Source organism: Mastigoproctus giganteus, chromosome 12 (genome assembly GCF_048544385.1).
Source record: "Mastigoproctus giganteus isolate SK-2022 chromosome 12, ASM4854438v1, whole genome shotgun sequence".
In the NCBI taxonomy this organism is placed as follows: Eukaryota; Metazoa; Arthropoda; class Arachnida; order Uropygi; family Thelyphonidae; genus Mastigoproctus; species Mastigoproctus giganteus.
The window spans coordinates 12,276,822-12,348,910 of NC_143586.1; the positions used below are offsets into that span (position 1 = coordinate 12,276,822).

Sequence of the window (72,089 nt, forward strand, 5' to 3'; positions counted from 1 at the left end):
TATTAATTTTATATTTTGGAACTACCCAAGTGAAGGCTACTGCAGCAGCTACCGATCAGTTATATGTCAGAAAAAAAATTCCGTCATTATATTTGAGAATTCCTCTCTCTCTTTCTAGTTTCAGTGTAAAAATGGCATGGGACCAGTTCCCATTGCCGTCAAAGTTTAAAATTACTTCCTTTGCGGAGGTAGGAACTTTAGGAGTTATGAGTGCTTATTTTATTATTAATATATATTTTTTTCCACGCCATGTTTCCTGAGTGGTGGGGAAAAATTATAAATAAGCACTCCTTTATGCATTCGGTCCTGCAAGAAGGCTATTGAAAAACACATGAAAATCGGGTTTTTCATAAGCGAAACCAGACCTGTTTTCGAACATAACTGGACAACCAGGCATCTTAGAGATATCCTCTATAAGGTGATTGAGATGTATTTCACCTCTGAGAGGTGAAAGCAAAATGAATGAGTGCGAATGGGAGAAATTTTATAAATACGATAAATATTTGCGTTGACGATTTATTGTAAACTCTACTGACCTGGTTGTCGTGCAGGAGTATAAACAGATAATTTAATTTAATTTAATCGCTAGGGACCAATAATTCAAATTATTTCCACATTTCAGTCTAAATTAAATGGATTAATTGGATTGTGGGAAGTTTTCTATTAGCCAACGAGTTGTTAATTACTGGAATAAATTGCCTATTTGAGATTGGCAGCTTGGAAATTATCAAAGGTTAGCTGGATAGTTACCAATGCGAGGAGGAAAACATATACAGTAGGTCATTTACTTTCTGTTTTTCTTTTTTACTTTTCCTTTTTTTTATCTTCTCTTTCTTTCCTGTTTTTTTTTTTTTCATTTTTATTTGTATATATTTTTTGTTTCCATTATTATATTTTTATTTATTATTTATTCATTGTTATGATTATTTTTCTTTTAAAAGAAGTGTTCCACAAGAAACTCACTCAGACCCCCATATTATTTAATATTTTTATAAATAATATATTCAGTGTTGTTCAAAGAGTCTTTATTGAAGTTTATGTTGATGATATAATTTTGTATGCAATAGAGAAAAACTTGAATAGAATGACTTCAAATTTGTAATTGGTCCTTATTCAAATACAGAAATGGATTCATAACAATCAGTTAGCAATTAGCTTTACTAAAATTAAATTATTACTAATAAATACCCAGCATCAACTAACTGATATCACACCTTCTACCAAGTTACATTCACATTGTTGCTTACATAAGAATTATTTTGAATCATGTTTTTGCCAAATTATAGAAATCGTTTCTCAGTATAAATATCCTGGATTATGGATTGATCATTTTCTAAATTAGAACATTAATTATTTGATCAGTAAAATAAAACTTTCTTTATATATATTTTTTACCATATTAGATATAAATTTATTTTAGCAACAAGGGTGTCTATATATTTTGCATTGATTGATTCAATTTTAAATTATGCTGTAAATATTTGGGCAAGAGCCACTACTTCTAATGAATAAAATTATACAAAGGATACTAAAAGTAGTTACTGAAAGTGATATATGGAATGACATTAACAGAAGGAAAGGTGTTTTATTACAATTAAAGATATTTCTTATGCAAAGATTATTATTTAAATTGATTTAAAAAATTAATGCGATAAAGAGTCCTAGAAATTCTCCAGAAACAGCAAATTACAGTTTACATCACACAAGGGCTTATGTATTCCAGCATCCTAAACCATTAAATAAATATGGAACAAGACATCCTTATTACATTATAACTAACAGTTTGTCCAAAGTTGAATTTTAAGATTAGACAAAAATCGACATACACTCAGATGAAATTATATTTAGGAAGGTTTTTATTATTTAATGTTTAATGAGTTACCATAAGAATTATAGTTACTTGTTCTCTTTCATGGTTTGTGGAATCAACTAATTTCTTCTTTTTTTTTCTCTCTTTCCCCTTCCTTTTTTTTCACGAAGTGGGTTTTAGAATTATATAATTAAATTTGTGTAGTACGCGTGCTTTGGGTGAATGTGGTTCAGTCACCGTGACTGCTAAATACGGTGCTGTATCTTGTATTCTCTCTATCTTGTGAACTTCTCTGACCGTGTGGTCGTCCCGGAGTATAAACAACAAATTTATTTTTTTAAATATTGTATTGTATTATTATTACTATAATTTAATTTTATTTTTTGTTAGTGCAGCAAAATCTTGTGGCTTTCTTTCACTACTTGGATAATTTTCTTACTAATATTATTATTTATCTGGGTTTTGGAATGCACGCACAATTTATAGGCTCGATATACTGACATCTCATGGCTTTAGCTCCTTCGGCACAAGCTCTAAACAGCCGGAAGCAAATAAGAATCAAATACCTTATTTAATTGAACACCTGTATTCCATGTTTAGGAGATGGATAGATGAAATTCAAGAGTTTGTGGGTAGTAAATGGATCGCCAGTGCTCAAAACAGAAGGAACTGGAAAGTTGCTGGAGAGGCCTTCATCCTGCAGTGGATTGAAAATGGCTGATGATGATGATGATGATGATGATTCCATGTTTATCTATTTATCTAAGCTAGGATAAATAAAGATCTATTTATTTGTCATGTTTTCAAAAAGCAATCACATGTACAATGCCTATATGTCTTCCATGACAGTTTGATTGATTCACCACTAGCTGACTTCTCCCCCACCCAACTTTTTGGTGAAGGTCAGAAGAAGCGCACCAAAGGAATGCGCTATAATTTTTTTGTCTTCATTGTTTTCTCCTCTCTTTTCCTTATTTATTCCTCCACCTCATTCGGGACTGTAGGATGGTTGTAAACAGGCACATGCATTTAATTATTTCCCCCGTTAGCGATGAGAGAAATAACAGTCAAAAATCACATCTTATTTACAGAAGATGTATTGTGGTCATGAAGTCACAGGACACCATTGTAAATTATATGTAATGTATGGTTGGTTTGCTTATTTATGAGTGATCTAGCTTTTAATTTTATCGGTCGATACCACTGTGCTTCATAGTGTACATACATAGTGTTGGGGGTTGAGGCGCCACCGGTAATTTTCCACAACAGCGCCTTTAGTACTCTTGTGAGGATAACAGTACTCTGCAAATGCCTGAAGTATGTGGAGTGTGGGTTTATGTAGATTTATGTCGGGTTCTGTTGTTCTTCTGGCTTCTTGGCCGCGGGACCCCTGTTGGGATCCAGCATTACCCGTACTGTACAGCCTGGCTCACTAGGAAGTGAGCCAGGCTGTACAGTACAAATTACTTCTCTGATTGGTTGCTACCAGGGTCGCCTAAGCTTCCTGGACAGAGACCAAATTAAAAAAAAAAAAAAAAGAGAGAAAAAGGGAGGAGAAAAAAAAAGAAAGGAAGAAAAAAAAGTTTGTTGCCATGAGGCCAAGGAAATCTTAAAAGTAGGACAAAGTCCTATATAAGTTCGTCAAAGTTGTCTTGTTTGTCCAGTCAGTTGTACACAAGAGTCTAATTTTGGTATTTTTTTTTTTTACAATTGATTGTCGTTGATATTATTTCGTCTGCTGGCCATTTGCTGGGTTTTCCGTCGTGTGAAGACGTCTTGCACGAAGCATGTGAAGGCGTGGTAATCCCGTTCAGAGTCTAACAGATGGCTCTCTCGGTTTCTTGGTAGGTATGTTATCCTAGTAATGAGGATGCATCGTAAGTCGTTGTATAATGGACATACATACATCAGGTTTCCAGCTCACCAACCCCTCCCCCCCACAGGAACATGTCGAGTCCTTTGCAATGCCCAGCAAGGAGAATCGGGCTTTCATAGATCCGTATCCGGTCAAGAAAAAAGTTGGGTACAAGCCGGGGGAAAACTCTAGTACACTCTGCCAATGTCAGGGTTAAATTTTCGCGTAATTTCTCCTTTAGGTGAGTTTGTCCATCTTTCTTGCCATACCTGCTGCAAATGGATAACAAGGCGTTTCTTTTCTGTTCTGCGACTGTTCGCCAGGTCCACTGTGAAGCCTAGGAAGGTATAGGGGATCTCTTTGAACAGTTGGTACAGAAGTACACAGCGGACGATCTTCAAAACAAGTGGAAGGGCACCAGCCAAAGTCTGTAGTGCATGGGTATTAACTGCGCACGGGTGATAGTTAAGAGGATCGAACGCTGAATGGTTTTGAGTGTCTTCCTATTTGTTGCAGTTGGGGCCTTCGTGAACCAGATGCCAGAAGCTGGAATAAATATGGCCTTGTAAAACAATGACAAAGTGCGCCGTTTCAGTCCTCAATCACGTCGTGAGACTCTGACAACCAGGGCAGCATAATTTCTGATCTTTGCCCTCAGATATTTAAGGTGTGGCTGGAATGACAGTTTTGGATCAAGGATGATTCCAAGATATTTTAGTTGCTCTGTTAGTTTAACTATTTTATCTTCAATTTTTATTTGTGGTGGCCGTCGGATGTTTAGCATACCCTTAAGCAGAATAGAGCTTGTTTTCGTTGGGAAGATCACGAGATAGTGCAATCCTGTCCAGTCTTGAAGAAGTCGGAGAGAGTGGTTTGCCCTGTTCTCACGCTGTGCTCTAGTGTTGGCAGCAACAGTGAGTATGGGGTCATTTGCAAACGCTTGAGAACCAACCTCACCCAGATTAATGTGGAGAGAATCATCTATGACAATATTTCACAAGAGTGGGCCCAGGACAGAACCTTGGGGACAGCCCCCGTAAACCTGCCTTGTGATAGGGTGATACAGATCTGTCGGAGAGATAGGTTTTAGCGATGCTATAGAGATTTGTTGGTAAGTTTGCTTTCCGGAGACGCTCGGCCACCAGAGCGAATCGAATGCCCCAGCGAAGTCAACCGAGATAACAAGAAAGTATTTCTTATCTTTTGCTGCAGCAGCCAAATTTTCTGCAGATAAGGAGGTTTTGGAGAGCATTAACTGTGGAGCAGCCTTGAAACCATATTGCTTCGGTGAAGGAAGGTTGGCATTTGAGTAGTGATGTTGAATTCTATTGTACAGCAGGCATTCAAAGAGCTTACTCACGCGTCTGCTCGGTTAGCACAGTGGTATCATCACGGTCCTCCCCACACAGGGTGAAAAAGGGCTGGTTCGAATCGCGTCGATGACGCCAGGAACCTTTATAGGCTTTTTTTCACTCCGTGGCTGAGTTAATCGGTCTCGGAGGTAGATAGCAAGGTTTCCCCCAGGAACCCGGGGTTTTTCGTCCAGCAAAGCAGGGAAATCACCCAGATTTGCCTGTTATGCTCCGAATATCTTGTTGCCCAGAGGAACATGAAATATTAAGAATACATTAAAACCATAGCATTATTGCCCTTAAAACCATTAAAACCATAGCATCACATTTTGTAACAAAGATGGCATTTCAAAAATATTTAAAATTTTTTAATATTTCCTTGAAAATATTGAAACCTTCAAAACATTTTAATATCTTCAGGAAATATTAAAAAAGTGTTCCACCGAATATCACATTCCAGCAAAAATCATCGTTTCCAGCCAAATGCAATTTCAGTTATTAGGTAGAAAGAAGAAGGACCTACCGTAGACGCTATTTTTACTTATTCTCTGTTTACTTGATTCTTTTTATCGAATTCGTTTTATTAGTCTTTTATTCTTTTATTCATTTAAAGGCTACAATGGTCTGTTTGCTAAGAAATATGAAGACAAGCGCAAGAGGAGGAAGAGTTGAGTTAAGAAAAAAAAACTACATACAAGAAAACTTGTTTGCAACATGCTAATGTTACCAACTGTTGTACAAAGGGGAAAAGAAGAGTACGCAGATGTTAACAGCCCAATTTTTAATTGAGGTACCACCTTTGCCTATAAAAGAAGAATCTTTAATGGGAGTGGTTTACGTTAAATAATGCAATCTGCAAAGTTTGGCTTTTCTCTTTTGAAATAAATAAACGAATCTACTAAGATTTTTAAATAAATCAATGTACAAAATTTTCATTTTTGCTTTTATTGTTATGCTGTTATGAATAAATGTGTGATCGTTAGTGTACATGTACACTAAAGGACGTACAGAATTTAGAAGCCAAACAAATTTCGCCAGACAATTTTATATACATTTATTTGTTAACATCTACAGTGCACCTATTCCAATTCATTTACAGAGATTAGCATGTACTTATTTGCGTGATCAGTTTATAATGCCATATAATAATGCCATATAATACATGTATAAGTTATTATTTTCTCATGGAACCGACAATCCAAAATATTTATGTAGCGTTTGTAGAGGACGAGACTCTTCACATCCGATAGGTATCTCCAAGGGTATGTCGCCTGTATTTGCAACAGAAACATTTTCTTTGCATCTCAGACGTTTGTAAGTATCTTCATGGATACTTGCCATTTTGATTGGTCATCCTTTCTTTCCTTTGGTGGAAATATTCATAGTGTTAACAATGACCCTCCATGACCATAGTTCTGGAGGTCAATTAACACAGATTCGCAAAACTCAAATTTATTTGTATTATAAGTTTTCAGGACAATCGTGCCTTGTATTTCTTTTTTTTTTAAACTACTCGCAGGATTTAAACCACTTGTTAAATTACATATAAGATGAACGGTCTGAACTCTTATAGTAGAAAAAACTTTGCCTTTGCAATGAGTTGTCTCGTATTGCACTACTTTCAAACAGATGATATCTATTTGAAAGCAGGCGAGGTCCCAGATAGAAGCTAAGAGAGCTATATCTCGCCTATGATCAAAATAATGGTATTTTTTTCTACTGCTACATATTAACGATTCCCCTGAACACTGCTTTAGTCCCCACAAAATCCGGGACTGCCTCTATTTGGAAGTAATGCCATACTAGGACAATTCGTTGCAATTTTTAGTTATGTTCTAAGTATTTAGCAGTCATTCGAGCTCGAACTATGGTGAAACGCGAGGGCATTATCGCAATTTCGTGCTACTCTTGGCTACTTCGATCCTTTTCTGTTCTGCTGTGACAAGACTGCAGTGAAAGTCAAGTATTATCTTTCTTTCTTTCTTTTTTTTTTTTTTTTAACACTACAACACGCTATGTGCTTTAGCCCGTTCAATGATTTTGTTAGAGTTTTCCATTTCTTGCTTTTTTTCCTCTTCATCCTTTCACCTTCAACACGTCGTCTACTACTTCTTGGTCGTCCTCTGTGTTTATGTCCACCGTGTATTCTGCCTTTCTCTTTATTATATTTTCCCAAACTATACCAAAAAGCAACGTGGATTGCACATCCCCCTGTCTTTTGACATTATTCACTTCAAAAGTACGGATCATCTTCTGATTTATTTTTTACAACAGTCTTAGAAGGTATTAGTGTTAGCGATGGCAAATGATACAAACTTATACAGCATCAGCCAAAAAAAAAAAAAAAAAAACCCGCGTGTATACCCTGTACTCACGAAAGATGTTTTGTGGGTAAACATCTATGACGACACCTACTAAATTTTGAACAGCTAGAGCCGAAATCATGACGATGTAATTTACGCTCACACCCGCTACTTCCTCTACCGAATCAGTGTTAGTGATAAATAGGATATACACGCCCGTTGCTTACTCTACCGAACTAATATTTGGTAGAGGTTAGGCCAATAGCCCAATTACATATTTGATTGTAGCCATTTGTTGAATAGTATGATTGCAACAAGTGTGTGTATTGTTACAATCATACCATAATGTTGGATCATGCTATGCTTTGTCGAAAATTACACATGCAGCGCTACCAGATCTGCAAGAAACGAGAGTATCCACGTATAATACGCTATCGAAACTATGCCTTGGTTCAGGATCTCAACCAGTACAAGCGCGAGATGGTAAAGCTGCACATTCCATTTCGCAATGAGGAAACAGAGATACTGTCACAGATGAAATATGTCAAGATCTACGACGACAATGAAGAGCTCATACTAGATCGTAAATTGTATGAATCGGATTTGAACATTGGAAAAACGATTGAAATATGTAAGATGTGTCAAGACAACGACGACGTTGACAGCTGACGAAGCATGCGGTAATGACCTGCATAGCCTTGTAACTCGAATGCGAGAAGACCCCTTTCGAAATTTTTTCAATCATCCAAACAGCGAGATGAATGAGGATCTAAAGCTCGTCACGCTTAACCGATTCGGCCCAATTGCAAAGAAATGCGAAAACTTGATGACCAACGAGGACTTCTGCAACTTAATGAGAATGGCCAATGACAAGCAAAAGATTCTACTTGTACATAAAATTGGAGTCTGTATCACCCAATCGCGAACCGATTCAAATATTCTTGACCGGACCAGCTGGTTGCGGAAAAACGTTTATGATTCGCCTCTTGATGGAAATATAAACCGTTCAGTAATACAGACGGGTACTATAAGGTCTACATTACATGCGCTTCAACTGAAGCGCGTGTAATGTAGTGATTTTGGATGTGCTCAGAGCTGGTTTATGCTAGCTCTGAGTACATCGAAGATCACTGCCCTCAAGATATCCATTTCTCTGGTTACCAAAAGGCTTCTGTCACAATGGTTAGCTCAAAGCCACCTAAGTGGTATGACCCGAATCATAAACGTTTTTCCGCAATCTGGTTTATGCCAGCTCTAAGCACATCCAAAATCACCTTCCACGATCCTTTGGGCGGTCTCCTCTCCAGACTCCGTTTCTAGATTTTCTCTTTTCTCTGAGTACCTGCCAGCTATATTTATTACCCCAATTTTTTATCAGTATGTTATTCCATTCCTGAATAGCATATTCCGACCAAGGGAAGTTTTCTAAAGCCATCTGGGTTGTTTCCTTCCAGTCATCTTTAAAATCACCAACTATGATCGTATAAATGCACTTAATCGGTTTTGCAACCATCATGATTTGGATTTGGAGTTTTTCATAGAATTCCTCAAATCTTCTTCTTCAGCTTCTTCTATTGGTACATAAACATTTTAACAGTCATACTACAAAATTATCCTTCTTATCATACAAAGTTGATTAATTATGTACCATTGCTTTTCAATGCAAGGACAATATAATCCTCTAAATTTCTTATAATTTCTCTGAGGCTATATAGTATTAGCTGTAACTAACCTTGAAACTTAAAACATTAAATAATTGTCTATTCGTTTTAAGGAAAAGTTTCTGGACATTTCGCAATCTTCTAATATTTCCAGTACTCATCCCTCACTTAAATCTAATTCGTATTGCATAAAAAGTTCGCTCAAAACCAGTATATGACCGGATTTCGCGATAGGGTTACTTTCTCGGAACGACAAGCTGCAAGCGTTTGACCCCCTGAAAAATTTACATATAAGGTCACTGTTTCTGTATATCCACTGATAACAGGATGTCAGACTGGAAATCACTGAAAAATGAACAATACAAAAACGATCGGAACTGTTTCCCAGGAAGTTGGTCAGACATAAAAAGCCTCAATTTGTCCACCGATGATGCACACAGTGGAGTTTCATGAAGGTAAGACAATATTATATTCTGTTAGTAGTTTGTTCGAACATCTAGGATACTTATAGAAGTATCCTAGATAAGTAGTGTACAGTCCAATAAACATCTCGGTATAATGTAGGCAAAATAAGAATATTATAACTTATGTAGGGATTAGCAGAGGTTTTTATTTGACATTATATGTTGTTGCAATAGTTTTAAGAGAATCAGCGACTAAGGCCCTATTGCCCCGTGTTTACTGTGTAAATTGCCTGTTCTCTGGTTGATTTTATATTTTGCTAGATGAAAAACTCGAGTTTCCAGGAGAAAATCATGCTGCCCGAGACCGACTAACTCAGCCATGTTGTGAAAAAGGTCTATAAAAATTCCTCTCGTCATCGAAGGGACTCGAATTCAGGTCTTTTCCATCCGGCATGGGAAGGCGGCGATTCTACCAACTGTGCTACCCCCCACGAGGCTATACAACATAATAAAAGTTTCTGGACTGAAGATAAATGAATTGCCATTTGTCTTCAGTCAGTCGATTAACGCGTTAACTATAATATGATTTTTTTTTGTTATTTTAAGTCGCATTTTAAAATGAGTGATTTTAGTGATCAAGGAATTCTCATCAGATTTTATTTCAATTAGGGAAAAGTGCAATAGAAACTCGCGAAATGAAAAAAACAACTTTCGGAGAAGATGCTATGTGTGGTTCAAAGACTCTTCAACATTTTGCAAAATTTGAAGGGGCGGGCGATCTCTAGGGGATGATATTCGCTCTAGCCGCCCTGAAACACCAAAAATCAATGATTGAATCGCTCGTGTTCATGATGTGATCAGGAGTATTATTATTGGTGTGAGGAAGACTTTTGCTGCACTACCAAACAATATAAATAATAATAATAGTAAGTAAAAAATCCTCGCTGACGATCACAAAGAGTGGTGAGCAGTATCAACAGGCTGCTACTGACCCACGTTTTGTTTCTCTCATAATTGCTGGTGATGAATCGTGGATGTATGGCTATACCAGGAAAAAAGGTTCACTCCTCTGGACGACTTCGTCTTCTCCAAGGCCTTCCTCTCCCATCAAAAACAAACATTAACTAAGAATGCTACAAAACAGTTCTATGGCAATTCGGTTCAGTCCCCGCATGTTTTGGTAGTTCCTTCAAAGTGATTCTAACAACATTCGGACATCATCATTATCCTACAATGATTGCCTTGATAGTTCCATAATTTTAGTCCTGATCCAATAAGAAGTTAATTTCAGACGGTACTAATAGTAACTAAAATATTTTTGTAGTCACCATGTAAATATATTTGATCGAAGAGTGGGAGAGGCACGTCCAACACACTAACAATTTTTGACAATGTTTGAGAGGTTCACTTTGGAGTGTGTTTTCAGGGACAGTATTTTCTCTGTGACTGCACTAATTTGACTGTCTTTTAGCACCTGAGGATAGCGAATGTGCAGAAGTGTCGAATCTAAATGATGGGTTTTTTTTTCTCAACTAACTAATAATTTTCTCAAGAAGTTTATTTGCGTTGGGTGAAGTAAGATTATTAAAATCTTAATTCCCAAGTATATCTTTGGCTTAAAACATAGAAAATGTGTGCTATTTTGTGATGTTTGAATAAAAATAAAAAAATAATAATTGAATTCTATTATTTCTTTTTAATTAATATGAAATAGTTCTAAAGCATTTGAATATGTGGGAAAAAAGCATGTTAAGTTCATGCTTTTTCAGTTTGATAAATTATAACTGACACTATAACCACTTCTCTTTTCAGAAATATAAACATGACATTGACTCAGTTGAGTATAGTTTTGCTGGCTGTGATGAACGCTTATACAGCCCAAAATTCCTCTGGAAGTGGACATGTGGTGAGTATGCATTATACGACACTGGTTGACAAAATTAACAGAACAAAGCGCTTTTCATGAATATTTTATTGTGAACAGTGTTGCCAAAGGCGAATATTCGATGTAGAAAGCATCTTGGCATATTCCGAGTATCCAAAAGAAATCGATCTATCGCCTTACAGAGCTGGACATCATGCAAATCATTCATGCCTATAATAACACGGTTTGCAACTACATCACTTGATTCCCGCCTTGCTCAGTGGGACAGCCACATCTCCAATACTCGGGATGGCAAGTCATCGTCGTTTAGATGATTCTTTGAGATGGCGGGCCATTGGAAGACTTATAGCTGGGCAGTAGCAAGCGGAGGTGAAACGTTGGCTTAATGTGTCACTCGGCACAATGGAAGAAGTTATAGGAAGACCTTGCCAAGGTTGCCCGAGATCTACGTTAACCAGAACAGACCGTTATCTGGCTCTAACGGCAAGACGGAACACTACGATATCATGTCATCAACTGTCTCTTGGGGTTTCTGCGGCCAAGGTGAAGAAAAAAAAAAAAAACACATTTCGACCGGGCTGTGCTAAGAAGGCTCAACAGAAGTAAACTCTACGCAAGGAAGCCAATGAGTTTGTATTCAATTACACCCAGTGGTGCCATGAACATGTGAATTGGGGCTCTGACAAATAGGGTTCAATTCTGTTCTTCTATGAGTCCTCTTTTAACCTAGAAACAGAGACAATGAGGAGTGCGGTGCCATCCTTTCAACATTAGAAAAAGGGTCCCTTAAGGTGGGGCGAAATAATGATTATGTTTTTGATAGGGGTAACGTAATTGCGCAGAGGTACCGAGAACAGATCCTCGAACCCTGCGTGCTACTTTTTAGGGGTGCGTTGGCTCAGATTTTCTTTTCATGCACGACAACGCCACTGCACATACAGATCAAGTAGTGGAGGAATATCTTGAAATTAGAGATATCCAATGACTGCCGTGGGCAGCACGATCACCACACTTAAATTCGATCGAACATGTGTGGGACGCCCTTGGTCACTTGGTCTGCGCTGGTGGAAGAATGGGGTTTGTTGTCACATAATCTTATAGGCACCCTTATATCGAGCATGGTTCATGGCTATCAGGCCTGTTTAGCCGTTGGAGGGGATCATACGCTGTATTGATGTCATGTGACCATATTTTCGAGAATCTTGTTTGACTTCTGTAATGTGACCATTTCGGTAATTTTTATACACCCTATAAATGTCATTTATGCGTTTCCGAAGTTTCTCGCTGTCTCCTCATTTCATCGTTATTCTATGGTACGCCACTGTACCAAATTTTGTCACGCTTCATTGTAAGCTGCACAAGTTACACCACGTTTCCTGCGTATTCTCTTAATTTTGTCGGGCAGTGTGCTTTTAGAGTAATGTTTAGGAGTTAAAAAAATGTTAAGAAAATTTGAATGATCTCATAAATATTTAGATGTTGCCCAAATTATTCGCTGTATGATTCCTTTCTCTCAAAGGAGGTTGTAGGACTATGTTTGTTCTGGCTGATTAAAGCCAACTTTTACCTATAACAATTCACACAACCACTGCCGTGTAATGTCTGCTGTCCTAAATTATTTTAAATCTGTTAGGGCCTCTGACTGCATGGAGTTTTCTCCATGTCCTTTCAGAATAGAGTAGAGTGAAAACAAATTTACTACCGACACACATCAAAGAATAATTTAATATATATGTAATAATATTGTTAGGTTTTAATTATTCATTTATAAGACACAATTCTCATCACTTAACACATACATTTAAAATACAGTCTTCCTGAGTAACATGAATATTTCTACAACTCCACTTTGCAAGAGGGGCTTAACAGTTATTAGAATTTACTTGTACACCAAAATACAATTCAAAACACCTACAAACTCAATATTAAACTCCGCTCTCTAAAGAGTTAATATAATATTTATCCTTAACAATAGTCTTATGAAGCATATATTATTTCTCAGGAACACTAAATGCCTTCAGGGAGTTCTAGTTGGTACTAAATCTTTCTAGTCCGAATAAATTTAGAGCGGGAGAATAAAGGAAAATTGGTAACTTACTTTCCTGATCAACTTGCTAAATATTAATCTGTCCTGGATATCTAAAGGCCCATCGCTCGCCTATGATGTTATAGGATTCTATTTTCATGTTCTGTTTCCTCGAAAACCTTGTCTCCAGCAAAGTTCGGCTTCATTTCCCAAGTAGCCGGTTTCCCTTCCTCACATTTTACGCCATTACTCCACAATACTTCCACATGTACAACCCTATACACAACTTCTCTGCATACCATCCGACACCTCTACACAACGAAAAGGGCAAAAGACACCTCAAATTCGCGCCTTTCTCCTTATATATCTCTATACCATTCCCTTTTTTTTCCCTAATCCTTTTTCGAGGAAAACGGTCTTGACCGTTTTAGAGGAAACCTCTGGGTTAAAGTTCTCTTTCTTTTCTGCGAATTTCTCCTTGCCTTTACGCACCATCTTAAACGATTAATTACCCGTTTCTATTTTATTCTAATGTTGGCGTATTTAATTAAATGATTGCTGAATATAGCTAAACTATATTCAAGAATAATATCCAATATTTTATAAGATAAGTATAATCGGAATTCTCTCCCCCTATTTTTTTTTTTTTTTTTTTCGTTACTAGTAAGCCAAAGCTTACAAGGTACTTGTGCATATGTCCGTTCCGATGTTCCCTGTCAGAGACTTGGTAATTTTGAATCTCCTCTTTTCGATCTTCTCTGCCTTAAAATCTCTCTCTATCTAATTCTGTAAAATTCATCTGTTGTCTCTACCGTTCTCCCAACTCCACTAATCACTTGATACTTTTTGACTGACTCTCTTTGCAACTTGACTTTCTCCAGTCCAACTTTCCTAACAGTGAGGTAATTTTCCTTGGTGACTTTAATGTTCACAACTCCAACTGGCTTCCGTTTTCTGGTCACACCGACCCAGCTGGCCGAGATACTGCGGCTTTTGAAACTACTAATGACCGCGGACAAATTGTTCATTTACCTACCAAAATACCGGACAATCCTAATCATACAACCAATACGCTTGATCTTTTTCTCACAAACAACCCTTCTGAGTACACGGTCGAAGTGAGTGGTACTTTAGGCACATCAGATCACAAATTGGTGATTGTCTCTTCTCCAATGGAGCCTTTAGCTCATGGCTATACCCAACCTCGTGTTGTTTGGCATTACAAGAATGCAAAATGGGATGACCTGCGAGACTTCTTTTCTTCTTTTCCTTTGTCGGATTACTGTTTCAAAACTTCTGATGTCAACGTTTGCTCAGATCGGGTCAGTGAAATACTCTTGCAGGAATGGAATCCTTTATCCCACACTGCACTTTAAAATCTCTTCCTTTATATAAACCTTGGTTTTCCAATAAATGTGCTAAGGCTGTTCAAGAGAAGAATGTTGCATATCGTAATTGGCTTGTTTCGAATTCTTCAGTTTCATTTTCTGCCCTCACCAAAGCTCGCGACAATTGTAAAGCAGTTATTAATCAGTCGAAACTAGATTTTGAACAGGCTAAGAGTAGCAAACTTGCTTCTTGCCCTAATGGTAGCCGATCATTCTGGTCCCTTGCCAAAGCTATTGGCCGCAACTTTTGCCAATCTCTGCTCTCACCTCTGTCAAAACCAGATGGTTCTATTGTCACTTCAGCCAAGGATAAAGCTGACCTGCTAGTGTCCCATTTTTCTTCCAACTCACGTATTAATGATCGTGGTAAACCACCTCCCACCATTCCCAGCACGCTCCATTCAATGCCTCCTGTGATCTTCCATCAAAAGGATGTCAGAATGATTTTGACCAATCTTGATGCTAAGACCAATCTCCAGGTCTTAGTGGCATTTCTCCACTTGTTTTCAAAACCTGCGCTCCTGAACTTATTCCTGTTCTTTGCCGCCGCTTTATTTTCACTTTCTTATTCCAAAGGCGTTTGTTTGTCCTTCTGCTTGGAAATTTGCTCATATCCAGATAGTTCCTGAAAAGGGTGACAAATCCCTCCTATCCAATTATCGTCCCATTGCAATTACTTCTACTCTTTCTAAAATAATGGAAAAATCAATTAACCGCCATCTCTTAAACTATCTAGAAAGCTTCCGTCTCATCAACAATCGCCAATATGGATTCTGTCAGTGTCGATCCATTGGTGATATTCTGGATTATGTTACCTATTTTTGGAAAAGTTCGGTGAAACACAAGCAGTTGCTCTTAAATTTCATAAAGGCTTTCGATCGTGTTTTGGCATAAAGGTATTATAAACAAGCTTCCATCTTATGGTTTGCCAACTGTTTTTGTAATTTGTTATCCAGTTTTTTCTCTGACCGCTCACTGAGGTTGATGGCAGATGGCTCTCTGTCTTCTAACTTCTTCACTAATGCTGGTGTTCCCCAAGGTTCAGTTCTTTCCCCCACTCTTTTCCTCTTGTATATTAATGACCTTCTTCCATTGACCAGAAATCCTATCTATAGAGTTGCTGATAATAGCACATTGCATTCCACTCTCCAGTTTGAGAAACCTTGTCCTGCTCAATCACCTTCAACTTATCGAATATCCGCTACCAATTCCTTAAATGCCGATCTTCAGGTAATTCTCCAGTTCGGCAAAGACAACTTAGTTGATTTCAATTCTTCCAAAACTCAGTCTTGTCTTATATCTCTCAAAAAGGATTCTTCTGCTCCTATGCTTATCTTTGGTGACACTCCGATTTCTAGGCAAAATGATATATCTCATTTGGGGATTACCCTGGCTTCTAATCTCTCTTGGCACAAGTACATTACAAATATTGCTTCCTCTGCCTCTAAAAAAACTTGGTTTTGTCTTTCGCTCTCGGCGTTACTTTTCTTCCAAACAGCTGTTCACTCATTACAAATCGCAAATCCGTCCTACCATGGAATATTGTTCCCACATTTGAGGTGGTGACCCCAAAACCTCTCTCTCTCTCAGGTTTCTAGATTTCATTCAGAAGAGGGCAGTTAGGTTAATTAATGACTCCTCTCTAACAGAGTCCCTCCACTCGCTGTCTCATAAAGGTTCTGTTTCTTCTGAACGCCTTTTCTACAGATACTTCCATGGGCACTGTTCTTCTGAATTGGCTTTTATAATTCTCGCTGTCTCTTTCAAAACAGTCCGAACACATGCCGCCACCAGCCAACATCCATTTACTGTCCAACTTCAAATCCACAGAACCAACTTTTCATCTTCCTCGTTTATTCATTCAACTGCCGTTTTCTGGAACAACCTTTCTTCATACGTTTTTTCTGAAAATTACAGTCTACCGAAGTTCAAGTCCAATGTCAACAAATATCTTCTTTCGTCTTCTCATCCTCCAACCCAAGCACGGTACTAAGTACTATAGGTTCTAATACCTCTAGTATTTGGGGTTATGAAAACCAAAAAAAAAAAAAAAAAGGAGCAATTGTTTGAATTTATGCAAACTGAAATGCTTTTAAAGCTGTCCTAAATTTGTTGTAGTCGAATAATTTTGTGGACAGTAGTGTCAAACGGCACCAGCGTTGCATTGTTCCTGCACTAGTGTTGCATTATTCCGAAGGTGGTCATCACGTTACGGAAAACAATGTTGCAATTTTTTCCGTAACGTGACCACCACCTTCGGAATAAAAGTATAAAATTGCATGGTGCAGTAGATCTGATAGAAAATTCAGATCTCCCTGGATGACATTTGACTTTCCACCGACATCAACGGATCCAGTCTGTGCCAACAAAACATTCCTCATACCATGGCACCTCCTCAAGATGCTTCGGTTGTCTTAACAAGACAAGCAGGCTCCATCGCTTCGTGAGGTTTGCGCCACAGTCTCTGCCTACCAACAGTGCAAAACAAAGTCTATCGCGATTCGTCTAATTACACGACTTTCTTCCATTGTTTCACTGTCCAATCACAACGTTCTCGGCACCATTGAAAGAGGATTTTTTGTTTTTCTCTGAAACAAGTGGCTTCCGAAAAGGCAGGCGGCTACCAATACTCAATTTCTTCAATTTCTTGCTCATGGTACGGTTGAAATTGGCAGTTATGGGCTTGGTTGAATTCACATCTTATTTGCTGCAAACTGGATGTCCTATTTTTCCGTACAGTCCTCCTTAGACTACGATGGCTTCGCTGTTGAAGTATTGGTTTTTTTTTTTTTTTTTTTTTTTTTTTTTTGCCACTTGGTGTAAAGCCTTTGAGATATAAAAGAACCGCTTGCCAATCATTAAAAACCTTTGAGAAGGACGCTTTTGAGAAACCAGTTATGTCTTTCGTTTGAACTGTTGCGGCCGCTAAATGTGCATCCACGATAAGACCTTTTTTCAAAGTCTGATCTTCAGGCTTTAGACCCTTGCTGTCGAACAGCCTGTGCAGTCTTTTATACTCAACAAAGCAATACACCATAACCCCACTTCATAGTTTTCTTTGCATCTATTTGCATTTCTTCTGTCTGTGACTGTCTTAATATAAAGGTTCGTATTGTTTGGACAGTGTGTATACTAATATTAATTAAGAAAAGAATTAAACTTTTCATTTTTTATTCTATTAAATTATACGCATTTTCTGTATATTTTTCAATAAGTTTAAACTGAAAGCCTTTTATAACGTATTAAATATTGCTAATAAAACAACATTTTCTGTTTACATAAATATTAAAGAATTTTACATTCATTTATGGCTATAATTCTAATTATGTATTTGATTTGCTTTCAGATACCTACAATAACTCGCTTGGACAAAGCAGATAGAAGGTAAGCAATATGAGATTTGCGATCTCTAATGTAACGCATTGCCCCTTATTGCATTACCTGAATGTTTTGTTTCCTTCCATAATAGCCACCTGATCTGAGGATTGAGGCCTCCATAGCCGAGTGGTCAGGAGCGGGAGTGCAGCAGTACACGCTCTTTGAGTAGATCGGGGTTCAAGCCCCTGACTGCTAAATACGGTCGATCTGCCAACCCGCACTGGACCAGCGTGGCAGATTATGGTCCATTACCCTCAGCATGAATTGTTGAGGAGGCTTCCATCCTGCAGTGGGTTGATAATGGCTGCAGTTTACCTTTTACTTGAGGATTGAACTTCGCCTTGGTTCCATGCATTGTACGTTGAACATTATGAATATTCACACGATGTTACCGAAAGTATTGGGACAGTAAAAAAACAAAACAGGAGTCAGATCTTTCGATCTCCCAATTTGATTTTTACCTTGGTCATGGACTTTAACTAATTCCTGACTATGTAAAATAGTCAGGAATTAGTTAATATTCCGACGATATTGGGATTCGATATTTCCAGAATGATGAGCTACACTGGCATCTGACATATCTGTATAACCACCAGCTACGTAATAGTTATTCTTTCTCTCAATATTTTTGGTAATGTATGGATGATATAGTTAATACAAATAGTTAAACATCTCTCTCTATATATACTACATTACTAAAATTACTGGGACTCTAAGGGGCATGCATATAAGTGATTAAAAACACAGGACACACACAACTACAGTATTTTCCCCAAAGTGATCAGTAAGAACTCCAGAGCCTTCGAAGTGAACGAGATGTCCGCAGTTTAATTTATACCCAGAAGCCACCGTAATGCTCTTTATATCATAATCACAATCTATGTTCGATTTTTAGCTTGTTTATACGCAAAAAACCAATGTTATATTGTGGGAGGCCTGTGAAACCCTCACCCCAGACTGACTACTCTGTTATGAAAAGCCAATAAAGATTAATTTCGTTTTGAATGGATCCAAACGTGGGAATATACAGCGATCTTATCACTTCGCCACCCTCAAGGGTTAAACGTACTTGTACTATTTTACAAATCACACGATTATCCCTCGGTGTCCCAGTACTTTTGATGACACGTTGTATATTGGATAATGCTTATAATCATTAAAAACATGCGAAATAGAAATGCTTCATAGTCCATTTGTTCCAATATATCATAAGTGTGCTTAATCTCTCTCTAATGTCACAGTAATTCACTTTCCAATTCGCATTTTTATAGGTTTCCCAGAAAAATAATGGTGAACATTGAAGATTTCCGTCGTTATAGTGAACATAATGTTAAGGATCCCGATCTCACTTACCTCAATGGCGGTACTGACATAGATTTAACCTTAAATGAGAACACAGCATCATTTTCTAAGTAAATATTAAAAGTTTTTATTTGTCTATCAAATTAGAAATTAGTAGTCAGTGGTAGAATTCTTTGGTGCAAGAAATTAAAGACCATTATTGTTAATTTATTGTCGGTAAACTAATGGTTTATCTGATTTTACTTTTAGGTACAGAATAAGGCCTCGTCAGTTAAACGATGTCTCCAAAATTGACCTTTCCACAAAAGTTCTGGGGAAGAAAATATCATTTCCGGTTGGAATATGTCCCACTGCATTCATGAAGCTTTATGCTCCCGATGGCGAGGTACAGATATCCAAAGGTGATTGCTGTTCCATTGATAATGATACCCACCTGACATTTAAATTGATGCAATAAAATTAAAATAATATTAAGTTATTAAACTTTAAAATTTGATCTATATTTTTCTTGAAAATTTGGTTTCTTGAGTACCAAAAGGAGAAATTCTTAAAACTTTTTCTGCTAATGGGAATTTCACGTGGTATAAGAGTGGTATTAAATATAGTAGTAAAAGATTCGTTGTATTTGGTGATTGTTGTGTTATACTGGTATTAAAACCTTTGCTTTCTGCTCACTAGGCGCCGCTGCTGCAGATACTGTGATGATCATGAGCAGCTATGCTACTACTTCGATAGCTGATGTAGCACGAGCTGCACCAACTAGTATCCACTGGATGCAGATGTATCCATACGCAGATCGTCAGCTTACAATAAAGATAGTTCGGGAAGCTGAGAGAAATAATTTCTCTGCACTCGTACTCACTGTGGATTCTCCGGTTTTTGGCAATAGGGTTGAAGCTCGAAGAAGAGGCTTCGAGTTGAGTCTAATGGAGTAAGTAACTCTTTTGTTTTTTTTGAATTGGCAAGAATCACACATACAGTATTCGTTGCAATCATTAATTACTTTTTAAACTTTTTTTTGTTTTGACATCTAGGTTACCAGTATTTTCCACGGCTAATGGACGTCCTGAAAACATAGGTACCCTTGGAGATACGTTCGACCACTCTGCAAAGTGGCAATATATACGATGGCTGAAAGACCAAACCAAACTTCCCATTGTGGTCAAAGGGATTCTCACGGGTAAGTAATATTGACAGTGTATTCACACGATTTCTCACTGAGGCTTCAGAAACAGTTGGCACAAGCTCCATGTACCCTTTAATCAAAATCACTTGAGTTTTAAATGTTGCTGAACTTTATGACAGTTCTGCAAGTTAGGAGATTTTTCTAAAAAAATTAAACTGCTTACTTTCAGGATTTGATGCCAGGATGGCTGTAATTAATGGAGCTTCGGCTATTATAGTATCTAACCATGGTGGTCGTCAACTGGACAGCGTACCTGCCACAGTAAGTAACAGGAATATTTCGCACAGAGCAAATAAAAGAATGAAGAAATTCATCTCTCGTGTTTTACCTTGTGTGTTACTCTCGTTCATTTTATTTATTTATTTTTTAGATCGATGCCCTTCCAGAGGTTGTTCGAGCAGCTGGAGGCAATACTGAGGTGTATTTGGACAGTGGAATAAGGTCGGGCACAGATATTTACAAAGCGTTGGCCCTTGGTGCCAAGGCAGTGTTTATTGGTAGACCCACGGTTTGGGGTTTGATATACGGGGTGAGTAATCGGTATTTGACTAGCATGGAAATCTTTTGTAAATATCAATTGAGCTGTGGGTTCTTTTAAATAGATGTGATCGCATAATTAATGCAGGCATGATTCATAATTAATAATTAGAAGAATGCGACGTTGTATGGAAATAAGATGTTGTTGTTGTTGCGATAAAGTTTTAGGAGCATCGGCGACTAAGGCCATATTGCTCTACGTATATCTCCTGCAAATTGCGTGTTCTGAGATCGATTTTCTGTTTGCTGGACGAAAAATCCGAGTTTCGTGGAGAAAAAATCATGGTACCCTCGCCTGAAGCTACGTTGTGAAAAAGGCCCATAAAAATTCCTTGCATTATAGACGGGATTCCAAGTCAGGTCTATTCCACCCGGTGTGGAGGAGATAGTGTTCGTAGTGCTTGGGGAGGGGACGCCACCAGTGGTTACCCACAACTGTACCATAAGCACTCTTGTGAAGTATACATTACTTTGTAAAAGCCAGACAAAAGTATTGTATGTTGTATGTGAGAAGTATTATGTTGGGTTCTGTTGTTGTGGTCTGGATTTTGGCCGCAGAACCCTTAATGGGACTCCATGTTGCCTGTACACACCTTAGGAGTTAAGCCAGGCTGCCCATTATTCTCTGGCAGATCCTGCCACCACACTGGTGTTCAAAAAAAGTGCATCACCTAGGAATTTCACATTTCTAATCCTTTTTCGCGATGGTATGTTACATTAATGACTAGCATCATGAATAGAAATATAAACAAAAGATATTTATTAATAGTTAAGGCAAAGCTATGTAATATTTGACAGGTGTTCTCAAAATATTTCAAAATGCGCATTTGCAACCTTTATACAACAGTTTTCCGAAACATGACAATTATTGCTGAAATGTTATCAGAATTTGCTTTAGTTTATCATTTTAAATGGAAAACAAAATGAAAAGTTCACCAGGTGCAAACTAATATTTAGCTGAATCGCCTGTGGCCCTGATGACAGCAGCACACCATCGAGGCATTGACAAGATCAATTTCTGAAGATAATCAACTGATAGTTCGTGGTTCCAAACACGAATTATGAAGTTCACGAAGGGTCTTTGGTTTCTTTCTGGCAACTGCAGATTCTACACGATGTCAACAGTTCTCTATAGGATTCAGGTCCGAGCTGTTTCCTGGCCAGCTAACAGTTGCAATGGACCGTTCTTCGAACCATTTTTTTCACCTGTAACAAATGTAAACATTACTCTTGAACCGCTAATGCAGAAATTAAGATAAAGTAACTACAGAAGTGCCTACTTACACTTTTCGCCTGATGACAAGGAGCAGAGTTGTCCTGAAAGATGCGGTTACTTGGTAGGTTGAAATGGTCTCTAATGGTTGGCAGCAATTTTCCTTACAATATAGCCAGGTATCCATTGGCATTTACGGAGCCTTTTATAAACTGCAGGAGATGCATCCCCATATCATTTGGTTGGTACGGAATTTCACTGTAGACACCATACAGTCTGGATGGTATTCTTCACCACGTCTGCGGGGAATGGTTTGTCTCCCATCAGAGCCATGCAGGTTGAATTTCTTCTCATCCGAGAAAATAACCGACTTTCACTGCACGGGGTCCATTTGACATGGTCCTTACACCAAATTAATCGGGCTTTTTTCATTTTTTGTGTGAGAAGCGGCTTCTTCTTAGGACGACGGGCTACAAGTCCATTTTTGAAGAGGCATCTTCTAACTGTTACTGCACTTGGTACCACTCCTGCATGTTTTTCCTATTCTCCTTTCAGCTCAGACGAAGAAGCTTTACGGTTTTTAAGGCATAAGCGCTTCAAAACGGGTCCTGATTTGGCATAGAGGCTCGTTTGCGTCCGGTTCCTTTTTTCCTATCAGCAGAACCAGTTTCTTTAGTTTGGAAAGAAATCTACTCACTATCGACTGATTACAAGACACTCTATAAGCAATATGACGGGAAGAGCATCCTTCCTCACGTAAAGCCAACTGCACGTAACTCGCTATCCTGACACAAGCAAGGAATGACTGGAACTCTTGCAAAGCGCGCTTATATAGCTGAAAGTAACGGCTGATGCAATATTACGTCATCACTTACGCGTGTCAATCTTATCTGATGCAATCTGTAAGAAATATTGCCATATACTTACGTTATTCGGACGACAATTACAATTTTAATGGATGATGCACTTTCTTTGAACACCAGTGTATATATATAAAAAAAAACCAAAAAAAAAAAAAAACCAGATAGTGGGAGAATATGAAAGTCAAGTGGGGGGCGAATAGTAAGAAATATTGAGGCGCAGAGGAAGGCGTCCTCAAAATTATTAGGTGGAGTAAACTCCACTAGGCGAATGGGAGAAGGGAATGGTATTCAAACGACACCAGACAAAGGGAGTCTGTTATTGATCGCCACTTGGCGCACAAGTCATGGTCGAGAGGCAAGGTCGTTTTCTGTGTCTTTAGTCATGTCCAATTAACTGTCACAATTAAAGATGTGCAGGTCAAGGTTGGGAGACCAAGTCCCCTCATTGGCTTAGTCATTCTAGGTATTTGTCATGATCGAGAGGCAAGGTTCTTTACTGTGCTTGAACCACGTCCAAGTAACTGTCACAATTGAAGATGTGCAGGTCACGGTTGGAAGATCAAGTTTTCTGTGGTTTAGTCACGTCCAGATATTTGTCATGGTCGAGCGGCAAGGTCCTTAACGGCGATTATACCAACTGTGTACCCACGAGGGCAAGAAGTGTTTTTTGAATAATTACGTTTTTCTTGCTCACCAAAACCAGTAGCCATAGATACAGACTGGAAAGAGCTTTCATCAAATGTATGAACTGATAATAATTATTAACAAGCAATTTATTATTTTTTACAAGCAATTTTATTATTACTACTTCCAAAAGATGGCGCCAAACAAGCAATCACTTTCACTGATTATTTTTTTTTTGAATTCATAAGAATTATCTTTGTTTGCGTTTGCGCACGTTGGTATTATTGAGAGGTCGATTTGAGTTGGTATTTTTAAGAGGTCAGAGACTTTGATTTTAGTTTTTGTACAAGGAATTGACTTCACTAAATAGGCCATCCATCTGCGATACTTAATGAATTATAAATAAATGGTTAGTCAGCCATGGTCCAAAGATAAATATAAGTATTCCACTATGTCCATGTGGTTAGAAATTAGCAAATACTAGTTCACAAAATTATTATTGGAGAGAATCTGAGTTTGATATTTGAGAGTGAACAATGGCAAGTAGTTTTCTGGTATTGTGTTAATAGGAGCAAAGTAATCCATTCTGTAGATTCCTAGATGACAAAGAAACGATATATGTAAAACTGTGCTAATTTATGTTTATCGTTTCTTTATTTCTTTATGGATATAGGGTTCATTAACCCTTTGTTCTTTGGCTTTTCATGAAAAAAGGGGAAAACCACACACATACACGGATATTGGACTTGGCATGAGGGCTTTTAAGTTGGTAATAATGTAAAGCAGCTTCTATAGGAAAATAGCTTTATTATCTATTACAATTTAAGTTTAAATGACAGGATGTTAACTGTCAATAGTGTTGTAGATATTTTGGAGCATGACAAATGCGCACTGTTTATGAAAGATAAACAGAGTTCTCCCTTTATGTCCATGAAATGGTGTCCCAAATAATCGGAGCGTAACGCCAAACAACCCATTTAATGTTATAACTACGAAGAAGCCAAAAACAAACAAAAACAATTATTGCCCCCTTTCAGGTAACACGGTGGAAGGGTCTGCATCAATGTTTTAAAATCAGTAAAATAAATAAAATGAAATATGTTATGATACTTAAATTTTTGTCCTCTGTGTCTCCAAAAATGTGACTGTTGACTAAATCTTTGTCTATGTTTACAGGGTGAAAAAGGTGTCAAAACGGTGCTTGATATTCTAAGGGAAGAACTGAATAACACTATGGCCCTATCAGGTCTGTTGCTTTCTGTTTTATTTTTAGTGAGTATTAAATCCAGTATTAAATGTGGTAATCCAGTAATTATTTATATGAGGATTTAGTTAAATCTGTTTGAAAATGTTTTAATATTTTACCATAAACTTTTCTTTAACTCCAAAATAATTTAAAAATTATTCGGTTGTCAAAGTAAACGTGTCCAAAGTCAGAAAATTTGTCTGGTTTCCATAACGATATTTAATTATATTCTAGTCTTCCAGAGAATTTTAATATTTCCATTCTGAATGTTTCTTTTCAGTAGCTAAACCCAATTTTTAATTATAAATATAATTAATATTATAAATCCAATCAGTAAGAAAAAAATTGATTTTGTTTTCATCCCAGGTTCCAGGAGTCTGACTGACATCGATCAATCCCAAGTGGTAAGAGAAGATTATTACAGAGAGCTATGGAAACCACACGTACCTTATTGACATCTAGCAGAATGAGTAAATTAGCCCAGTTAAATTATGAAAGCTATCCCCCTTGTTAAAATGTGAGGAATGAAATTCAGTGTCTCGTGGCATAAACTGTGTTTTCAAGAAGTGGAATTATCATTTGTTTATGTCCATGTCTTTGTGAAATGTTTACTCAGGACGGAAATAAAGTTTCAATAAATGCACCCTGGATTGTTAATATTATTTAAGAGTGACTTTGTTTTACTGGAAGAGTGAGGGTAGGTGGGAGAGGCGGCGGAAAGAAACTTGATACTAGTGTTGGAGAAGCTTCAGGCCGAATAATTACCATCTATATCGATACCAGAAGAAAACGAAGAAACGTTTATCTGTTATTTTTTGTAATGTTGAAATGAACTTTAAAAAAGTCCAAGCCAATGACACTTTACAAATAAATAGATTAATATTTATTCACCTACATCCAGTTGAATTTCACGCAACTGAATCGCGGAGTTAAACTTAAAAATGTTGGCAGACGCAGAATGAAATACTTCGAGTTTACACTGGAAGGGGAAAAAAAATGATTCAATTTGCTCATCTGAGATAATCATGGTTTAGACATCCTGGGATGAACGTTTAGTGGGAACCCTTAATCAGTTGGGAAGACGAGATGTCTTTAATCTTGATGGACCCTGAAAAGAGAGTGCACGCTTTTTCAGTTTGACACACAAATACAAGTGCGCGCGACTGAGAGAGAGAGAGAGAGAGAGAGAGAGAGAGAGAGAGAGAGAGAGAGAGAGAGAGAGAGAGAGAGACTGTACCTGCTAATGTCATGGTCCTCTTTAGTTCACTCTTCAATAATTCAAGTACTCTGGAGACACCAACTTCTCCCTGCAAATCAAATTTTCACTTTAGTTAATGGCTGATTATTTACATTGTTTAAAATCTTGATAGAATCTGTCAGGGAAAGATTTATAAATTGCCGGTCCTACAAAATATATCTCTAAATATGGCCCCTACGGGGTGAGCAGGAAAGTATGAAATAATGATATTTTAAACACAAAAATTCGAAGCCATTTTTTGAACTTAAAGATTAAATGGTAACTTTGTCTTCATAACTTTTCTATTGCTGAAATTTGATTATTGCAACTGGTGCGAACTTGGTAGTTTAATTAATAAATAAAATTAATGAGGTTGAGAAGTTCAAACGTACCTCAGCAACCAATCCCCAAATAACTGGCCGGCCAATGAACACAGCCTTGGCTCCCAGACATAACGCTTTAAAGATATCCATGCCTGTTCGCACACCTCCATCCAAGTACACGTCTATCTTCCCTCTAACTGCCTTCACCACTTCTGACAAGCTGTCTATCTGTAAGAGAGTGCAGATACTAGAGCTGTTTTGGTTTCTAACCTTTCATAGGAAGTGATATGGTGTATAGATATGTTTATATATTAGGGCATGAATCTTTTCAATTTTTGTGTTTGCGTTTTTGGTGTAATTTTTTATTTTGGATGGGAGGCATTACAGGCATTACGGCCTAACACAGTCTAGCAATTGGTGTGCTAGCAGTTGCCGGTTCTCCTATTGATCTATGTTGAAAAATTAAAATGAAATAAAGTAAACGAATATACAAAGTAATTTTTAAAACGAATATAAATGTTAGAGGAAATAGGAAAATTATTAAAGAATAAAATCAGAAGGAGGAGGGAAAAGGGGGTATTAGGAATAAAATTATGGAAAATTACATTCATTCACATGGCCATCCCTCTGCAACTTCCTCAGGGGATCTGAGATAGCCATAATAAATGAATGTCTCATACATACCCGTTTCTGTAGTCTTTTAGAGAGATAGTAGAAAGCATCTCAACTGACGGCTGCAAAACATTCTGCCAAATGAATAAGGTGTGACAAACAAGTGGGTACCATCCTGCCTTTTGACATCCGATCAGAAAATTCTTCGATTCAAAAATTCAAAGCAATTTTTTGTTGGTTGTCAAGCAGATCTTGAAATCTTTCTGGCCAGATATGTAACTATGGATGATGAAACATGGCTTTATCGCTACCAACCAGAAAAAAACAAGCCAAAACTTCAGTTGAATAATGGAAGCGTGCAGATTCTTCACCTCCAAAGAAGGCCAGATCAGTCCCATCGGCAAAGTAAGATCATAGCATGTATTTTGGCATCTTCCAAAGAGACAAATTATAAGCGGGTAATACTCTGCACAGTCCACACATGGACTGTTACCATGCAACAGTTCATCAGACAGGCTATGAATTGTTGCCTTACCCACCATACTCACTAGATCTGTATCATATTAGAGCCACTGGAAAGATTAAAAATCAGTGTTTGGAAATCTTTGCCATAGAATGGCAAATAAAAAAAAAAACAAATGCCTACAATGGCATGAGTTCAGCTGAAGGCGTGTGAAGATGTTTGAACGAAAGAGATTATCTGGTTCAGCCGCTTTTGTATATTTTAAAATGTATTTAATTTAAAACTATTCTTTAATTCATTCGAAGGTAGATGAACAATAGGAATTTGGATTACAAACACCTAGTAAACAATCGTTGGGAGAAAGAATTAAAATCAAGCTGGGCGCTCATTCAGAAGGTTTAAATGAGTATGATGTATGATTCATCAGTTGTAACTTGGTGTTAGATTACTTACCGTGGCGGGAACACCATCCAATTGCTGTCCTCCACTGTTTGAAACGATGATGCCAGAAACTCTAAGCCGAACAGCAACTGCAGCATCACTTCCTGTACAAGAATAAATCGACGTTAGTTTGCATAATAAGCACCCACTAAAAATGAATGCCCACTTTATACCGCTATTTAGCTGGTCCGTGATAAAATCTCCACTAGAAATTCTCATTAATTCAGATAAATTCAACAGAAGTTCATAAGCCAAATTATTGGCCGAATCTGCTATTCGCCCAACAAGTTGGCTACTCAAAGATGTCTTACTTTCTATGTGAGTAGGTTAGTGGAGCAAGAAGTTAGTGGAGCATTGCGAAAGGAAATTGTGGCTACGAAGGCAAGCTCTGACACCAAGTGATAAGAACATGAAAGACAAGTTTATAATTGATCGAAACAAAGCACTGTTATCACTTGCATATAAAGTTAAGATTTATGAAACAGTTTCGTACAAGCCCTAAAGAAGCAAATTGTTTCGAATATCTTTGCTTCGCTTACACGAAAAAATTAAAAGCAGGAATTTTTTTTCGAAACCTCAAATCGACAAGCTGCTGCTAGACTCCGTATTTGAAGAATCCATGAATGAAAACTGTAAAAGTAGCTTGGACTGGAAAAATAAACATCCAGGTTATGAGGACCATCATGTGACATATTGGAGAAGTTCAGAGAACTAGACTGCAATATTCTTCGGATTGAATAGCACTTAAATTTTTTGAGATCTGTAAGCCATTGGACAGGTTTGAGACTCTTTAGATGGACGAAAAATTGGGACACTAGTTTCTCATTTGAAACTCCCTCAATGATCGAAGGTTTCAATATCGGTCATATAGCGAATAAGTTTTTCTCATAGAGAAACACAAGAATTTGAAATTTTTGCTAATACTTGAATTATTCGGTTATATTTAACAGAGATGGTCAGTGTAACACCAGTTGTTCATACTAGTTCCATAACAAATTTTTATCAATTCTATGATATATCTGTGCGATCCAAATTGTCAGCTCTTTGGAGCATTGAATCATGTTGTGTTGATGTGTATGAAAACTAATTGTAGAGGATTCTCACCTGTGAGTATTCCTTTGATTACCACGGGCAGATAACTGATGGTGTGCAGCCATTCGATGAACTTCCAAGTGGCTGCCATGTCTATGAGCCCTTCAGCCATCATTTTCACCTGCTGTGGTGTCATCTTTTCTGTATTCGGGATGCTGTTGGTGTACACTGCGAGTCTAATGAAGTAATTTAAATAGATTTTATGAACTTAGTACAGTGGAGTGATGTAATTTCCAATTCACACACGCACTCGCACACATCACTAATTTGACCAATTTACTTAAAAACAAAAACACGCCTACCTCATATCGTTGGGTAGAGTGAACTTATGTCGAGTGTCTCGAATTTTGTTACCCGGAACTACAGCATCCACAGTGACCACGATAGCCTTGAAATTCTGCCTCTCAGCTTCCTTCACAATGTGCCAAGTGGCATTAAAGTCCCTTAATGGATAGAGCTGGATCCAGCGTATTCCAAATGGTGACGCTTTGGCTACGTCTGCAAGAGAAGTTGTGGAGTAGCTGCTTACGATCATCACGATTCCCGATGCTGCTGCAGCTGCAAGGAACTAGGAATAAATCTTCTTAAAAAGATCAGACCAGAGATTACAAAGATTAAACTTGTGATTAGGAGTATTAGATAAAAATGGTTACAGTGACTGGACTTGAGGTTAGAGGTATTAGATTATAAAGATTATGTGGATTATCCTGTTACAGATCAGAAATTAGAAATATCATCATTACTGCCACATATCCTTGAAGTAACCTGAGAAATGGAAAACTTTTAACATAAGGGATCTCGGAAGAAAATTATATCCACATAAAAGAAACACAAAACCTCACAATTGTTATTTTCGTTAGAGGATGGATCAGGAACTTATGACAACTCCACTTGCAGAGTAAAGTGACTTAGCTGACTTATTAGAATTTGGATATCAGGGCATATGCTGCTGCCTTGTCGAAATGATTCTTCTAAAGAAGGAGAATCATTTGATGAATGATTGTTTAATTGGTATGAGCTTGGGTGAATATTTATTAGCGAAGGTCTTTTGGTAGTAAGCCCTCATGAGTAGCACAGTTGGAAGAACACTTGAGTTCGAGTCCTGTCGATGGCGTATGGAATTTTCATGGGCCTTTTTCACAACTTGGCTGAGTTAGCCGGTCTCAGGCGAGGGTAGCATGTGAAAAAGGCCCATAAAAATTCCATACGTCATCGTTTATGAGCAAACAGAAAATCTACTTCAGAATACATGCAATTTACAGACAGTGTATATGGAGCAATATGGCCTTAGTCGCTGGTTCTCTTAAAACTCTGCTACAACGACATCACTTTTTGGCATTGCAAAAATGATTGAATACAAGGCGATGTTCCAAAATAAACAAATGATCATCTCCAATAAAACCCATTTTACTTACCGCACTAATAAATAATGTGCCGTTCTTCAAATATCTGTTATCAAAATGGTTTTGTCTTTTATCACCTGTTTAATAATATCTCACTTCATATCTGATGACATTTTATTCTCTGTTGGACAATGCTTTTGTTGTTGTAGGTTTTATTGGCATCAGCGAGTAAGTCCCCATTGTTCCATGCTGTAAATTGCATGTGTTCTGAGGTCAATTTTTTGTTTGTTGGCCGAAAAACCCGAGTTTTCAGGAGAAAAAAAACCATGGTAGACTCGCCTGAGACCGACTAACAGTCACGTTGTGAAAAATTTCCATAAAAATTCCTCCCGTCATCAACAGGACTTGAACTCAGGTTTTTTCCACCTGGTGTGGGAAAGACGTCGATCCTACCAACTGTGTTAGACAAAGTGTTGGACAATGAGTTGTGCAATAACTGTGTGGTGTCTACAGTTATTTGAAAGAAAATTAAATTAAGTTTTATAAATTAAATAGAACCAAAAACAAGACCCTGCTTTCAGTACCTGCTCAATACCTAAAGAAAAACAGTTCACTTACCTCGTGCAGTTGCTATTTCTCCCGCTGGATGGTACAGTTGATGGAAACCGAAGGGAGCGATACCCACAGGAAAAGAAATTTTCAGGCCCATTGTATGAGAAATTAATTCTACATCAGGAAGTCCTCTCAGTACGCGTGGTCTAATTCGATACCTACAAAATTGAAATCATGGTCATCTTAAATCACTCACTCTAATAGCCTCACGTAATTCTAATTAAGCCAATCCTGTTGTTATCTGCATAAGCATTGTATCCAAACTTCAAATATTTACAGTGTCGAATGAAGAGCACTTTATAAATTCTTCTAATTGTCGATGGAAATCGAACTCAGGGACGGAAACACCGACTAGGCTACCACGGAGGACACAGGAGAAAGTTGATTCATTTGCACATCTTATTAAAACGTATACTGTAATAGTTATACCATTAATGATAAAAATACAGAAAGATTCTTATTGCCAGAGATTCTTGTTGAATTCATTGAATTCGCTTAATAATTGGGATGCTTACCTTTTGAAGGCTTCCCTATTGTCGAGTACAGTTTGCTGAAGATCAGCGCCGTCGTTAACGTAACTTCGATATGGCTCTATCATGTTTGTTTCGCTGAATATGCGGAAGTCTTCGATGGAAAGAAGGTTGCTGGTCTTTGACGATTCCTGTTTGATAAAGTGTGGCTCCTCATAGACGAATGTTCTAGAAACAGTGATAAAATCAGAGAGAATTTTGAGTTCATCAGTAACTACAGTGCAGTTATTCTAAAATTCTTGTTTATTAATATACTGGCTTATGCTGTTACTTAGCGATTAGGGCTCGTGGAGTTTTGAAAACAGAACTAAGATGGAGCCACAGAAATTACATTACGTACTTTATCCAGAGGACTATGATCGAAGGATGAAGTTTGCTTGATGGTGACGGATGAAGAAGGATGAAGCTTGATGATGAAGGACGGAGTTTGCTTGATGATGAAGGACGGAGTTTTCTTGATGATGAAGGATGGAGTTTGCTTGATGATGAAGGATGGAGTTTGTTTGGATGACTGACAAGACTTCTTAAAGCACACGTATTTTCATAATGTACGAAAGAATTTTCATCCCATTGTGTTTTACAAGATATGATGAATTCAGAAAGATAACTCGCCATGCTTCGAAATTTTATTTTTCTAGTCATGATTTGCCAACAGGGCAGAAAATGATCTTTGATCTTTATGTAGCATTGAATTTAACTGGCATAATATTAATTTTCACGACACATAGACTGGGAGACTTGGGCCAAAAGTATGGACTATTTGGAGCCCTGCTTTGCTAACTTCAATAATCACCTTGAATACAGCAATACTGCAATTAGGTTATAGACTCTCACAGGTAGCACAGTTGTTATAATCTTCGTCCGTAAGAGGACGGACGTGTATGTGCAGTAGGCGGAAGAGGCCTAAGTGTTGAGTTAGTCGGTCTCAGACGAGGGTTGCATAGTTTTTCGTCCAGAGAGGCCTGAGTTTGAATCCCCTCAAAAACGCGAGAAACTTTTATCCGCTTTTTGCACAATTTGGCTGAGTTAGTCTGTCTCAGGTGAGGTTCCCCCCACTAGGAATTCAGGTTCTTCGTCTGGCAAGCCAAATGAAGAAGAACACGCAATTATGAATAACACACACAACATAACATAACCTGATAGGACAAAGAGGAGGATATTTTAATCAATCATTTGGAAACATGATGGCAGCCTTTCAAATAATAAATCCCACCCATTTATAGCAAGTACGTTTGCAATTTGAATAGGCTTATTTCGATTGGTTATATTGAAAGAAGATTTATGTTGAATTGCAGTTCACATATTAATAAAAAATTTAAAACAAATTGTAATGAATAATATTGTTTTTATCCGTTGTAATGTGTAATCAACCCATTTGTTAATTTTTGCTTTTGTGGATGTAATCTTGGGAAGCAAGATTAAATAAATTAACACATTAAAACAAAATTTCTTATTGATATTTAACTTTTAATTAAAAAGGGTGCACGGTGAATACTTTTGCTTAAATTAAGATAAATGGGAGTTAACCTAACAACTTTGTAACCGTATAAAATATTTATATGATTTTAATGAATCTTTTATATTATATCAATCTTGAATCTTTCATTTTATATCAGTGCTTTTTCTCTCTTAAGGGAATGTTTTAAAATATGCAGAATTGTTCTGAAAACAGGGAGTTAACTCTTCCAAAAGAGTAAAGGAACTGTCAGGACCAATCAGTGGCAATGTTATTACAGAGTTCTCTCAAAATATCCCTTGTAATTTCAAACCTCTGAAGTTGATCGTTTTTCAGGATGTTTCTTCGTGCTAATAGCCCTAATATTGTATTTGTATAGTGTTTCATAGTAGCTGGAAAATTCTTTAATACAAGAATTTTTTATTACAAGAATTGAGGCTTTGTTAGATTTTCCTGCTTCTATCAAGTCTTCAATGAATTTAAAATGATTCCTGCGTTCTATTTCTTTTATAATCTAAGTTTGTTTGTTTTTTTGTTAAAAAAACCCACACAGTGGTTATAAACAGCGTCATGGGAAAAAGGTACGGGTTCGAATACGTCTATATAGGCGTAATCTTTATTTTTTTATTGCAGAAGATCCAGTTTTTTATTCAGCGAAATTGTCCTAATAATCATGCTATTTTTGTTGTTTTGATTTAGTCTAGTAGTGGTACATGATGCAAAAAAAGCAAGCTTATGCAGCATCAGCCAAAAAGAAAACTTCCCATTTCACCTAACCATTCGCGCCAGAAATCTGTACAGGTCTCCCTTCAATATATTTAAGCTATCAACTTTTACAATGACAGATGGAAGTTTGTTCCAGCAATCAACCACTCGCTGCCTAAAGCCAAATTTCTGCACATCTATTCTGCAAATGTCTCTCTTCAATTTGAGTTTATGCCCCCTCAAGTACGTAATCTGAGCAAGAGGAAGAATCTCATCAGCATTGAGCTTGCTCAGGCCATTCAAAGCCATATTCAGCACAATCAGATTTGCTTAAACCCTGCAAATTGCAGTCTCCAGACGTTGCAATTTGCAGGGTTTAAGCCTTTCTTGGTAAGAGCAACCCTTTGTTCCCCTCACCAATCTTGTTGCCCTTCTCTGTACTCGTTCCAACAGCTCTACATCCTTTCTAAAATATGGCCTCCAGACTTGTCATCATCATTATCTGTCATCGTTCCGCTGTTCCTCGGTCGACACATGAAGCCTCGCCACCATGTCCTGCCCGTGTACTTCTCTCCGTCGTTGATTTCACTCCAGTTTCTTCCTCTCTTAATGACATTGGTCTTTATCATGTCCTGCAACCTCATTCATGGTCTCCCCTTTGGTCTTTTGTCCCTTAACTGTAAATCAAACATTCTTCTTTGGCAAACGCTTCTCGTTTATCCTTTTGACATGTCCAAACCATTTCAAGCAGGATCTTTCAATCCTATTCTGGAGTTTTTCAACCTGAATCCTCTCTCTAATCACATCATTCCTGATTTTATCGTATCTTGTATTTCCGACTATGCTCCTCACAAATCTCATTTCTGTCCCCTGAATTCTGCTTTCATCCTTTTTCCTCATAGCCCAATTTTCAGATGAATACGTCAGAATTGGTACGTAATAGGTCTGATATATAGCCTTCTTACACTTCAGTGGTATGTTCCTGTTCCAGGTCATATCTCGTGTCTTCCTATAGAAATTCCCGCTCGCTTGTATCCTTCTGCTTATTTCTTCGTCTATCACTCCAATTTTTGTAATGGTGCTTCCTAGATACTTGAAGTTGTTAACCATTTTTAGCTCTTTCCCTGCCATTGTAATGTATCCGTCAGGCTCGCCACTCCTCTTTAGCATCATTTTTTCACTCTTCTCCTGACTGAAAACCGGTCCAATTTCAGTGGCCATACTAGTCCATATGTAAACTTGCCGGTGCATTTATTCCCTGCTCTCTCCCCATATGCAGAGGTCATCTGCAAAAACCACGACTTTCATCTGGACCTCCAGACCTGTATGCATTTATATTTATTTATTATTGTTATTTTATTTTAAAATTATATCCTCATTTTAAATTCATTTAAATATTTGGAAAACTGATTTATTGGAGTCTAAGTTATTTTGCTTAAGTGAGATGGATTTTTAATGTATCTAGAATAACACCAGTTATAATATGGATTAACTTACGCATTAATCTGTGGCTTTTCTATATGATAAACCTGTGGGGGCTGAGCATCAAAAATCTGAGGGACTGGTTGTGGAAATAGCTGGTGTTCAATTGCCGGTGGCGGTTGGTTGATGACTCCAAGGTGCTGGGGACCTAGATGCTGAGTTTCTTCCATCTCTCTTAATTGCTCTGTGAAGACATCGCTCGATATCTGAAATAGGTACAATATTTTTATCTTTTTTTGCAGCTTCTTTCGTTTGCCAGACAGAACCAATGTCGTCTTTGTTGGTAAGGTCAAAAACGACATTGGTTCTGTTTAGTAAACTTAATTACAATTCAGGCATAGATTGACTATAGTTGCTTGATCAACCAAACAACCAGATGTTATTTATCGAATTATCGTAGGAAAAATCTAAAAATTTGGAATATTATTGCGAATTCAGTATTATAAACGTATGAGTATATTAATTAAGACCATTGTTTTTATAAATTATTTTTAAATATTAAAAATTAACTATTTAATAGTTTCAAATTAATAAATAAGAATTAATTGAACTACTTCATTTCCCTACCTGCACATGAGTGTGGTCAACATGCCGCGCGCGCTGATTTTCAATAAATTGGGACAGGACACAGGTCGGGAAGAAGAACAGAACCCAAATGGTCATAACCACAATCGAACTTATAGTATCCTGGAAGAAATAAAAATAAATAATATGATATATATGTTGAGAATTTTCAATTCGTTGGTTGTGCACTTGCAGACTTCCTTCTTTTTTCAGCAGCACTGACTTCAGTGCTGACGTTAGTGATTATCTTTCTAAATTAACAGAAAATCAGACACCAAATCAACTCTCCCTTGCGGGATGCGTCTTGTGACGTCGAAAGTTACCTGGAAGTCGTTGACAGTAACAAACAGATGTCTGAGAAGTAGGATAGACTTCAAGATTTGTAGCAAGGTATCTGCTAGACCGAAATAGTGCTTCAGAATAGTAAAGAGAGCTGCTAGGTATATTCTATGGTATGCCGATTTAATGTCCAGGAAGATGATGTCAATCTGGAATTTGTTGTTGATGGCCTGTTGGATTCTGAAGAGTGTATCTGGAAGGTTGGTAGTTGTTGATCTCTTGTGCAGAACGGTATGAAGGTACTCGGGCCTGTGACCAAAGCAATTGCTAGCTGGATCGCTTTTTTAAAGATTTTAAGTGAAGAGCAACTGATGGAAATTGGTCGCAGATCTTTCGGAGATTTAGGTTTATAATCTTTGGAATAGACTTGACATGGTAAGATCACCAAATTGATGGAACTCTTCCAGATTGCAAGATTCGTCTGAAAATGTGGAGTAAAAGGTCAACAATGTACGTGCTGCATATTTTTACTATGAATGTGGAAAACCGTCTGGTCCTACAGTAGCTTTGTTGGGTAGTTTGTTGATGACATCAATCAGGGTCTCCCTAGATATTTCTATATCGTTTATCTGTGCCCTAGGTAACCAGTCCTCCTGTGAGGAAAAGGAATCTGGATCTGGAAAATCTGCCGGCAGGAGGTTGCACTGTACCCATTTCTGGACAAGCTTTTGATCAATGATATGTTGGTTTGTCTGGTGTGATAGAATCCTTTTACCCCTCTTCAACCTATCAAGAACATGGTGTAAGGAGCGTGAATCCTGGACTGTAGAGCAGTGAAAAACAGTCCTCTTGACAGGCAAGTCGAGGTTCCCACTATACCAATCTGATGGCCATTCCTGGGTGTGGCGAATGCCAGGGGAATAGTTTCTTCCTGCTTGTATCCTCTCAACAATGAAGCTTGGTGGAGGCAGTGTCATGGTATGGGGCTCCTTTCATGATTTGATTTGGGCCCATTAGTCGTTATCGACAAAACCATGAATTCTGTGCAATACCAGGACCACCTGGATAATTATGCACTTCCAACATTACGGTAATATTTCAGGGAAGGCTCACACCTTTATCAGCAAGACATACTGCTCCATGACATACTCTTCGGGTTGTAACAGAGTAGTTTGAGGACATGGGTGTGGAAAAGTTGGATTGGTCAGCCCAGAATTTGATCTGAACCCTATCGAGCATATTTGGAATATATTACATCATCGGTTACGTGCACGTTGAGATCGCCCAAAGAACAAGGCCGAACTGGTGGCTGCGTTAAAGGCCTAGTGGAGGAACATATTACCGGACATTTATAAAAAGCTAGTTCAGAGTATGCCAAATTATGATATTAGGGTCGCTCGTAAATGATTACATCTACCCATATATTTATTTTGTCTGTTAATTGAGTGTGTTCTCTGGTCGATTTTCCCGTTTTGCTGGACGAAAAAATCCCACTTTCTGGGGAAAAAACCTTGCTATCTACGCCTGAGAACGACTAAACCAGCCACTGGGTGAAAAAAAGCCCATAAAGGTTCCTCGCGTCATCGATCGGATTCGAACAGGGGTCTTTTCCACCGGGTGTGGGGAGGACGGTGACGATACCACTGTGCTACCGCGCAGACTTAACGAATACATTGTACAACATGGTCTCTAGAAGGCTCCATTCTGTGAAATACTGGATAAAATCCTCAAAAAAATTGAGTCAGATGTAGTAACATCTCCAGATTTCCACTTTCTGCTGGTAAAAAGACAAAGTGGTTAATGAGAGAAATCAGAGTAAGCTACTGCAACAAGATCTAGAAAAGTTAGGCTGATGGACTGTGGAATGGTAGTTAAAGTTTAACATTGGCAAATGGAAGGTACTGCACATGGGTAACAGTAATCCCAAATTAACGTGCAAACTGTGATACTCAGAGTAGTGGAAAATGAAAAATACTGGGGTGTTTATGCAGTCATATTGATAAATTCTCTGAGTAATGCAGACAGGCTGCCAGGACAGCTCATACGGTTTGGTCAATGATATACAAGAATTTTGCTGGCAGGGACAAGGGGGTGATTATCCCAATATACAATGGAATGGTTAGGCGGAATCTTTAGTACTGCATATAAGACTGGAGGCTTTATTTTAGGAAGGATGTAGATCTGCTGAAATAGGTGCGGAGAAGGGCATTAAGATTGGTCAAGGAACAAAAGGGTGGTCTTACCAAGAAAGGCTTGAGTTCTGCAAATTGCAGCGTCTGGAGACTTAACATCTCCATCAGATTATCTGCGAGGTGATTTGATTGAGGTGTTTAAGGCTTTGAATAAATTTAGGAAGATCAGTGCAGATGGCATTCTTCCCTTTGCTCAGACCTTTGCGCAGACGAGCGGGCATAAATTCAAATTGAGGAAGGATGGTTTCAGGATAGATGTGTGGAGGCTTGCTTCAGCCAGTGGACGGTTGATCGTTGGAACAAAACTTAATTTGTTGTTCGTTGTTCTTGTTTAAGTTGGTAGTTTGAAGAAATTCAAGGAAGAACAAGTCAGATCATTGGATGTGATGGACAAGTGATGAAGAAAGGGGTCTTTTTTTTGGCGGATTCTTTATAAACTTGTTATCTTGCATAATTTTTCACAACTAATAATAAAACATATTCTACTAGCTTCACAGCTAATATACCAAGAAGATTTACTCTAAATAATCACGAAATCAATTTTTATCCAGAAATCAAATTTTTCCCAGAACTCAACCTCTTTCTGTTGTCATACTCCTCCGCGTGCAACATGCAAAACGTTCAACAATTTTCTGTGCAGGATATCACTTTCTTCACCACTGACATTCACTTGCATATATTCAAGGACTTTCTGTAAACATATGCCTTCCCACCATCTTGGACCATCTTATTCTTCATCCTTGTCCTAAAGTTCAATCAGTAAGCTCAATGTTCCAACTCAGATCTATCGTTAGAGCTTCGTCGTCCTTAAATAGATGAAAAGTATTTTCCTACCTTAGTCAGGCAAGGGTCCCTCAAACTTTCACTATTTTTCGCAAATGACTGGGGACCCACGATTTTTCGAGGCACGCGGAATTTTCATTTCACTGTGGAAAATATCCAGTTTTATAACTTTCAGAAGGAAATTCGCAATTGTTGAAAGTAACCTTTGTCCAAAATAATGTTTTTAATATTAATATTTTTCTTATAATTTATTTTAAAATAATTAAAAATATTTACTAGATATGTATCGATGTTGGGTCGGAATTTATTTCACACTGTTGTGATGACTAACCTCATTTTAAGTCTGATTGATGAGATGACTCGGAAAGGTATTAGTTTGCGGTCAAGGAATATTTGATTGTATAAATCTTAAAATATTTAAGTTTAGAAAACTATAAATTAATTAAATAATACATTCAACTGAGCCACTCATTAAAAGAAAAAATAGACAAACCCAACATCTATAAACATCGGTCTAGCTCAACGTGCGTCAGAATTTGGGAAGATAAGTTTTATGTTGATGACAGAATGTTCTGGTGCAAAATCTGCAATGTGCCATTAGATGAAATATTTGGGCAAGCTATATTAGACCACTTGAACAGTAAAAAACACCAAGACCGTTCTGCAAATGGAAAAGCAAAGGATCCGGATAAACAAGATCTGAAGAGGAGGTAACATCCTTAAATGCATCACAGAGAATGTTATGTACCCTAAGTGTTTGAACTTCGGCGGTCAAATATTGTAGAGTCTTCAGAATAAAATTTGCTACAATAGTTGAAACACTGTGGTTAGTCGATATGGGGTCAATATCCTTACGCAACCTCTTAACATGTATGGTATAAATGATTCCAGAGTACTTTTAGTTGGTATTACATTTCTTGAACAAGTTAACATTGCTACAATTTCGCAGATAAAGGCCATAACTGCTCTTTGATAATAATTTTTTGACTTTAATAACACTTACAATAATAACTCTTCGTTTCCTCTCTTTAAAACGATTTTTATGTTCACATGGCGATTTTAATGTTCACAACTACAGCTAGCTTCCGTTCTATAGTCACAAGGACCCAGCTGGTCGAGATGCTGAGGCTTTTGCCTTTACTAATCACTTCGCAGAGACTGTTCATTTATCTGCAGAATAACAGACGATCCCACCCACACAGCCAACACTCTTGATCTTTTTCTCACAAACAACCCTTCTAAGTACACGTTCGAAGTGAGAGGTCCTTTAGACACTTCAGATCACAACTTGATAATGAACCCTTCTCCAATGCAGCCTTTCGCTCGTGATCATTCTCAAACTCGTGTTGTTTGACATTACAAGAATGCAAAATGGGATAATTTGCGAGATTTCTTTACTTCTTTTCCTTGGTCGGATTACTGTTTCAAACCTGATGCCAAAGTTTTCTCAGTTCGTGTCAGTGAACTTATTCTTCTAGGAATGAAATCCTTCATTCCACACTCCATCTTAAAATCTCGTCCTTGATCTAATCCTTGGTTTTCCTATAAATGTGCTAAGGTTGTTCAAGATGAGAATGTTGCATATCACAATTGGTTTCTATTCAAATCTCGAGGTTAATTTTCTCCCTACACCAAAGCTCGCAACAATTACAAGCAGTTATCATTCAATCTAAATTACATTTCGAACGGGCTAAGCGTACGGGCCAAGAAGCAAACTTGCTTCTTGTTGAAATGGTAATCGAGCACTCTGACCTCTTGGCAAAGCTGTTGGTCTCAACTTTTGTCCATCTCTATTCGCACCTCTTTCAAAATCATATGGTTCTATTGTCACTTGAGTCAAAGATAAAAGTGACTTGCTAAGATCCTACTTTTCTTGTAACTCCTGTATTGATGACATTGGTACACCAACTCCTACCATTCCCATTACGCTTAATTGAATGCTTCCTGTGGTCTTCCATAAAAAGGATGTCAGAGGTATTGTGAACAATCTTGATGGCGAAAAAGCTACAAGTCCTGATGGCATTTCTCCACTTGTCCTTAAAGCCTATTCTGTTGAGCTTACTCCTGTTCTGTGTCGCCTTTTTTCACTTTATTATTCCAAAGGTGTTTTGTTCTTGAAAACGGTTTCATTTTCAGCGAGTTCATAAACAGAGCGGCAAATCCCTCCCATCCAATTAACGTCCCATTGCATCTTTTCTTCTTTAATGGAGAGATCAATTAACTGCCAACTCTTAAACTATCTAGAAATCTTCCAAGTAATCAACTACCACCAATATGTATTCCACCAGTGTCGATCCACTGATGATATTCTGGATTATGTCACCCCTTTACGGACAAATTCAACTAAAAGGTTTCGCGAAACTCAAACAGTTGCTCTTGACATTTCAAAGGCTTTTGGTCATGTTTGGCATAAACATCTTCTAAAATAAGCTTCCATCTTATGGTTTGCCAACTGTTTTTTTGTAACTGGGCATCCAGTTTCCTCTCTCAGCACTCACTGTGGTGATGGCAGGTATCTCTCTGTCTTCTAATTTTAACTTCTCCACTAATGCTGGTGTTCCTCCCCAAGGTTCAGTCCTTTCTCCTACTCCTTTCCTCTTGTATATTAATGACATTCTTCCGTTAACCTGAAATTCTATCCATAGTTTTGATGATGATAGCACTTTGCATTCCACCTCCCAGTCTGAAAAACCTTGCCCTGCACAAACAGCTTAAACTTTTCAAATATCCACTACCAATTCCTTAAATGCTGATCTGCAGGTAATTCTCCAGTGGGGCAAAGACAAGTTATATTTAGATATTGTTGAGCGAGAAGAAATACACCAAAATTTAGGTACTTTTTGGTTCTGTCTGAAAAACGTCACCCCACGTTAACCACGGTGGCAAAAATATGTCTAGCGTTTACAGTATTACCAGTTGACGTAGAAGGCTCAATTTTCGAAGTATGGTTCTCTGTTGTCTCCTTTACGTTGCATCTTGTCTGAAAAGAATCTTCCTGCACACTGTGCAGTGTTTTAACAGTAAAAAGCAATAAAAGAATTTAATTAGTAGTTCTATTAATATTATTTGTTAATAAATAAACTGCACAGTGACAAACCTGTTGCCCAATACCAATGAGATTTTAAATGCATTCAAACCAAAGGCAGAGCTTCAGGTCACATACGCGGTATCCTGCCATACCATTAATATCCGAACACTCCTCCATGGATGGGGAAAGAGGTCATATGCATGCAACATGTCACAGAATCTGGGATAAATATGCACACTGGGCTTCGAACACTCAATTGCGAAAGTGGGCATGCAAGATGAAACGTTCAACAGAATTACCTCAACAGTTCAACAGAATTGATCACCTCAACAAATGCTGGACGCTGAATCCTGGATGCAGAGCAGTGGAAAACAGTCCTATGGACAGACGAATCGAGGTTCGCATTCTACCAGTCTGATGGCCGTTCCTGGTTGTGGTGAATGCCAGAGGAACAGTTCCTCCTGATTGTTTCCTCCCAGCAATGAAGTTTGGTGGAGGCAATGTCATGGCATGGGCTCCTTTCACGTTTGGCTTGAGCCAATTAGTCGTTATCAACTAAACCATGAATGATGTGCAATACCAGGACAACGTGGACAATTATGCACTTCTAACATTATGGCAATACTTCGGGGAAGGCCCATATCTGTATGAGCATGACAAAGCGCCATGCCATACTGCTCGGGTCTTAAAAGAGTGGTTTGAGGACATGGGTGTGCAAAAGTTGGATTAGCCAGCCCAGAATTTGATCTGAACACTATTGAGCATCTTTGTGATGTATTGGAGGTCGGGTACGTGCACATCGAGATCGCCCAAAGAACAAGGCCGAACTGGTGGCTGCGTTAAAGGCCAAGTGGAGGAACATATCACTTGACATTTATAAAAAGGTGGTTGAGAATATTCCGGGAAGATTGAAGGCCGTCATAAAAGCAAAAGATTTCAGCACAAAATATTAAATGACACAATAAAAGCTCTTTTTTTTGTCTAAAAGCAGGTATCCGGATATTAATGGCAGGGTAGTGTATATTCAATGAGTTTTTGGCTAGGTTACATCACAAAAAGTGATATTAACACATTCAGACAGTATGTAGCAATAGAGAGAGAGAGAGAGAGAGAGAGAGATCTGTGAACGCTGTCAGTACTATACCACGATTCATATGTACTGATCATTAACTGTATTCTGAAGGTTGTCTAATACTTTTCAGTGTAGTGTAGTGTAGAATAGTCTCATAATAAATTATAATGCCATCTTCGTTTAATTTATATAAAAACTCTCATCCCAGCGCAATCACCGCCTGACAAAAATGAAGTGAAACATAAAACCATTAGGGTGTGAAACGGTGCTTGTAAGGGACACCATCATTAGCATAAAGATGTATAAAGTGCCTGAAAGATGTACTGCCAAGTTTTGAATTACAAGAGGAGCGAACATTTAGCAGATATGTGGGGAGGGTCAGTTAATATTAACGATAGTCACTCTTTTTTATTGATATATATCGAGTGTCAGTGGATATTACAAGACTGTTCCAAAACGAAAATCGAGGTAGAAGATCGTCTTCAGTTACCGGAATAGAAACTGGAGATTAATTCCCGAAGAGATGGAAGGAACTTAAATGGGCCTCCTTTTTTTTTCACAAGGCATTTGAGTTGGTTACCCTGCAGCATGCAAGTTGTGCGGGCTGAAAAATCAGGAATAACTCGTGGGGAAACTGAGATCAGCTGACTGCAGTCCCTGTTGAAAAAAGCTTTAACATTTTCTTTAGTCGTAAACTAGAGTCAAACCTAGCCTTCTCCAAAGAGTGACAGAATCCATGCATTGTACCAGACGAGTAATTTTGGGGATGTGTAATGGACTTAGTTTTGGCAGTTCTGTATCGTAATTCCTTCCAACCACAATATAGCATTTGACAAATACCCTGATGGAAGAATGGTCAAATCTGGATCTAGACTTCCTCGGACATCCAGTGGAATTCCTGCCACGACGTACACGGGTTGTAATTCAGGCAAAATACGGTCCTACTAGATATTGAATAAATGTTTCTGATTTTTTGATTTTTGATCTCCAGGACTGTATCAGTATTAAGGATTTATGCGCCTGTGGTCCGCAATGTAAATGCAATATACTTTTACTGTGAACTTGGGAAACAAATCAATCAGCTGCAGAACAAACAGATGATTTGTTTAATAGATGGTTTATTACTTGAATTAGGTATTTGATTCCTTGCCAATTTTATTTTGTCCATTTTTTTTTCCAATTCACCAAACTGAAGATAGTTGATGAGGGAAAAGACTTGGGGGTAATTTCATAAACTGATAAGGTATCCGAACATTGTAGACAGGCTGAGGAGTTGCTCAAGAGGGTTCTGTCAGTGATATACGATAAGCTCACAATTTACAAACATTCAACTTGAACTTTTGGTAAGTCGTCGTTTAGATGATTCTTTGAGGTGGCGAGCCGTTGGACGACTTGAAGGTGGGCAGTCGCATGCGGAGGTGCCACGTTGGCTTAATGTGTCACGCAGTGTCGTCTCGGCACTATGATACACATATACACACGCTTTTAAATCTCTGGCCTTCCCAGTGAACTGTACACCTACAATGAAAGCAACGCGGAGATAAGGGAACTCCCTGGTGCTGCTAGATATCAATACACTTTACATTTATGGAAGCAGTTTCAGGAAACAGGAAGCATTACAAGAAGAGTGGCCAAGGTCGCTCGAGGTCTATACTTCAACCAGAACATAACGCTACCTGGCTTTTCAGAAAGACGGAACGCTACGATGTCCTGTCACCAATTATCTCTTGAGGTTGTTGCGGCCACAGGTAAAAACACCAACCGGACTGTTGTGGATTCTACCCCAAACAACCGAGACCTCGTCGAAACTGGTGCTATGAACATGTGACTTGGAGCCCTGAGAAATGGGTACAGGTCCCCTTCTCGGATGAGCCCCCATCTTTAGCCTACAAACAGATTCTAGACTAGTTATTTCACCTGGAGACAACAAGGAATGCGGTACTGTCCCTCCAACATCAAAGAAAAGGACACTTACGGTGGAGGCTGTGTTCTTGCGTTGGGTGGAATAATGATCAACGGCCGCGTCCCACTGCGATTTTTTGATACAATACCGTAACTGCACAGGGGTTCGAGAATAGATCTTCGAACCCTATGTGCGACTTTTTAGAGGTGCGGTTGGCCCAGATTTTCTTTTCATGGAAGACAACGTTATTGCACATAGAGCTCAAGTGGTGAAGGGATAACTTGAAACTGAAGATATCGAACGACTGCCATGTCCAGCACGGTCACAGACTTACATTCGATTGAACATGTGTGGGATGCCCATGGGCGTCGCATTGCACGTCTTGCTCCGAACTTAATTATAGAAGGACAATACACTGAGGCAGGTGATCGTTATTTAAAAGGAGTGCGGTGCCAACAATAGTTAGAGAAAACAGGTGGCTAAGTGCCTTCAATTTGGTTTTAGTAAACTGAAGTGATCGAAGAACCAGCTAGTCTTAAAATTTTCATGTTTCTTGAGTGTGTACAGAGCCATGAAGGAATACAATCGTCCTTCTCTGGAACTGAACTGGGTGACAACAGGAGTTCCTAATTTCGACAAACAAAGAAAAATGGGCACCTCTGTGGGCAACTTTAGCGAATCATCATCCAAGAGTCACTTTCTGGAAAACCTCTGCAGTTTGAGCATATTGCAAAAGTTGAGGTGTCGAATGTGGACATCATTAGATCAGCATAAATTTCGACTTCCTTTGTCGAAATTTATGCTGAACATAAAGAAGTTCGATAGCTAAGTTGGGACAGCATCGAAATAGAATGTTCATAAATTTGAGTTGTTGACCTTATTGATGAAAAGTTGACTTATGTCTGACATGTTTGGAGCTCTCAGAGCGTTTTAAATGAATTTGAAAATATTAACCTGTCATTTTGCCACTGTCGCTCTCCAACCGGAGAACGATAGTGGCAAAGTCACCGCTGATTTCAACAAGGGACCGACTAGAAACGTCTCCACCAAGACCATCACGCGATCATTAGCCGCAATAAGTTATGGGACCCACTAGACTCCCATTGTTGACACCACGACACAGGACTGCACGCCTCAACTGGGTGAAAGAACATCGGCACTGGACCTTGAATGGCTGGAGACGGATCTCCTGCACCGATGAGTTCCTTATCCAGTTAATTCGAGCAGACGGGAGGGTTAGTATTTGGCGAAACCGCACGAAGCTATGCACTCGTCATGTCAACAAGGAACTGTTCAGGCAGGTGGACGATCGGTAATGGTCTGGGGCATGTTCATCTGGCACATGTTGGGACCTCTGGTATGTATAGATGCATCTCTGAACCGTCCAGGCTACTTCTCCATCCTTGCAGACCATCTGCATCCCTTCATGGTCATCGTGCACCCACAGGGCAATGGACTCTTCCAGCATAATGCGCCTCCGCACAGAGCCGTGGTGACTACACCATGGTTTAAAGAGCATTCCGCCGATTTTACTACAATGGAATTTTTACTACAATTTACTTCATGTCCCCGTTCATTGGACATGAACCCTGTGGAGCATCTTTGGGATGCTGTGGAAAGGTCCGTTCGAGCTTTGGAGAATGCGACGGAATTATGAACAGTGGTGCAGCAAGCATGAATGAAAATACCAGTGGAACGCTTTCGTGAACTCGTGGACTGCCTCGCCGTGCGACTGCCCTTAGCCGGGCGAACGGTGGGCCTACTCGTTACCAGGCAGGTATCCCATGATTTCTGTCCACTCAGTGTATTACTGTGCCTTCGCATTTAACCTTCGGTTATATCAGACCTGAAAAAAACCTAAAAAAGGTACTGGCATGATAACATTCACTTAAATGCAAAAAATTTAAACGACACAGGAAAGTACCAGTTCACAATAATTTTCTTTTAACTTGAACAAGGTCTGAATATTGTCGATCATTTAATTGTAGATGACACAAAGACAGAAATCAATACCCCATGTAGAGCATGAAGTAGAAGTCCATGGCGAAGAGCAGATCATTAAGAAGAAGAAAAATTGTGTGTTTAATTTGGGTGTATGACCAATAAGCCACTGATTGCAGTGATGCGAGGAACTTTAATGGGCTTGTTTCACTCCGTGGCTGAGTTAGTCGGTCTCAAGCGTAGATAGCAAGGCTTTTCCCCAGCAAAACAGGAAAATCGACCACAGAATACACGCAATTAACATACATAAGATACACAGCATGGCAGATGAATTTCACTATTCAGATGGTCTAATATAATATATATTTTTTTTGTTTGTTTGTTTTTTAAGCCACTGATTAGGCCTTGCTATCCGGAAGGGTCTTGCAGTTTCCTTTGTGAGGATAAAAATTATTAATGAAGGTATATCATGCTTAATGTCTAAATTTGCAGATGGTACAAAGCTTGGCATAGTGTTTCATCACACTAATCAGGCTATGCTGCTGTAACAGGATCTAAACAAACTAGACAGATGGGTCGAGAAATGGCGATTGAAGTTTAATAATAACAAATGCAAGGTACTGCTATGGATTACAGTAATCCCAAATTAACGTACCACCTGTGTGGTTCCACGCTCAGGGTAGTGGAAAATAAAAAAGGACCTGGGGGAGGGGGATAATTGTACAATCAGATATGAAATTCTCTGAGCAATGCAGACAAACTGCCAGGACAGCTTGTGAGGTTTTGTCAATGATTTACAAATGTCTGCCAGCAGGGTGATTATCTCATTGTAAAAGGCAATGGTGAGATCTCATCTTGTACACGTCTGGAGGTCTCTCTTCAGGAAGGATGTAATGCTACTGGAACGGGTGCTGAGAAGGGCAACGAGATTGGTGAGAGGAACAAAGGGGTTGGTCTTACGTAGAACGGCTTCAGTTCTGCAAATTGCATCGTTTGGAGACTAGGCACTTGCGAGTAGATCTGACTGAGGTGCTTAAGGCTTTGAATGGATTGAGAAAGCTCAATGCAGATCATTAAGAACTATTTTCTGCTTGATGTTCTAGTGGAGGATCCATCAAAGATGACGATTGTGAGGTTGTCCATGTAGGCTATGGTAGAGTAATACTAATACTAATACTAAAAATCTTTAATTATTGTTTTGGAGGCTCTTCACAAGATTTAGTTTAGTGCTACGAGCTAGCCGTTATCCCGAGGAATCGCCATGTTTTGTGTTACTTTACACGAACTTAAAAACCGACTGCACAAAATTTTTAAGACAGGTTTAAAGTCTTAGATTTTAAAGTTTCAAAGTCTTAAAGTTTAAAGTTGAAAGCTGGTTTTAAATCTTGAATTTTAAAATGGTTTTAAGTCTTAATGTTTAAAGCGTGTTTTAGATTTCTAAAAGTTTTAATTCTCAAGAGGGCAAAACTTCTCATCTTAGCATTTGTCTTATGGAAATAGAATTACAAAAGCCTAAATAACTTATAGCGTCAGAGAAAAATTGAAACGTGTCTTACTCTTCAGTATTTAAAAAAAAATAAAGAAATAATAAAATGAAATAATAATAATTGAATAATACCACCGGAAGTCAGCCGTGGAGAAACTGATAACAGCTAGGAAAGAGGGAGGAAGGAGCCTGATAAACTTTATCGAGCAACAGAAGACAGCAATAACTAATCTGAAGAATTACTTCCAGCAAAACACAGCAGCACTCTACGAGACCATAAGGAAGATGGACAAGCGGCATATCCAACTCAGTCTAAGCGAGGAGTCCCCACCTTGCCAGATTGCACAAACGAATCTAGAAAGATGGTCAAAGAAGTCACTCCATGGTTGACACTACAGTGACCTCTATCAAGACCACATAGACAAAATGGGTTTCAATGCATGGCTCAAGAGCGAGACGCTCTTCCTCGAGACTGAAGGACTCATGCTCGCCATCCAACACCAGGAATTATATGTTCCATCCGTTTCGCCAAAGTGCGTTTATGATATGGATTTTCACCAAGACCGAAGAAATTTTTTCTAAATTCATTTATTTTCAGTTCGTGCTTATATAGTTTTAGAGATTTTTATCTTAGAGATGTGAAGTTTAATTCGTTAGAAATTTTTCTTCGAGTGTACATTTAAACCGATCTAAAAGGCATTCAATTGGCAGGCAAAATATATTAGTTGATGGCCTTCGGCGCTTACCTTAAAAGAACTTGACATAGCCCGTGATAAAACAAAGTTAATCAGAAATTAATTATATCAAAAAGAAACTTTAAAATTAATAAATTCTCTTTTTATACTTCGGGATGGTGTTTAGGAAGTCGTAGAACTCAATCGAGTTACGAAACAGTGTTTGGCATAAAGAACTTTATTCATCAATAAATTTACTTGAACAGTTTGTTAAAATACACAAGGGATTTCCAGGGACATCCCGACTGACACTGTCATCGAAATTTTACAAAATTGCGCAATGCCGGATTTTGAACCATGTGAGCAGAATAAACAATTTCTTCTCTTGTTTATTTTTCCTTTATGTTCGCTTCAGCCCAATATCAATTACAATGACCTTGCATATATGGCAACACGCTAATGATAATGAAGATCTCATGTGTTGAAACGAGAATTAAATAAAAGATCGACTCACCATTTCTTGTTGCTGCCTTCTCTGAGAACGGACTGCAGCAGAAAGCTGATACTCTTTTACCATATACTTTTCAGTCATTTGATACTAGAAGAAAGCGGTAAAAATGATATGCCAGAAAAGAGCGGGAATGTTTGTGTGTATGTGTGTTAGCAGACACATACGTAGACTTTCTACGTCACAAACACCTCCCTCCGAAGGAACACCTTAACCAGGTGGTTACTTGGGTACTTCGTACTAAAGAAACATTACTACGTGAGCAGGTCAAAGGTTTACAATCCAGTGTATTAGCTCAGAATATTTCAATTTCAACAGTAGCGATTCACGCGAAAATTCCTTTAAAATAGCCGAAATGCCTTCTGATCAAAACTCAACCAACGTGGTTATAAACTCCGAAATGGTTTTGGAAACTCGTTATTTACAAAACAATTGGTACTTTCAGAAAGACCTTGGATATCCACAGGTAGTAACAAATAACATTTTGTTCTCAATGTACAGTTTGATTTAATACTCATAATAGTCACAGAAGGACTTTAAGCACTTGAGTGCGTCAAAAGCATCCATTGACAACATAAATTAATCCTCTCACAGGATAACTTAAATCTGAAAATATAAATTTTTATTTATTGTAAATGACATATATTTTGTTTTTTTTTTTTTTTTTTTGATTTGGTAGTTGTTGGCGCATCGGCTTCTGTGGCCATAATGCACCTCCCAAGGTTTTTGCAGTACTTTGATCCAAGCCCGAGGCGGGAATCGAACCCGCGACCTTTGGGTTGCCGGGCAGGTACTTTACCCACTCGGCTAGCCCGGTCGGCCATATATTTTGTAGAAAAGCTACAGAACGTTATGAACATTAGAAATATGGTTAAAAATTTGCAAAACATGTGGCGCAGTGTATACAGTTGATTGAATATCAATAAATATTAATGGGAAATGACGAACCCAAAGACCAAATTCAACACAAGAGGTTTACTGATGGGTTAAGCATGGTTAAGTTCCTTACAGAAATACAGAGCAATCCAGGAAACAATGAGTCCTCTTTCCTACTAGAAGAAAGTTCCTACAAAGCGCTTGCAACCTATGCGCTGGACGTTTTTACCCTAAGAAGAGGCAGAACAGCAGAACCAGTACGACTTTGAACAGTACGACCTTGGGACCAAATCAAACTTGAATAGAAAAATTCCAAACCTCTGACATAACACTGAACTCAAGCAAGCCCATAGATGCTGGCACCATCCATGGTGCGCGATTGCTGGCACTCCTCCGAGTGCGGTGTGAGGGCCAATGGAGAATCTGCTCCTGTGACTTTACAACCCTGAGCCTAATACCTCGTCTTACCTGAACTTGGGGTTGATCAAATGTTATCTGTTTATCCACCTACACTCTTCCCACTTTAACCCTTCTTCTTCTATACCCCACTCTTCATGCTCTCCTATTTTTTCCTTTATTATTATTATTGTTTATGTTTTTTTTTAACTTGGTCTCCGTCAGGAAGCTCAGATCACACGATCACAGGAAGCTCATTATACCCTGGCAGAGGCCAGCCAGAGAATAATGGGCAGCCTGGCTCATCTTCCAGTGGAGGTGGCGGGCAACAACGCGGGGTCTCGCTAGGGTCCTTGAGGCCAAGCAGCCAGAGACACAAAAACAAAACATAACACTACTCTGGCAGAAACCAGACATTACACTTTTTCTGGCTTTTACAGAGATTCTGTACTTCTTCACAAAGTACCATGGCGCAGATGTGGGAACCCACCGGTGGCGCCTTCCACAAAACACTAATCCATTATGCCACTATGATGAATCTTAATTTCAAAAGGGTAAAAGGATTTCGCAGAAGAGGAAAAGTTTAGCACCGTGTGAATTGAAAGACCACCCGTCTTCATTTCAAACTGTGCTAAACATGTTAGAAAAATGGTGCTGAAAATTTTCCAGAATTTGGCGTCTGTCTTCCCTTAGTGGATTGTTGCATGGACCGTGTCAGAGAGCAGCGCAGAAATGAAAACTTCACTTCCATTGCATCAGTAAAATCCACTTGTTGTCTTCGCGCATAACACAGTGGAATCATCACCGTCTTTCCCCTACAGGGTGGAAAAGGCCCGGGTTCGAATCCCGTCGATGACGCAAGGAAACTTAATGGGCTTTTTTCACTCCGTGGCTGAGTTAGTCGGTTTCAGGCGTAGACAGCATGGCTTTTTTTCCCCAAAAACTTGTTTTTTTTTCGTCCGGCAAATCGACCAGAGAACACACGCAATTTACAGATATAATAAATAAACCAGTATACGTAAGAAATTGCGGGTGGTTCTATTATTATAATTTGAATTTGAATATCCACTTGTTGAAAGAAGCAGATTAAAATAAGTGATTGGTCTATTACCGATGAGTTAACTGATGGGATTTATAGAAACAAAATAATTCCACGAATTATCTTTGAAAACGGGATGCTCTTACCAAGAAAGGCTTAAGGTGCAGCAAGTTGTAGCATGTGGAGATTAGGCACCTGCGAGGAGGTCTGATTGAGTTGTATAAAGCCTTGAATGGTTTGAGCAGGCTCAATGCTAATGGGATTCTTCCGCTTGCTCATATTACCCTAATTTCTGAAAAAATTACCGAAGTACAATATTCTTCAATCATCTTCATGATAGGCTGTCGGTAGGGTACAAGTCTTTTGAGATAGTACGATTGCCAAAACACTGAAGCAACTATTGCAACACAGGAAGTACAACACGTACTTCCTGTGAAAGAGGGCGCTGACTCTCTTTAGAAAATACAGCTGCAAGTTACAGGCTCCGAAAAAAACGATAAGTTTTTGCTTTTTATTTACATAATTGTTATTTTATATTGTACTTAATACGTAGTCTTATAGTTCTAATTACGCTGGTTATTTTTATTTTAATTTGTATAAACAGTTTTTGTAGATATACGTAATACTTTATAAAACCGTTATTTCATTCGAATATTGCAGGCATTGTTTTTGTATATAGTGATAGGGAATTCAAATTTTTAATTGAGGTAGTTAGGTAGCTCTAACGTATAATTATAGAAACAGTAATACGCTTCACTGTTTCTATTAGATAGCGTAGTATTGACATTTAATTAATTTAATTTATTGATCTTATTAATTTAAAATATCATGCCCCAAACTAGAGCAGCAAAGCAACGGGCACAAAGTGGCAGGAGTGCTGTGACTCGGGGGAGAACTGAGGGGGGCGATTCTCCAACGCATCACAGCCTAAAAAAATGTGCAACTTGTAAAATGTTTGCCGAACTATCTGGAACGGAACATGATATTGCCATGGGGGATGTCTTTGTGTGTGCACGATGTAAGGAGTGTAAGGAAATCAGGAGACAACTCAGCGTTGTTATGGGCCTATATGAGAGTTTGGAGGACAGGGTGGATGCCCTCGAAAGATCTAAATTGAGGGGCCCATCAGGCTCTCAGCTGCCCACATCAACGCCAGAGCTTGCACTTGGTCATCACGCAACACAGCGGCAACCCCCAAGGCAGAATGCGCTGGTCCCGAAGGAACTAGTAGTTGTTGGTGACTCTATTGTCAGGGAAACGGGGAACATGCTATGTAAAAAGGATAGGTGGAACAGGACCAGGTTATGTCTGCCAGGGGCAAAGGTTGATGACTTTGTACATCGGATATCATCTTTTAAGGGCACAAAAGGTGATATTGTTGTACACGTTGGCACTAATGATATTAAAAGTAGGAGACCGGCAGAATTACTTAACAAATACAGGTCACTGTTGAAAAAAAGCCGTGAAGTAGAGTTGAATTTGAAAGTGTCTGCAATTCTGCCCAGACACGATAGGAGGGAGTATATGATTAGCATTAGCATTAGCATTAGTAGAGGCATTTGATGCAAGAAAGCAAGCTTATGAAGCATCAGCCAAAAAAAAAAAAAAAAAAAAACCACTCCCACTTCACCCCTCTGTTCGTTCAAAATACCTGTCCAGTTGAGCTTTAAACTTATTTAGGCTATCAACCTCCACCACAAGGGATGGCAGTCTGTTCCACCAACCAACCACCCGCTGGCTAAAGGCAAATTTCCTCACGTCTATCCTACATCTGTCTTTCCTCAATTTCAATTTATGCCCTCTCAGGTGATTTTTCTGAGCTAGAGGAAGAATCCCATCAGCATTGAGCATTCTCAAGCCATTCAAGGCTTTATACACCTCTATCAGATCACCTCGCTGGTGCCTTGTCTCCAGACACTGTAATTTTCAAAACTTAAGCCTTTCTTCGTAAGAGCACCCCTTTGTTCCATTCACTAATCTTGTTGCCCTTCTCTGTACTCGTTCCAGCAGCTCTACATCCTTCTTGAAATGAGGCCTCCAGACCTGTATACAGTACTCTAGGTGTGGCCTGACCATTGCCTTATACAAGGGAATAATCACCTCCTTATCCCTGCTGGAAAAATTCCTGTATATCATTGACAATACTCCATGAGCTACTCTTGCAGCCCGTCTGCACTGCTCAGAGAACTTCATATCTGCCTGCACAATCACCCCCAAGTCCCTTTCATTCTCTACCACTGTCAGTGTAGTACCACAGAGTTGATACGTTGCTCTGGGGTTGCTGTTTCCCATGTGTAGTACTTTACATTTGTCAATGTTAAACTTCATTTGCCACCTCTAAGCCCATCTGCTCAACCTTTCCAGATCCTGTTGCAGCAGCATAGTGTCAGTAGTGTCCTTGACAACCCTGCCAACCTTTGTATCGTCTCCAAACTTGGACATTAAGCCCGATATACCATCATCAATATCATTTATAAATACAGAAAACAATAATGGACCCAACACTGAGCCCTGAGGGACTCCACTAATAACATCAGTCCACGATGAGCAGTGTCCATTGATTACCACTCTCTGTCTTCTCCCCCTCAACCACCCCTTTATCCATAGCAGCAATTTGCCTCCAATGTCACACTGCTCCAATTTATGTAGCAGTCTTCCATGTGCAACAGTATCAAAAGCCTTCCTAAGATCCAAGTATATAATATCAAAGTTATTCCCTGCATCCAGTTCTTTTGTGACTGCATCATAGTATCCAATCAAGTTGGTCAGGCAAGACTTCCCCTTAACAAAACCATGCTGTGTCTGAGCTATAACTGAAATCTTGTCTAAATGATCCTGCAGTGCTTCCTTAACCAGTGCCTCCATTAATTTTCCTGGAACAGAAGTTAAGCTCACAGGTCTATAATTACTTGTGTCAGCCTTTGATCCTCCATTGTGAATTGGGGTCACATTTGCACATCTCCAGTCTATGGGTACCTCCCCTGAGTCCAAGGAAGCTCTCATAATTATGGCTAAGGGTTTGCTTACTTCCTTTGCTGCCTCCTTTAATATAACTGGATAGATCCCATCCACCCCGGGTGCCTTTCTTGTGTTTATCTTCAACAGTTTCTCCTCCACTTTACTCCCAGTTATTTCAAGATTCTGTAGCTTACTGCTAGAGTTGAATACACCTCTGGCATTCCCCTCGCTGAGTAACTCCTCATGTGTGAATGTCGATGCAAAATATTCATTTAGTTTGTTAGCTACCTGAGCAGGATCATCAACACTTGACCCATCAATATCAAGTGGACCAATCTGATTCATCCCCTTCCTTCTAGAGTTTACATAAGTAAAGAACTCTTTGCTGTTTTTCTTCGCATCCCTTGCCAAGGATTTCTCGTAATCTGCCTTCGCCTGCCTAACCTCCTTTGTAACTTGGTTGCATATCAACTTGTATCTATCATAGGCTTCTGTGTCATGTGTTAATTTGTATGTATCCCATGCATTTTTCTTCTCTGCCATATGCCTCATTAGTTCATCTGACATCCATTTTGGCCTAAACCTTGAACAATATTTCTTAGTTGGTATGTAAAGCCTAGTAGCTTCCAAGATAAGTTCTTTGAATGCTTCTCATTTTGAATTTGCTGTTGGTAACATCATCAGTTGGTCCCACTGTATAGAATTTAAATACTGTCTCAGAGTAGGAGACAGTGTGATGAGAGCCTTGTCGATCATTTCGGCCCTGGAAAGATTGTGCAAGGCTCAAGGGGTAGAATTTTTTTCAGCCTGGACTGTACTTGTTAACAGGAGAGATTGCTTCTACAGGGACGGGATATACTTAAATAGAAAGGGTGCAAGAATATTTGCTGATGCTATCGAGGCAGTGTTAGGTGGGTCGGAAAACTGATAGCTTGGGGGTATACAAGGACTAATAGTTTAACAGTAGCCGTAGGCAGAGGTGAAGGTGATTCTTGCAGAACTTCTATTAGAATAAGTAGCAACCTGGAGCGAGGGGTGTTGGGGATTTCAGGGACGGATGTCAGTCATCGTGAAACAGGTGGGTATATGGGATGTGTTAGAGTAATTAAGAATAAGAACAGGTGCATGTATACTTGCATGTATACCAATGCTAGAAGTGTAGTAAATAAATTTGATGAATTTGAAGTGTTGGTCAAGACATCAAAGGCGGATATTGTTGGGATAGCAGAGACGTGGTGTCACACAGATATAAGGAATGCAGAACTGGAATTTGGGGAGTACAATGTGTACAGAAAGGATAGACAGGATAGGAAGGGAGGAGGTGTTATGCTGTTAATGAAGAAAAACATAAAATCAAAAGACGTGCATCCAGTTGATATAGATGAACAGTGCACTGTTGAGTCAGTTTGGTGTGACATAAGCACTGCGAAAGCAAAAATTAGAGTAGGAGTGTGTTATAGGCCTAATGACTCGAATGGGTACAATGAACAATTGTACAGAGAAATAGAGTGGGCTAGTAAATCGGAATGTCTTATAATGGGGGATTTTAACTTCCCAGATATTGACTGGAACTTGTGGGTTGGTCACTCACACACTAGTCAGACTTTTGTGGATTTATTGGATGATTGTTTTCTGCAGCAGCATGTTCGAGAGGCAACCAGAGAAAGTAATACTCTTGATCTGGTTATCGGCAGTGATCATTCGTGTATTAAGAATTTGCAGATAAAGGAACCACTAGGTGGCAATGATCACAGTGTATTGACGTGGGATTTACTTAAAGATTTAATAACCATCAGGGGTAAAGGTTTTTGCTTCCGTAAAGGCGAGTACAGTGGTCTCCGACAGTTTTTAAATTCTGTACAGTGGGATCAGATCAACTGACGATGTTACCAACAGTAAATTCTAAGTGGGAAGCATTCAAGGAATTAATCGTGGATGCTACTAAAAGTTTCATACCTATTAAGGGTATGAATAATTCATTCATACAATAATTCAATACTAATTCATACATACTAATTGTCTAATCCCCTGGCATTGTCTGCCGTGAAGGGAATTTGTCACTTACCAATGTACACCTATATTTTAAATTTGGTAGGACAAATAAAGATTTATTTATTTAAGAAATATTGTTCAAGGTTTAGGCCTAAATGGTTGTCAAATGAACTAATGAGACTCGTAACAGAGAAGAAAAATGCATGGGATGCGTATAAATTATCAAGCGACTCAGAAGCCTATTGCAGATATAAACTAGTCTGTAATCAGGTCACAAAGGAGGTTAGGCAGGAGAAGGCAGATTACGAGAAATCCTTGGCAAAAGATGCTAAGAAAAACAGCAAGGATTTCTTTACTTATATAAACTCTAAAAGGAAGGGGATAAATCTGATTGGTCCACTTGACATCGATGGTTCGACTGTTGATGATCCTGCTCAGATAGCAAACAAACTGAATGAGTATTTTGCATCTACATTCACACGTGAGGAATTATTAAGGTTTGAAAATGGCAGAAATGGCAGAAGGTTATCAAATTGTAGTAGTGTGCTTAATGATCTTGTAATAACTGAGAGCAAAGTGGAAGAGAAATTGTTGAAGTTAAACGTAAGAAAAGCACCTGGGGTGGATGGGATCTATCCAGTTATTTTAAAGGAGGCGGCAAAGCAACTAAGCAAACCCTTAGCCATAATTATGAGAGCATCCTTCGACTCAGGGGGGGTTCTAAACGGACTGGAGATGTGCAAATGTATCCCCAATTCACAAAGGGGGATCGAAGGGTGACACGAGTAATTACAGACCAGTTAGTTTAACTTCTGTTCCGGGTAAAATAATGGAGTCGCTGGTTAAAGATGCATTGCAGGATCATCTAGACAAGATTGCAGCAATAATTCAGACACAGCATGGGTTTGTTAAGGGAAAGTCTTGTCTGACAAATTTGATAGGATATTACGATGTAGTTACAAAGGAACTGGATGCAAAAAACAATTTTGATATCATATATTTGGATTTCAGGAAAGCTTTTGACACTGTTGCACATGGAAGACTATTGTACAAATTGGAGCAGAATGGTATTAAGGGTAAGTTGCTACAATGGATAAAAGGATGGTTAAGTGCGAGAAGACAGAGGGTGGTAATCAATGGGTGCTGCTCTTCGTGGACTAATGTTATTAGTGGAGTCCCACAGGGTTCGGTGTTAGGTCCACTGTTGTTTTATATATTTATCAATGATATTGATGAAGGTATATCAGGCTTAATGTCGAAGTTTGCAGATGATACAAAGGTTGGCAGGGTTGTTAATGACAGTAATGGCAGTCTGCTACTGCAACAGGATCTAGATAATTTGGGCAGATGGGCTAAGAAGTGGCAACTGAAGTTTAACCTTGACAAACGCAAAGTATTGCATATGGGTAGAAATAACCCCAGAGAAACGTACCAACTGTGTGGTACTACACTTAAGGTGGTAGAAAATGAAAAAGACCTGGGAGTAATTGTGCAGTCAGATATGAAGTTCTCTGAGCAATGCAGACAGGCTGCCAGGGCAGGTCATGGGGTTTTGTCAATGATATATAGGAATTTTGCTAGCAGGGAAAAGGAGGTGATTGTCCCTCTGTATAAGGCAATGGTCAGGCCACGCCTTGAGTACTGCGTACAGGTCTGGAGACCTCATTTTAGGAAGGATGTAGATTTACTTGAGCGGGTACAGAGTAGGGCAACAAGATTGGTGAGGGGAATGAAGGGATCCTCTTACCAAGAGAGGCTTAAGCTCTGCAAATTGCAGTGGCTGGAGACTAGGCACCTGCGCGGTGATCTGATTGAGGTATATAAGGCCTTGAATGGGTTGAGCACGCTGAATTCTGATGGGATCCTTCCACTTGTTCAGATTACGAACCTAAGGGGGCATAAATTCAAATTAAGAAAAGACAGATGTAGAATAGATGTGCGGAAATTTGCCTTTAGCCAGCGGGTGGTTAATTGCTGGAACAAACTTCCATCTGTCGTTGTGGAAGTGATAGGTTGAATAAATTTAAGGAGGAACTGGACAGGCATTTGGAGGGAATGGTGTGATTTTTTTTTTTTTTTTTTTTTGGCTGATTCTGCATAATCTCATACATTTGCTTTCTTGCATCACATGCCACTACTACTACTACTACGTTGTGCCATTCTCTTGCCCTCTTGGGCAGCCCAGTTGGTAGGATCATCGTCCTCACACCGGGTGGAAAAGACCTGAGTTAGAGTCCCGTCGACGATGGGAGGAATTTCTATGGGCCTCTTTCGCAACGTGGCTGGTTTAAATGAAAGGAGGGCAGCATGAGAATCTCTCCCGAAAATTCGGTTTCCTGGAGAAAAAAACTATACAAATTTCATTTCAGTCCTACTACGGAATTTCTTTCCATCAGTTGTGGTTGTGCAAGCTAAATCTCCCTCAAATTTCAAGACTCTATCCAAAAAATGGCAGATTAATTAATGAATTACCACTCGCAATCCCCCTTCCCTTGCTAGTATACTTCTTACGAATTTTATTTACCCTCCTATTGTAAATTAAATACAAATTGTTAATTTAAAAACCACTCCTCTAAAATTATGGGAAATTTCTAGGTTTTTGTCTTCTATTTCTCTTTATATTTTGACTATCACAGGATGCATAAAATGCATCCTGTGTAAATTATTTATTGGCAAAGGCTTTATGGATTTCACATTATAAATACAGATGGCAGCACATGAATGAGAACGGAAAACGTCATAATTTGTTTTTTCTCTATGAGTGCAATATCTTTTCGAGAGTAATTACCACGTCAGAATGAGCCCAAATAATTAGGAACCGGCTTTTGGTTTGACTTCATAAGGTTACTTTTAGGGACCAAAGTATTTTCGTTGGGGTTTTTAAGATGAAATGAAAACACTTAATATAATAGGCAACAAGAGAAAGCAATATTATAATCTGATTGCCAGCAGTGATCATATTATTATTATTATTATTAGCTATATGGTTCAAGGAAGCCTGAGGCTTATGTTGTACCAGTCCCGAGTTACCCTGAGGGAGAGAGAGAGAGAGGGAGAGTCAAAAGTAAAGTGAATCACCAAGAAAGAGAAGAATGACATCCAGCTCATTGCACGGATATGGTATTTTCTTAAAGGTGTAACAACCTTCAAGGGTTAAGACAAGGGATTTTGCTTTTGTAAAGGACACTGCATTGCTCTCAAATAGTCTTTAAGTTCTATGCAGTGAGATCAACTGAAGAAGTTACCGACAGTTGTAAACGGGAACTCTAAATTCTAAAATGGAAGCTGTTGTTGTAGGATTTAAGGAGCATCTGCGACTAAGGTCATATTGCTCTGTGCATATTGGCTGTAAATTGCGTGTGTTTTGAGGTCGATTCTGGAAGAAAAACCTGCGTCTTTCATCCAGCAAACGGAATGGACAATGTTACCGCAAGAACTTATCAACAACATTGTTCTAAGTATGGACAGGCGGTGCGTCGACATTAGGGGTGACCATATCTCTTACTGAGGACCACCTCAGTCCGGTTTAAGTCCGGTAATCGTGCGATTTCTTCAGTTTCAAGATATTCCTCCAACACTTGAGCTTTATGAGCAGTGGCGTTGTACAGTGGGATCCCTCGTTGTTCATCTTTAACCACATGGCTGAGAATGGGCAACGGGGGTCCCACCAGGGGCTCAACGTCTAAATGGTCAGTGGAACAACATAACAAGTCACTACATAACACTAACCCATACCTGCCCTTTTGAAACCTCTGGCCTTCACAACATACTGTGACACACAGACAGAGTACACAACGCGGAAATTGGGGAAACCCCTGGGGCCGTTAGACAATGAACACTTTATCCTTTAACTTTTATCCTTTGTGCAGTGATTTAACCTTTATCCTGTGATTTAACTTTTATCCTTTGTTATGCATGAAAACAAAATCTGGACCAACCCCATCCATAAAAAGTCGCACATAGGGTTTGAGGATCTGTTCTCGGTACCTCTGCGCAGTTACCGTACCCCTAACAAAAACATAAAGAGGGGTGCAGCCGTTGATCATTATTCCTCACCACGAGAACACCGCTTCCACCTTTAGCGTCTCTTTTTCAAGTATTGGAGTGGGGATACCGCATCCCACATTGCTTCCAGATGAAATAACGTCTAGAATGCGTCCCATTTTAGTTTGGAAGCTAAGATGGGACGCATTAGAGACAGAACTATACCTAATTTGTCAGGGCTTCAAATCACATATTCATGGCACCAGTTTCGACGAGCTGTGTGATGATTTGCGGTTGATAGGATACAAACAACTCGCTTCCATGCGTAGAATCCACTTGAATTGAGCCTTCTTAACACATCCGGTTGGAAATGTTTTTATTTTCACCTGTGACCATAGCAACCTCAAGAGGCAGTTGATGACAGGACATCGTAGGATACCTTGTTGCTGTTAGCCCTCGGGTGACCTTGACCAACTCTCCTTGTAATGGTTCCCGTCTGCCGAAACTGCTTCCATAATGCCGAGACGACACTGCGTGACATGTTAAGCCAATGAGGCACCTCCGCCTGAGAATCTCCACCTATGAATGACCCGCCATCTCAATTAATAATCTAAATGACGATGATTTGCCAACCTGAGTAAGGCACTGAGCAAGCAAAAAACCGGGAGTGAAGTGATGTGGTCGCAACCCGTGTTTTTAGGTATGAATAACTTACAAAATATGTGGCTCAGTAAGGTGGTAGATTTCTATTGGATACTCGGAATTTGCATGCAAGGATGCTTATTACATCAAATATTCGCCTTTGGCGACACTGTTCATAAGAAAATATTCATGAAAAACAATTTGTTCTGTTAATTTTGTCAAGAAGTGTATTTAAGTGTACACCATCTCTATAGTAGCAGTCTCTCCTTTAACAAGCACGGACTACGCTGAGAAAAATTCTACCCAATATGCTTTGCACAATCTATTCAGGGCTGAATTGATTGATTGACAAGGCCCTCCTATCGTGTCTCATCAGAATTGCAGACACTTTCAAATTTAACCCTAACTCGCAACTTTTTCCTCAACATTGCTCTGTAATTGTTAAGTAAATTCTGAGATCTACTCTTAATGTCATCAGTGCCAACATGTACAGCAATATCACCTTTTATACCCTTAAAAGATGGCATCGTCACAACATCATAAACTTTTGCAGCTGGCAGACATACCCTGGTCCTATTCCATCTATCCTATTTGCATAATATATTTCCTGTATAATCGACAATAGAAGCATCAAAAATGACTACCTCCTGTGGGACCAGCGCATTCTACCACGGGGGTTGCTGCTGCTGTGTTGTGTTACACACAAGCGCAAACACTGGCTTTGAGTTGGGCAGCTGAGAGCTTGATGGGCCTTAATTTCTTCTTAATGGGCTTAATTTCCAACTTACTTCCTTCGATGGCATCTACCTTGTTCCTTAAGTTCTCATAAACGCCCAACTGAACGCCGAGTTGATTGCAAATAACCTCCCACTTTTTACGTTGGACATATACAAAGATATGATTAGCAGTTACTGAGATCGTTTTACTGTACACCTCGAAAAAGACTCGAGTTTGAATCCCGTATGGATGTGAAGCACGGCTATTCTTAGATATTGGCTGAGTTCGACCGTCTCGGGAAGGTTTAGAGGTTCGTGTTCTTGGAAAGTTGAGTGATGATTCGACATTTTGAGAAGACAAATTGGATGAAAAAGCAATCTTCATTCAACAGACTGGATAGTTTTTCGTACGTCTGCCATGCTACGGTCCCCACCTGTCTTCAGGATCTATCAAAATGATTGTGCTTTATCACAGAGAAATACCAAAAAGGACAGTCTTCTCAACGTTCATTGCAGAACTATGACCAAAATCAATAATTGTAATTTACCAATACGTTAAAATTAGAATGAAGATTGCTTTATCTGAGAAAGCATATGATCACTTTTACAAATGACCGAATTGGTCTAAGACTCGTCTAATACCCTTTTATTCTGCGCATATTACAAGTAAAATTAAGTTCATAGTTGACAGAGGAATCGCCTTCAACAAGTTAAATATTATTACTATTATTAATATTAAATTATTAATCCCATAAATGGTTTCAATCAAAGGGATTTATAAGTTGATATAGGGGTTGAGACTCATCAGCGACTTATACTATTGCACTGTATATATTTGTTCTAATTTCGTGTGTGTTCTGAAGTCCATTTGCCTGTTTGCTGGATGAAAAACAGTTCCCAGTAAGAAAACTCAGCCACATCATGAAATCAAAATTCCTAGCTTTCGAATTTTGGGATTCCAACTGAGGACTTTTCCACCCATTGCGGGTAGAACGGTGATTATATCAACAGTGGTAGAATTACAGTGGTAGAATCGCCGTCCTCCCCACACCGGGTGGTAAAACCCAGAGTTCGAGTCACTTTGACCGGAGGAATTTAAGGGACTTTTTCATGGGACACCTTAGGGGAGAGTAGTGTTGGTTTATTCTCTTGGAAACTCTGGTTTCTCATCCAGCAAACCGAAAATCGACCACAGATTAAAGACAGTAACTCAGAGCAATGTGGTCTTAGTCACTGGAGCTCCAAAAACCCTACTACTACAACGTATCGACAGGGTTCATGTAATCCCGACCTCCCCAGGACCACTAATTAGGATTTTTATTACGAAATGCAAGAAAACGTTTGGATGGTTCATAGAACAAGCTATACTAGTACGCATTTAACGGATCTCAGTCTGTGGATCTCAATCCTATTGAACGTCTTTGGGATGATCAGGAAAGGACTCTTCGCTGCAGGCGTACACCTCCATCGAATCTCAACAAACTGCGTGACACTCTCATGTCTGCGTGGTGCTCCATTCCTGCACAACGTTTTCAGCATCTTGTTCAATCCATGCTTAGACGAATTCAGGCTGTTTTGAAGGCTCAACACGCTACTAGTTAGGTGTAGCTAATAAAGTGGCAACACAGTGTATATAACATTGAACCCGATATATAGAACTTTCCAGATTTTAGAATGTTTTATTCCAAAATATTGCTAATTATTTCTTGTGTTTTCAAATAAATTGGGAAAGAGGACGCATGTCAGAAAGCATAACGTATTTGATTATAACAGATTACGCAGTAGTTTCAAAAGACATTGAATGAGGTTAAATATTAATTTACTGATAATGTTATTATATGGTTTTTGATATATATTTTAACATGTTTGAAAGAGATAAAAAAAAAAAACAACGCTGCACTCCATGTAAAACTTTTTTGGCAAAAATAATTGAGTTTATTTTCAACTAGATAAAAGTAAAAACTTTTCAAAAACATTTTACGCCAATTTTGAATAAAATCATACTTCAGTACATTTTAGTAAATTTTCTGACATCGAACTTTGTGATCCAATCCATCAATTTGCGCTTTGTTGTTGAAGATTCTTGTATTCTGTTAAAATGAATTCTTCCTGGTCACCAATACTCAGAAATCAATGGCATTTCACTTAAATGAAATTTTGTTCTACACAGTGAGCCTGGACTGAGGAAATAATTTCAGGATTTGTTATCTTTAATTGAAAGTCCGGTCCTATTTATGCAGAGTCATAAGTATTTCTCACGAGATCAATCAATTCATTGGAAGAAATCATTGTATCACTCATGCTCTGGTAGAACTCAAGTTGAATGTCGTTCGTCCCACAGGCAGTCTTCAGGGGAAAGTAACCCACAATGTATTTCAACTAAGAAGTGTTAGATACCACTAACTGACAGCATCCTTTGTGATATTTTTCGTTATCAGGCCAATAAAGTTTCAACCTTGGAGAAGAAAAATCTAAATTTGTTTTGCTCCGATGCCATTTTATGTACTTTGCACTTCAATCCAAAAACCATTCAGAATCATGTGATGTAGAAAAACAACTAAATATGTAGAGTACTATTTTTAAGCTGAGGATCAAAAGGACATGAGAGGATTCCAGAGGTCTTCATAGTACTTCTCCCTCACCACCTGGGATTTTTCGATGTCTCCAAGATTTCTGGACCCTGTACAAAAAAAGTAAATTACGTCTTCGGCTGATTAATATGACCACATTACTAACTATATAAAATTAAAAGTTTACTAAAAATAACCATCTAAGTATAAAATATACGAGCTACTGGAAAATGAAGTATTAATTCATGTAGGATTGTGGAAAGAAACGAAAGTATTACTTTGGCTCAGATTATCTGTTGGATTCTGGACAAATTAAATTACTGGGAATATTATCTTGGTCATATCTGTCCACCCACTTATAGGTTCGCTGTTCTGGTAGAAAAAAACTTTAGTCAAAATTGAAGGTGGAATCTGGACCAGCAAGGTATTTCATCAAAGGTAGCAGATATGCAAGAATAGACGCGAACCGAGTGAACTTAAAATTGCGCAGTGGCTAAGTTGGCCAGCCAGTCAGATCTCAAGGACGGAACCTGAAGATTGCCTTATCATGCAATTTTATACATATACTGGCGTGCAAAACTCAAAGACCAACAAAATCTTTACTTAAGGTGCTCTTTACTGATGAGAGTAGATCCAGTCTCAGCAGTGATTCTGGACTTGAGCTAATCTGGCGAGAGGTTGGCACACGGTATTACCCCGCAAACATCACTAAAAGGGATCGATATGGCGGTCGAGGTGTTGTCTTGGATGGACGTACACAACACAAGATACTGCAAGGCGGTACTGTAACCGGTGCACGCTACTGTACTGAGGTGCATTTACTTTACTCAGGTGCGTCTGTTCCGAGGTGCCATTGGCCCCGAGTTCGTGTTTATGGATGATAACGCCACACCCCATCGCACGCCAGCTGTTAATATGCTTTTGGAAAGTGAGAACATTGTTCGTATGGATTGGTCTGCCCGTTTCTTACGATCTAAATCCCATCGAACACATATGGGACGCACTGGGGAGGCGCCTAGCGGACGTCCACACCCACCAGAAAATGTTCGCCAGCTGAAAATGGCGCTGACAAAGGAATGGACGATGTTACCGCAAGAACCTATCAAACAACGTTGTTCTAAGTATGGACAGGCTGTGAAAACCCTGCATCGACATTAGGGGTGGCCATATCTGCTACTGAGGACCACCTCTTCCCTTTGTTCCATCTTTGGCAGTGATGCATCTGTATCATGGTAGCAGTGCTATGTGGCCATTTTTGAATAAAATCCCTTTGTACCGTTTTTTTCCATTGTGTGGGTGTTGTTTCCTTCGTCATTTCTGTACCGCACGAGGTTCCTTTGGTATGCTTTTCCCATATCCAAGCCACTCCTAGGAGAAGCTACAGGTGAAAACCTGACTGGTCCTTAAATTTTGCACACCAGTGTATTATTTCTTATGTTGCAAATGCGTTTCTCGACAAAATTAACAGAACAAAATATTTTTCATGAATATTTTATTATGAACAATGTCGGTGAAGGTATTATAGCCATCCTGGCATACAAATTCTGAGTATACAATAGAAATCGATCTACCACCTTAGAGAGCCGCATATTATGAAAATTATTAGGCCTATAAAAACACCGGTTGAGACCACATTAATTCATTCCCCTTTTTGGCTTCCTCTGCCACATATCCGGTACTCAGGATGGCAAGTCATCGTCGTTTAGATAATTATTTTAGATGGTGGGCTGTTGGAAGACTTGAAGTCACACAGTTGCAGGTGGCACGTTGCCTTAAGGTGTCACACACTTTCGTCTTGGCAGTGTGAATGCAGTTTCAGGAGACAGGAAGAAACTGCATTCACAGGAACCCTCACAAAAAGAGTACGCCAAGATCGCCCAAGGGCTATTTCAACAAGAACAGACCGCTATCTGGCTCTAACAGCAAGACGGAACCCTACGATGTCCAGTCATGAACTGTCTCTTGAGGTTGCTGCGGCCACTGGCGAAAATATTTCCAACAGGACTGTGTTAAGAAAGTTCAATTCAAGTGAACTGTACGCAAGCAAGCCAGTGGTTTGTATCTCACTAACCCCAAACAACCGCACAGATCGTCGAAACTGATAGCCATGAACATGCGACTTGGAAGTCTGCAAAATGGATACAGATCCGTTTTCTGAGTTCTGTTTCGCCTACAAACAGATTCCAGACGTTATTTCATCTGCAGACAATGAGGATTGCGGTACCATCCCTCTAACATCAGAGAAAGGGATAATTCCGGTGGTGGCGGTGCTGTCGTTGGGGCTGAATAATTATTAACGGTTTCACTCCGCTTCATGTTTATGACAGGGGAACTGCACAGAATGACCCAGAACAGATCATCCAAAGGAATGTGATTTTTTTACGGGTACGGTTTGCCGAGATTTTCTTTTTATGCACGACAACACCACTTTCAAGTGGTGGAAAGACATTTTGAAAGTGAACAGGTCCAACAAACTGCCGTGGCCAGCACGATAACAGAATGAAATCACCTCGAACATGCTGGGATGCCCTTGGCTGTAGTATTGCACGCCGACAGCCAACTCCGCAGAAACTTGGTGAAATAAGGTCTGCGTTGGTGGAAGAATGGGATTAGTTGCCAGAGGATCTTACAGACACTCTTATATCGAGCATGGTTCACCGCTGTCAGGCTTGTTTAGCCTTTGGAAGTATCACACGCTGGATTGATGTCATTAACCTTATTTTAGAGCATCTTGTATTGATTTCTATACTGTGACCTCTTTGGTATGTCTTATACATCCCCTATATATGTCCCTTCTACCTGTCCGAAATTTCTCGCTGTCTCATTCATCGTTATTTTATGGTAACACCACTATTCCAAATTTTTTTCTCCCTTCATCGCGAGCCTTACGAGTTACACCACGTTTACTACGTGTCTACAACTTATTTGTTGGTGTTGGTTGGCGTTTTGCCTTTGGACTTTCTTATCATTTTCAAGGGCATGTCGTACTTACTCCGGAAAGGTGATCTTTTTCTTTCCTTGGAATCACATACGCTCTCGTAGTAGACCATAAATCTTAAAACCAAAATGTTGATTAGAATTACATCAGTACTGGCAAGACGGATCTAATAGAGAGTATTTCATTCGAAATATTAACTTTACTGTCTCAAATTCTGCCCATCAATGGTGTTATCCTAGCCTTCAAACGTTTTACATACTCACTGGACATGGATCCCTCATGGATACCGAGTTATAGTTCCTGCCTCTGGTTCACTTTTAATAGTTCCCAATCGTGCAGTTGCTCTGTTTCATTCTGTTTTCGGTCCTCTGGTTTCCTGTTTGGGATTATTTTTGCTGGTACTGACATCTGTTGGTATCATACTGCTGGCGCAAGCTTCCGACTGCAATGTTGAGAGTTCGATACGTTGATATGTTTTATTTTCTTTTTACATGAAGCACATTTGATTAATTGTATTTTCCTTTATCCGTGCTCTATCTTTCCTCCAATTATCACGGATAATTGGCCTTCTGCTACATTTTATGCCAGGGTCCGTTTTACAAGAGAATTTCTTTAAAAAAATTATGAAACGAATTCTGTAGGAATTTTCATAAATCTGCATATTTCTAAATAAAAGTGATGAAAAGAGATATTCATACCTGCTAATGTCATGGTTCTGTTGGTTTCTCTTCTTAGAATATCCAACACATTTTTAACCCCTCGACCTCCCTAGAACAAATAAAAGAACAGGGGGTGTTAAAAGTCAACATTAGTTTTTACATATTATTTCTATAATGGAACTTACGCCATTTTTTCTTTAAGAATAGGAAGATTGAATGAAAAGGCAAAAGTATTTTTAAGCACATTGGTCAACGATATTAAGAGGCTATTACCACCGACTGCCATAAACCTGGTGGCCATCTTTAATAGAAAAAAATTCGAAAGATATATTTCTACTCACATCATAAACCAGTCCCCAGAGCGCAGGCCGACCAACAAATACCGCCTTGGCCCCAATAGCCAGAGCCTTGAAGACATCAGTTCCTCTTCTCACTCCTCCATCCATATACACCTCAACTGGGAGCATTTTTACAGCATTGACAACTTCTGGTAGGGATTCGATCTGAAAAAAAAAAAAAAAAAAAAAAAAAAAGAAATTTAGCGTAATTTAAACTGTAATGGATGATATAACGTTACCTCCATCACGTAAATGTCCAACAAAAAGTGGATCCCGTTTGTAAACTGGTTTTGTATTATCAACTGGCTTTGGACAGTACTCACAGTGGCGGGCGTGTAGTCCAATTGTCTTCCTCCGTGGTTCGATACCAGGATACCACTGGCCCCATTACGTGCTGCTAGAAGAGCATCTTCTCCTGTAATTAAAACAAAGTTGATTGTAATAATTAAAATATATTAAATGCATTTAGAAATATGAGGAAAACCATATTTGGTTAAGAAGGATCTTTTTAAAAGGCGAATTGGACATATGGGAGTTACATAATATAAAATATCGTGCTGAATTTCGCTGTTCTGTTAGTACCAAGGATGCAAAGATATGAGAATAAAATTCCAGGATGAGGCAGCCTTGGGTTCCCTCGCGTTGTAGGGCTGTATTAACATCATTGGGGAGGGGGAAGTTTGCCCTGGTACAGCGTTTCCCAAACTGGGGTTTGCAGAACCCTGAGGGTCCGTAGACCAGTTCCAGGAGGTTCTGAAAAAGGACCCTTGAAATCTGGTCAAATTATTCGTTCTATGTATAAATTAAGTTATTATTATATATTTACGTAAAAATAAGAATAAGGTTGAATTGTTTTAAACATAAAACTGAATTTTCTTTTCCGAAAACCCAGTGTTCATATACTGTATATATATACACACACAGAGAGAGAAAAATATATATGGATGGGGATAGGCGTGAACATTTTGTGCAGATGGCGTTTCCACAGCTGGTACAGAAGATGACAGCATAGGAAACACTTCTGTGTTGAGTCGGGAGGTTTCTCGTTTCATGCAGCGCACTGATGCGTGCATTTTGGTAACAACGAAATCATTTAAAACAGCGAAATAATTATATCCATGCTGTTGTACGCTAATCAGATGTTGTACCCGAAGAACTCACCTGTGAGGATGCCTTTTACCACAACCGGCAAGAATGTGATTGATCTCAGCCATCGCACTATTTCCCAAGTGGCAGAAGTATCATATGAATTTATAACTCTTTGAGCTGTCTCCTCTGTTGATTCGTGGTGGACGCCAAAGGCTTTTTCTAACACAGGCAAACTGAAGGAAAGAAAACTTTATTGGTGAAAGTCATCCACGATGAAATTTCTTTAAAATAAATATATTTATTATTTTTATATTTAAGGTAAAATTCATCTACCATCTAAGATCTAGTTCTTTTTCATCAGTTGCATTTTGAAAAGTCTCCTTTGAAGACTTTTCAAAATGCAACTGATTTTGAAAATGCAACTTTTCATTGTCCTCTGATGGAATTCACAATTTCGAAAGCTATGTCCATAACACTTTTAGTATTTAATCTTTTGCTGGCTAACACTTGTTGGTGTATGATACAGCGGTAACCTAAAAAATCTGGGCATTCACAATCCTTTTGGCACAATTCGATGAATCCGTAATGATGCCCTGTCATTGATTTGATGCCATCTGTTGTTATTGATACGAGCTTAAATAGTGGTAATATAATTTTTTCAATAAAATATATCAAGAACTCTTTCATAAATATATCAAGTATATATAATATATAAATATAATATAAATATAACAAATATATCTTCTTAAACATATCAAGAAGTTCTTTCTTTTAACGAAACCATACCCAGCAGTTCTACTCTAGTGGCAGAATCACCGAATAAAAATGACGAATTTTATAAGAATAAATTTTATTCCTGTAAAACCATACAAATAAAAACTATCAATTGAGCTGTATCACTGACATCAGTAGATTCATCCAGTTGTAAAGAAAAATACACACAATTAGCAATATGAGCACGCAATGTTTTGTTCACATTTTTACTCATTTTTTCGATGCATCGCATCACAGTATTTCGAGATAATTGCAGATCTTTAAGAGCACTTTTAATTTCATTTTTGTTCTAAAAATTTTCAAAAAGAGAATGTTTTTTTCTAAAAACGCGTCTTTGATGAATTGACCATCAGAAAATGCTTTGCATTTTTTTGCAAGAAGATGACTCACTTTAAAACATGCTACAGTTACTGCTTTAGATTGTAAATTAGGTGTCACGAAGAAAAGTTCTTTTAATTTATTTTTTCTAAGGTCACTATCAGGTGGAAAATCCGATTGGTATTCACCGTGGAGAGTGTTGAAGTGCCTTTCTAAATTTCCTTTTTTGGGTTTATTCATAGCAGCAATTTGCCCTTAATGTCATACTGCTCCAATTTGTACAGCAGTCGTTCCATGTGCCACAGTATCAAACACTTTCCTAAAATCCAAGTATATGATATCAAAATTACTTTTTGCATCCAGTTCCTTTGTGACTCCATCTTAGAATCCAATCAAACTGATCAGACAAGACTTTCCCTTGACAAACCCATGATGTGCCTCAACTATAACTGCAGTCTTGGGTAGATGATCCTGGATTGTTTATTTAACCAGTACCTTCATTCATTTCCTTGGAATGGAAGTCAAACTAACTGGCCTGTAATTACTTGTGCCACTCTTTGATCCTCCTTTGTGAATTGGAGTCACATTTACACATCTACAGTCCATGACAGTCTCCTCGGAGTCCAAGGAAGCTCTCATAATTACGGCTAAGGGTTTGCTTACTTCCTTTGCTGCCTCCTATAATATAACTGGATAGATCCCATCCACCCTAGATGCCTTTCTTATGTTTATCTTCAACAATTTCTTCTCCACTTTGCTCACGGTTATTACAAAATCATTTAGCTCCCTATCAGAGTTTGATAAACTTGTGGCATTCCCTGAATAATTCCTCATGTGTGAATATAGATGCAAAATACTCATTCAGTTTGTCAGTTACGGGAGCAGGATCCTCAACAATCGAATCTTCGCTACGAAGTGGACCAATCTCATCCCCTTCCTTCTAGAGTTCTCCTAAGTAAAGAACTCTCTACTGTTTTTCTTAGTATCCTTTGCCAAAGATTTCTCGTAATCTGCCTTCGCCTGCCTAACCTCTTTTGTGAC

The 72,089-nt window shown here is 38.8% G+C and overlaps 2 protein-coding genes and 1 long non-coding RNA gene across 3 annotated transcripts; 2 read left to right on the top strand and 1 right to left on the bottom strand.

The window, feature by feature from the left end:
- The first annotated feature begins 9,323 nt into the window (after window positions 1–9,323).
- Window positions 9,324–18,070, top strand: LOC150076693 (uncharacterized). Its single transcript, XR_016547728.1, has 3 exons — window positions 9,324–9,436; window positions 11,198–11,291; window positions 18,031–18,070. It is a non-coding gene; the product is annotated as an uncharacterized LOC150076693 (long non-coding RNA).
- A 1,276-nt stretch (window positions 18,071–19,346) lies between these two features.
- On the top strand, window positions 19,347–25,646 carry LOC150076694 (2-Hydroxyacid oxidase 1-like). Its single transcript, XM_090386821.1, has 8 exons — window positions 19,347–19,474; window positions 19,614–19,765; window positions 20,043–20,295; window positions 20,399–20,544; window positions 20,720–20,811; window positions 20,921–21,079; window positions 24,964–25,033; window positions 25,400–25,646. The coding sequence occupies exons 1-8, from the start codon at window positions 19,350–19,352 to the stop codon at window positions 25,486–25,488; spliced, it is 1,086 nt and encodes a 361-aa protein (XP_090242947.1). The 5' UTR covers window positions 19,347–19,349; the 3' UTR covers window positions 25,489–25,646.
- A 439-nt stretch (window positions 25,647–26,085) lies between these two features.
- Window positions 26,086–49,843, bottom strand: LOC150076695 (uncharacterized). Its single transcript, XM_090386612.1, has 11 exons — window positions 49,766–49,843; window positions 35,897–36,016; window positions 35,345–35,535; window positions 31,672–31,854; window positions 31,163–31,314; window positions 29,504–29,759; window positions 29,214–29,377; window positions 28,122–28,213; window positions 26,663–26,821; window positions 26,271–26,340; window positions 26,086–26,141 (listed from the first exon to the last, which is right to left on the bottom strand). The coding sequence occupies exons 1-11, from the start codon at window positions 49,841–49,843 to the stop codon at window positions 26,086–26,088; spliced, it is 1,521 nt and encodes a 506-aa protein (XP_090242738.1).
- Between the last annotated feature and the right edge of the window lie 22,246 nt (window positions 49,844–72,089).

What these genes read in the sequence shown, in the direction of transcription:
- LOC150076694 (XM_090386821.1), top strand. Translation starts at nt 19,350, where the DNA reads ATGGTGAACATTGAAGATTTCCGTCGTTATAGTGAACATAATGTTAAG. An exon ending in TGGACAGCGTACCTGCCACA is followed by an intron (nt 20,812 to 20,920) that starts GTAAGTAACAGG and finishes TTTATTTTTTAG; the next exon opens with ATCGATGCCCTTCCAGAGGT. An exon ending in TAACACTATGGCCCTATCAG is followed by an intron (nt 25,034 to 25,399) that starts GTCTGTTGCTTT and finishes TTTTCATCCCAG; the next exon opens with GTTCCAGGAGTCTGACTGAC.
- LOC150076695 (XM_090386612.1), bottom strand. Translation starts at nt 49,843, where the DNA reads ATGACTGAAAAGTATATGGTAAAAGAGTATCAGCTTTCTGCTGCAGTC. An exon ending in AATAGGGAAGCCTTCAAAAG is followed by an intron (nt 31,315 to 31,671) that starts GTAAGCATCCCA and finishes TCAATTTTGTAG; the next exon opens with GTATCGAATTAGACCACGCG. An exon ending in GAGGACCATGACATTAGCAG is followed by an intron (nt 26,142 to 26,270) that starts GTACAGTCTCTC and finishes CTCTCTTTTCAG; the next exon opens with GGTCCATCAAGATTAAAGAC.